Raw genomic sequence first — 72,089 nt, forward strand, 5'->3', positions numbered from 1 at the left:
CTTTCCAAAAAGTTCCAATGTTTTTTCATTTATGTTTCTTTAGAGATTTCAATTTAAGGAAAGTGGCTACTTAAAGCACACATTTTTTCGAAGGAATGAAGAGGAAAAAATATCAGTCTGATTTATTTATTCTTTTTATAACCTGGCAATAACAGTGTACGCATGAATAGAAAAGAGAAAACGTCTCCGGATTTTTTTTTTTTAAAAATCGAGGTTGATTATTTTTTATGTGCATGTATAAATAAGTACGTGTAGGATTGACTATTGATAAACAATTTCATTTATCATTTAAGACTAGACCACAAATAAACAAGCATGTACGTTTCCGGTGGATACCCCCTAAAATTCTCCAATCAAAACCCTCCTTAGTTGATACCAGTGGCATGCATATTAAGCGATTAAGAAAAAACTACAACAATTAACAATTTACTATGACATAATGATCATTCATAATTACGTCCAGTTGTTTGATCTGCTCGTTCTTGAAGAATTCGTCGATTTATCTTGAATGTCATATAATTACTCGCCTAATTATACAATGATTGTTGTTGCACAGTCGGTATAAAATATCTATTATTGCTCTTGTACGACCCCTTCCATCCATTTACATATAAGAAAATAGTTCCATACAGAGTTAAAAACAACGAACAACTGACATACAAGCATGATAATAACGGTTTAGGAAAAAAACTAAATTCATCAATAGCTTTTCATTACAGCGCTGATAAGAACCGCGGTCGCTTTCTATTGCCGTTATAACCAATCTCCATCTCCCCCCAAGATTATGTCAAAACCAACCCTGGAACTAAGTTCATTAGTGTTTATTCACTGCGGCCTTAATTAATGAAAGTCCAAGGATATGTCGCACCCAGCCGAACTTTGATTCATATTAAAATCATCAATCGTTAAAAGTGATATCTTTTCTCTCCCCCTCTTGCTTCGCTCTCGGATATAAACGACCATTAATGATTACTCCCGTGCTCTCTAGAATATGAATAGACACTAATGACTACTCCCTTACAGACGGTTTCGATCCCGTCAGGCCACGATGTGTCCTTTGTTAACGATTTTCCACTTTGCTTGTTGAAGTCTGTTCGTAGTTCGTATAAGGAACATTACTTTTCATTAATAGTATTTAAAGATAAACAGAATAGTCGATAAATCGTTTGACGTGCCTCACAGTTTGATTTCACCCGAAAGACAGTCTACGCCATCATGTCTGTCTAGGAGTTTTGCCGTATACGTCATACAAGGCCTTGTAAATGACGCTGATTTATCTGTTGTTTCATTGGTAAAGTCTCGACCTAGCCCTAGCTGTTCTTGATTTTTTTTTTCAATCTGTCATTGGATGACCAGGTGTGATAATGTTTTAATCTCCCTATTTGTGTGTCGATATAACTTTTGAGTTATGAACCATAGAGACTTCATGGTTTGTATACGCAAAGACTAAGGTCAAGTCGAAGGCCAAAAGCCAAGGTCAAAGTTAGAATTTTTATCAATTTGTCAATGTGTTTGATCTCTCAAGTTTGTAATTTTTTGTTTCATTTCATTGGGTTTTCTTTTAGACGGAACTAAATACATATAAAAGATGGCGACGCCGTTCACGCCATCTGGTGCACACGACACAATAAGCAGGATTGCAAGAAGAAAATTGAAGGCATATATATCCCTTTCATCAATAATACACAAAATAGCATTTCCATGTCTAACCATCGTCAAGGAACTCGCCTTGGGCAAAAACAATTACGAAAACAATCTCATGGTATTTAGTTGGATGGTTTTCTGAAGACCGAGTGTCTCCCCATTCGTGAATGTAAGGTGAGATAATGAGAAGTCTCGAAAATCTATAATCTGGGAAGTCCGGCCCACGAAAACCCAGGGGAAATCTCAGATTATTCATTCTTTGAAGTACTTGTAGGTAGGATAATGAGGAATTTTTTAAAATATTTGTCACCTTGTAGAGCTGATTATTAGGATTAATTAATACGAGCAAAATATGATAGACACCATCCAAGCATGATATCGCGAGATAGTTATTTTTCGTCTCTCATTATTACGTGACACATGTTACATGTACATTTTAGTTGTCGCCATTACAATGTTATATATATATTCACGCAGCGTAAAAGAAAAGAGTCCACTAATATTAATGTTTTAAAATAATCAAGAAATAAGTTTCATTTTTGAAAATACATGTATAATGTACATGAGGGCATAACCTGCGATGCTTTACGCCAGCATAATAGCAGGGTTGCAAGACTTTTTCAATCTACTTATATTCAAATTTTACATCCATTTCTGTTTGGATTCCCAGCTGACCATATTCATCGATATTCATACGCACATTGTTCGTATTCATTGTGAAATAGCTATCATTTCATTAGGCAAAGATATCGAAGGCAAAAACACAGGAAATGGAGATATTCATTGATATCTTTGAAATCACTATGATCCACTGACCGTAGTAAGATGATATGCATTTCCTGAAGGGTCTATAGTCTATAGTCATGACAGCAAGTGACCAAAACAAAAATCAGTTATGTAATTAATATTGATTAATCATAAGTCAATGATACTAACTTAGTTTCGACAGTGCAAAAGTAAGTATTCATGAAAATTCCATATGATTATTAAGGTTAAAATATTTCTCGCAATAAGGTTCAAACTTAGAACTGTGATAAAAGTATAAAGAAGTACGATGATTATATAAATCTACCCTCAGAAACTCTAATGATCTTTAGTGTAGGATTAGGATGATCGTAAAGACTAATTAATTAAATGTTATGAAACACGTCGAAAATGATCATAGAAACGACTTCTTTTACAGACACCTTTCACTGCGTCTTTGAAGGTTTTCGTAAAATGTCACCAGTCTTTTGAAATGAAAATTCCAAGAAGGGATCTGTCTTTTGATATATACACATTACAACCCTATCATATAGGTAACAATGGTAGTATTACGAATGTTGTTTGTTTCATGTATATTTCCACGGAAATCGACTGGGTGTAGAACCCAACACTGAGTGATATATGGCCGATCTGATATCTATCTAAAGAAATCCAATTTACACAAGGCGATTTCTTCGATCGCTTAGAAATAATGAACTTAGCATCTCATAAAATGTGACGGGCCTACGACAGAACTACTGCGGAGGAAACGGGCTGTGATATTGGAGTTTGGTATCAATCTTAGCCAACTCGTGTTCCGTCAAGTGCTTTATTGCTCGTTGTCCAGCAAAACACTGGAAATCCGCTTCTTTGTGGCAGGTAAGACAGTTAATGAGTGACATATATATCGCTACTTTCGGTGTTGTAGATCAGATTAAACATATGTGTAAAATTTACCAAGAGCCGTACACAAGGCTTATATATTGAGGAGATTTTCGATGATAGAGCGATAATGAAAATCTCATATTTAAAAGTGAAAACAATTAATTATTTGTTTAAAAAAACTTGAATTCAAATTTGAATGGTTTGGTATATATACATGTATAAACTACTTATTATTTGAATGGTTTGGTATATATACATGTATAAACTACTTATTTTGTAATGGTTTGGTATATATACATGTATAAACTACTTATTATTTGAATGGTTTGGTATATATACATGTATAAACTACTTATTATTTGAATGGTTTGGTATATATACATGTATAAACTACTTATTTTGTTTTTGAATGGTTTGGTATATATACATGTATAAACTACTTATTTTGTTTTTGAATGGTTTGGTATATATACATAAACTACTTATTTTGTTTTTTGGTCCTATGTAGAAGACAATATTTTGGGACCGATTCAAAATGTTGGTTTTTAGTCGTATAGAAGTTTATCACAATAAGGGATACAGAAATAAAGTGATCAGTAAAACCAAATTTCAAAAAGCTTTATCGTTATTATTTCTTTGACATGTATAACAGCAATTAAACTAGGTACCGGGACCTTTAAAAATCCCAGAGGGGCTCAACTCTGACATTTTTGTCTTATAATGGCTATAAAGCTAATCAAGGGGTCAATTCTGTGTTAGAGTATATAGTTTTGATACAATTTGAAATACATGTACATGTATCTAGTTTTGTTCTTTTTGAGATTGGGTCATGACCCCGATCTCTCACTATAAACCCCATACATGAGATATCATCTAATCAGATTTAACTGAATTATATAATGTAAAATTGCTATATATAGCAATTGATTTTATTGCATTGGGTGGGCCAGATTCCCTTTTTATGGCAATACATTATTTAAATGCAATTCTGTGAGATGCATTTATCAAAAAGTATTTTTTTTTTGTAATATAAAAAATGATTACCTTGCTTATTAACTAATTTTAAAATTGATTATAATTCTCTATCGATTATCAAATATTGTCCGTAACTATGGAAAAGAATCACGTTGTCTATAGCGAAATTAGGTACACTCGCAGAAGAAATCCTCATTATTGAAAACCTACTTTCCTAACACCATAGCTTTGGATTTCGTTAGATTTGGAGGGTCTGTGCCTTGCCGTAGAATTTCAGTAATTACTTTTTAAAGCATCGTAGGAGTTTTCAGTGTTACATCTGTGTTGATAATTTGATTACAGCGGCATAAAGTGACACGTTTCCCGTCTAAAACGTAGACTACCCATGATTCAATTAGTGTTTTTTACGGCTTTTGAAATAAAAACACAAGAATTAAAACCAATTTACCGCCTTTGTTCTCTCGGAGGGACTTTTTTCCCTATTTGTTATCTTTATGATCAATTACCACGTTTCTTATCAAATACCAGATTGTTTTTTAACTATTCTGTAATACATGTGTAGTAACATCTTCTAGATCTACATTCTTCACAAAATGTCACATATGGTAATTGCAAAAGTCACGGGTTTTTTCGACCAAGACTTTTAAGAAGGTATACTACAACAGAGAATTTGATGTGGATGAAAAGTACAGGATATGTACAACGATATTTTGAAATTGAAAACTATCAAATTTGCTTTATGTAGTCAAAAATGCAGTTTTAGTAGAAAGCAAAAAAAAAAAAAAAAAAAAAAAAAAAAATTAAACCCCTGCTGGACTCGAAACCGCGACCTACAGTTCAGAAGTCGACGTGCTTTTTTCTCTTTTATTGCTAACTCACTGAGCTACTCAGCTAAGCAATAACTTTTGAAATGAATAGGCAAATATTGCTGATATTTATACTTTCATCCCTGTTTTAAAAGGAAGTCGCCATTATAACGATGTAGAGTACCTCCTTAAAACGGAATCGCGTGTCCACAGTAGGTGTGCCCTCAATGACCTGACTCGAACCGGACGTAAAATAACGTACAAGTAACGAAGAGAAAAAAAAATCAGACGAGATTTAAAAGCATGTTCCCTAATTTCTGTCACTTTCCCCCTCTACAAAATTTTTTTACCGTTTTCAAAAAAATTTTTTTTTTTTTCTTCTAATTTTCAATTCAAAAGTCTGAAATTATTACAAGACAGCTAGTTTGTCATGCAATCATTTCCTGCTTCAGATTAGAAAAAAGTCAAATACACCATATATCAAAGACTATTTGAATATTTAAGATTAACAGGAAATTCTTTTCAACTCAATTGTTGTGGAAAATATTTTCGACTTTAGTCTTTAACTAAGTCCTTGAATGTGTAAAAACTTTAGTTTGAGTAATAATATTGTATATATGTAACGCGGGAATTTTTTTGTGTACAGTTGTATTTATTCACTTTGTATGACGATTTAACTTTGACAGTTTATTTCCCATTGATTTTGATACACATAAAAGTACAATGAGCAGTATGCAATTTCCTTAAAGATATTATAGACAGTCTAATGTCGTATGGGACCACAAGTCGTGAATTTGTTTTTTATGGACTCTATGAGCCTTTTGCTGATATGTGCGGTCCAGTTTTGTTTTTTGGGGACCCTATGGGTCTTTTGCTGATATGTGCGGTCCAGTTTTGTTTTTTGGGGACCCTATGGGTCTTTTGCTGATATGTGCGGTCCAGTTTTGGGTGCTTTCTGAGATTATTTTCTTTTCTTTCAGTGACTTTCATTTAAAACATATTACTGTTGGATATCTGATATAAAAATAGAGTACATACATAGAGGATATCCAATGCTTTGTAGTTGGATATGGAATTTATTTTATAAGACGGGATTTTTATTCTTTTTTTTTCACGAATGCAAAGGAAAGTCTCGAGAGTCTGGGAAAGCGAGACTACGAAAACATGTAAGGCTAGTCCGTTTCGGAAACTGTCGTGACGTCACGATGACCTGTTTCGCAGCTGTATAGCCAAACGATCGGTTGTATATTTGAGGGGGTGGACAGGATGAGAGGAAGGGGGAGGTAGGAGGCGGGAGGGGGAGAAAGAGGTTTAGTGGGGAGGTTATTATACTTCTTTTTATAACTCCTATCGTTTTTAGCTCACCTGAGCTGAAAGTTCAAGTGAGCTTTTCTGATCGCCTTTTGTCCGTCGTCTGTCCGTCTGTAAACTTTTTACATTTTTAACTTCTTCTCCAAAATCACTGCGCCAATTTCAACCAAACTTGGTAAAAAGCATTCTTGGGTGAAGCTCTTTCAAGTTTGTTGAAATGAAGGGCCATGTCCCCTTCGAAGGAGAGATAATCACAACAATGCAAAAATAGGGTTGAGTCATTAAAAAATCTTCTCCCCAAGAATCACTTGGCCAGAAGAGCTGAAACTTAAATGAAAGCTTCCTGACATAGTGCAAATTCAAGTTTGTTAAAATCATGACCACCGGGGGTAGGTTGGGGCAATAATAGGGGATAAAAGTTTTACATGCGAATGTATAGGTAAAATCTTTGAAAATCTTCTTCTCAAGAACCACTGGGCCAGGAAAGTACAAATTTACATGAAAGCTTTTTGACATAATGCAGATTCATGTTTGTTAAAATCACGGATCCGGGGGTAGGTTGGGGTCACAATATGGATCAAATTTTTACATGTGAATATATGTAGGAAAAATCTTTAAATATGGACCAAGGTGACTCAGGTGAGCGATATGGCCCATGGGCCTCTGGTCCTTCAACACCACTAATCTGCACCAAATTAATCGCACTGGATATACATGTATGTATTCGATGTGGTTTCCATTGTGTTTTAACTGACAAAAGAAATAATTTACAAATACAGGAAATGAAGAATACATTTGTATTATCGCGTAAGCCTGTTATATCTATACGTATTATAACCGTTGCAGCTAGTGCATATGAATAGTAAACTGACATGCAATACGCTTCAGTACCCAAATGAAATGCAATTTATCATTATTCGGGGAGAGGAAGGGGGTTGGAGGGAGAGAAGGCTGACCCCCTGTCCGCCCCCTCATATTTCTGAACCGTTGTAGAATAGAAATAAAGTTCTTGTTTTCGTGGATGATGCAGGATTACCTCCTCGGTTTGAAATACCCGTATAAAAGTCTCAGCTTTTAGATTTCAAAATATTTCTCAACCTCGGGGGTTATCTTGCAACATGCACGAAAATGCTATCTTTATTTCTTAATTAAGAGTTTTAAAATATAGCAAAAAATTACCATATTTGTTCAAAATATTCAATCAGAGGAGGTGGGGTGGAGTTGGGGGTTGGTTGCAGCCCCCGTATCCCGCCCTCTAGATCCGCCTCTGTATATGACATACATGAACTAAATATTTTGCCTATGCTGAATGGTACTTATACCTATAGTATTTCTATGAGGTATATCTTATGATTATGAAATGTTCAAGTCTTCGTTTATAGAATACCCAGCATTAAATATTACAGTGTACACCTCATTATGTATAATATATCTATAAAAGTGCAATTCATGTATTATGAGTGTATTTTAGTACTCAGTACGTTTTTTGAAACTGCAACATGTTGTACAATATGTGCTCCACACAGCGGGCAATATACGTAATTCAATAGGAAAACGAATGCTTTGATTCTAATTTAATATTCCCAGGCTGTTCATTTTACGACAGAGAGAACATGATTTAATCTTATGCTTTTTAATGGCTCAACTTTTAACTGACGTTCCAGACGATCTCTCTCTCTCTCTCTCTCTCTCTCTCTCTCTCTCTCTCTCTCTCTCTCTCTCTGTGTGTGTGTGTGTGTGTGTGTGTGTGTGTGTGTGTGTGTGTGTGTGTGTGTGTGTGTTAAGAACCACGCTTCAACTTCTGGGAGGGTAGTTGTATGTTGTGATGCTATTCTTAAAACAATCGCTAAATAGGACGAAGGCCCCCGCTGTAGGGATACAAAATCTAATTCTTACTTCTCTCGCTTTTTATTAAAAAACAAAATCGAGCAGAAAATGTGCCTCAGGGTGACCTCATGAACCCCCGACAATTTCCATTGTAATTAATCAGACAATTTCCAACCTAATTAATCAGACTTAGATCTTCGCCATATTCCCACACACACTGTTTACATGGTGCGGATCTAAGAAGTGTGATTTTAATTAGACTGAACAATTTCAGACATGAATATATCATAATTATCAACATATTTGTATATGGTATCATGTACATGTAGTTATAATGTTTAATTGTTAAAATTGTTTATGCTCCCTGAGGGTCCTTGTTTGGTGAATAAATAAATGAATATAAATAGAATATATTATATTAAGACATATATCGGCGTAATATCATCCTACAAAACTTTTAAACCAGAAGAAAATTCTGAAAGCAAACTTTATATCGTCCCTTAAAAAGCTTCTCTTAATCCTATACAAAAATCAATTAGTAAAAAAATTGCAGGTACGTTGCTCTCTGTTTACGTGAACCCGTTTAATTGATTTCGACACAAAGGGATTTTTTTAGGGTCTGTAGGGGGCCGAAAAAGGCCCCATTCCCAATGCTAAAAAGTATGTTATTTTCCCGAATTTTTGCTTTGAAATTCCCAAACAATGAAAACAAATCAAAGTGGGTTAGCCTTATTGTTCATATATCATCTTCACAGACCCACAGATTACAGTTTTTGCTTCAAAATTGTTAAATAAACCTAATTTTTGGCCTCTGCATATTTGAATGAGGTAAGCTTTGACCAAATTGAATATCAGAAGGAGTCCAATTATACCTTAGTGCACTCTGGTGATTTGGCTTTCTCCCTACTTCTTTATATGGAACAATTTTCCCAATTTTAAGCAAAAGTCGCTATTTTTCCCAATTGAAAAGGCCCAGGCCCTTGAAAAAAACCCTGACATATTTTATTGTAACTGAATTTACAAAGTTCTTAAAACTTAGAACACCCCCCCCCCCTCCCCCATATACATGTACGTGTATAAATAACGATATGTTTTAGTATGCATAGTACATGTATAACCCGTTTAATTACTAAATCGGTCTTCATTCATCCGAGTCTGACAGTACAATTTTACAATCTAATTAAAATCAGACTTCTTAGATCCGCGCCGCATACTCTGCGTATTGTAGCGATTGTGAGCGTATCTTAGAATCTGATTTTAATTAGATTGTACAATTCATCACCTGGAAATGGGAAAGGATCCCACTTGATTAATTTTCTCCTTGTTCTTACCGATGTTATATCATCACTATTTATATTAAATATTTTGTGTATCAGATTTCGAATAGTGATATGCTTGAAATGAAAGCTAAAAAAGAAAATAATCTCAGATATAAATCCAAAAGAAGCAACCGAAAAATTGACTTCGCACATGTCAACAAAAGATCCAGATGTTCACAAATAGCAAACCACGTCTTGCCCCACATCGCACTGGGCTGTCAAAGATATCTTGACCGTAGTTCGATATTGACTGATCCCCGCGACAGGCTGGAAGTGGGATGGTGTCGATACGCCTTGAACGTTCGTATATATCTCGTGGGGGCGATGGTTGCAGTATTTTCAGACCTTCTGAATTTTCCAAATGACATATTCCAAAAACTGAATCGATAAATATTGAATTTCATAAATTGTAAAATGCTGGATCCGCCTCTGAGACTCTCAGCTTCAGTGATTCAGTTTTATAGCCCTATGTATTGTTCTAAGTATAGTACGTGTATTATGGTTCCATAACAAGAAGTTAAATACATGTACGATATTAATAATATCATCGTTATCATGTGAAGAACATATTCTAGGTTTGGTTTGCGTCCACGGGTGGTCAGCTTTGTAAACCTTGAATTCGAAAAACAAAACATTTTTCCATTATGCTCTACGTCTTTCGAGGCCATTGATTGCCATCTCATGAAGAAATGTGGCAGATTTGATGGGTTCCGACTTCGATATGAATAATCTACCATCTTGACATGAACTCCTATTTTGAAAATCCAGGATATACTGAAATTATTTGAACAGATCAGACTGTGCGAATTTTGACCCTTTGTCTCACACCAAGCGTCTGTGATATCAGGAGAGTCGGAGCGAACGTAGTTTGTGTTTCTAATTATAGAAATTTATATCATTATTGATTAACTTAAAAAAATTAAAAGGAAATTTGCTTTCAATGAGATCTTGATCAGTGTAATGCATCATTCATAACTCTTTTTAATGCAATTGTCAATAGATGTAGATGCCTTTTGGATATTCTGATAAACGCCTAAATCTGTCATAATTTGTGCATCAATCCGTAACTTAGAAATCGGAATTTGATGCTAATAAACCGATCTTTTTATCTTCCTGTTCAACCTTTCATCTACCTAATGCATTATTCCCTTTAAGCTCATCAAAATGAATTTGAAAATATCACTGAGTTAACTAGCATATTCTTCAGGCAACTATAGCAGAGATTGATGATTGTATATGTATGTCTAAAAAATGCACGATGACTTTACAAAGAGTAGTTTACAGTTTGCTAAATCGATTCATTAGTTCAAATAATATAAATCTTTACTAAACACTTTTTTTTTAGTAATGTGAAGATTATCATAGCTGGGGCGCAATGTAAAAAAAACAACAACAACCTTTTAGTTGATTTTTTCAAAAGTATTTTTTGGCAATTTTGGGGGTCTTGAACCAAATACCAATAACTAATCGATAAACGTTATCCTTATTGATAAATAAAAAAAATATTTCCCATATAGCTTTAAAAAAGTCCATAAGAGCAAAAATAATGTATGGACGTAGGGGTTGTGAGGTTTTGGTTTACATCAATGTTGGACTTATCCGCTTGGGCCCAACAAAACCATGATGTGTTTATCAAGTTTCTTGGAATGATGACGTTTTAAACATGTGTTGATATAAACCAATGAGATATTCGAGTAATTCTAACATTTTTACGCACCACATATATTGTAACATGTTTAGAATTAAAAATATTCTATGCAATATGGGAAAATCATCGTATGATCTACACTTGTCTATTGTATTGAATTATACAGATGTTAAAATACACTAGGATTTAGTCAGCATATAATTTGTTAGACCCTTGAGCAGACAAACTCATTTCACAATGTACATGTACAATATGTCTTCATATCAAAACATCGTATGGTGACCTGAACTCCTTTTGTTTTGGCTCGTGGAGATGGTTCCCTTTAATTCGATCCCGATTGTTTGGAACATGCTGAAGTCGACTTGTGCATATTGGGTTCTGGTACGAGATGACCAGGGTAAAATTTTGTCAGGGTTCGAATTGTCTGGAACCCAGATTTGTACTCCATCAGCGTCTGGATTCTGTTCAAGATTTTTTTTTTTAACTCAAAGCGAGGCTTATTGAAATTCTGATAATATTAGTTACAGTTAGTTAGTGACATGATGCGGAAAAATACATGGTGTGAAAAGAAAACCTATACAGGGCGAGGTTTCGCTAACTAACTGTGTAACGAATTTATCACGGCGAACACCTCTAACTGTATATGTGGGGGTCTATATCATACAACTTATCGCTTCGCCAATTTGGTCACGGCTGCAAGTCGAACCCGACAATTTTACTCGCTCAATACGGATTTTTCTCGCATGATACGGGTTTTTTTTCACGGCGTCATGTGACCAAGATCTGACCAATTAGATTTCAACAATTTTGTCTGAGGCGCTGATTGGCTATAGTTGAAAAAGGTAATACCTGCGCCACAGAAGCTACTTTGAATCGAACTATCAAGACTTGAAAGGTTGTTTTTTTTACTAAAGGAGAGAGAAAAAATATCAGTGTTTAGAACATTGTATTTATAGGTAAGTTGAATGTGACACTGCGTGTAATACAATACTTTTAATGATCCCTTATAAATTATTTTTTTTAAAGGAGCCCATGATTTTTATCAGGCACTATCGCAAACACAAGTTCCTTCAATAGCAGCCTTAAATTTTCTTTTTATAGTTCTAAAGGGGAACATTTTTTCTATAGAAAGCATCCAGACATTTGTGGGGAGATATATATTCTCTTTAGAAAAGTCGAGAGTCATAGCCTTCATCGACTTCTCTTCGCAAGCATTCATGTTTTGATTCTGGAAAACGTGTAAATACCGGAGTCGGTGACGGTTTATGCTTCGACCGACCTTTCGACTCAGATGTGCCTGGATTTACGCAATAGACAAGTTGTTTTCTAACATTTAACAGTAATGCACAAAACTGTCGCAAGGAAATCAACACTTATTTGCTTTTAATCCATTTTCAACATGCCCCTGTCCCGGGTTTAAATCACAACTCTGATTACGTCAGCCAACTCTTAACTGGTCTCCTATTGTGACATCGCTTCTCCCAAGATCAGTTAATGTAAACCCGGGACAGGGGACATATTGAAAATGGAATAAAAGCATGTAAGTGTTGATTTCCTTGTGAAAGTTTTCCAGAATCAAAACATGAATGCTTGCGAAGAGAAGTCGATGAAGGCTATGCCTCTCAACTTCTCTGAAGAGAATAGGGAGATACATGTACAGACAAACATCGGGGTGACCCAGACAAAGATGAGTAAAATCTGCGTTATTCCGAGCTATCGGTGATCATAAAGATAATATGTGCAACAGATTTACTCAAAGTTTCAAGTCCGTTCAAATCATTCTAATTAAGATTATACTTGTAAATTCCGCTCATTTACGATTATGCAATCCATACACAGATTTTTGTTTGGAGTGCATCATATTCATGTATGGAGTGTATCACAGAGGAACGGGGTTTACAATTCTAATTTTAATTGTCATTAAAGTTTACATTGTTTTGTACTTTATGCACCATCTGTTGATGAAATATGAATACAACGTTTTTTCAGATATTTAAATCGATTTCGCTGAAACAAAATCTTGTATGTCAGCGAATTATCGAATGTTCCCCCTCAAAAGTGTATTAGCTTTATTTTCAGAAATGATCGAAACATCATAATCTCTAACAGGCGGTCACTCACTTCTCAGATATTTCAGCAGATGTGTTTTGAAAAGCGTGCTGCACGGTCATCTGTACAGACATTATCAACCCCAGCGCCAGCATTTCCCAGTTAACTGGCTCCAACATCTTCAAAACATTTCCAAACTCACAATCTACATTCTTTTTCAAAACTCAATGCACTATCGGAAAAAAAAACCACGGTCGCGGAAGCTCAATGTACTCTGAGCGTTCGTTTCGTAACCGGGAGGTCGTGAGTTCGAGCCCCGCTCGTGCAATGGCGGCCATTGCCATTGACCATTGTCAAACATATTAAGCTGTTAAGTGATTGCTCCTTCATCAAACGCTCGACATTTAAAAGTGAGAATAACGTGTCTTTCTGACATTACCTTAAAACGAAGGTACGGTGTCGCGGCAGGCGTTGACACGTTAGAGAACCCTCAATGCTAAGGCCGTAAGCGCTAAGAATAGGTAATTCACCTATAACTGGTGACGTCTCAGTCTGAGTGAAAAATTCTTGACGGGACGTAAAACAAACAACCAACCAACTGTAGGAAAAAAAAAGGTGAAACCAGACATTCCTAAAAACATGAGATCAACTAAGGCCATGTTCAGATGCGGAGTCTCTAGATGTACCAATGAGGATTGAACTGATCCATATAAATGTGAAGCAAATGAGGACCGAATTTAAGTGAGCTATGTGACCGAAACGAAATAGAAAAACGCCTTTTCTACACTGTTCTTAATATGAGGATATCTGCAGTAAAATACAATACATCATAATTTTAGATAATTTCTTTTTTGTAAATGCAATTATTCTCGACAGACAATAAACTTCATATTTTTGTACAAAATTAGGCAGCAAAAAGAAAGAGAAACCAATCATTTGATATCTACGTTCCATATACATGTTTTGACATATTGCTACAATACATACATATATATTGACACAAAGTGACATACAGGTCCGGTTGGGCCGGATGTTAATTTATAAATGTAATTAGTAAAACGTTCTGAATTTCAAAATAACACAGATCACCATAATCTCTCTCTCTCTCTCTCTCTCTCTCTCTCTCTCTCTCTCTCTCTCTCTCTCTCTCTCTCTCTCTCTCTCCTTCTCTCATACACTAGTTGAGGAAATATTCTATTTCATTACTAAAACTTCTCACACAAAGCTGAGGCTGACATCGTGTTGTTATATGTGTCACCGTTAGACAGTTCATAGGCGCTGACAATGGTGTTTTTGCCAATATCCTTAATTAATCTGAACAATCCAGTTCAGGGAAATGAGCAAGTATTGGTCATTTCTACTGATCTATAGCTTAGCAACTTGACGAATTACTATTGAGCGAGTTGATAAATTTCGGTGGTACATGACAATCTTGAAAATTGCCCAATTTCTTAAATCACTCACGAAGATGGCAGCGAATTTACAGAAATTGTGCGGAGCAATTTTTTCTTCCAAGATTTACGGAAACTATGTTACAATCAACTGAAACTCATATTGCAATTGATAAATTATCAATTCATTTTCTGCAAATACAGAGACAGTCATAAAAGAAACTGAGTGCCCAGGACCATCGCAATGTCATACCACATATGTATGTTGACTGCCTTCGAGGTCATCATGTGTTTTATTGGACCTCATGTTTTTGATATTACATGTTGGACAAAGGGTCAGGGGATTTCCAATGTACATGTACATTTTTGTATATTATTAATTGCACCGAATATTCAGTCAAATGACGTAAAGAGTAGTTACTTTCCCGCGATTTGGATTTTTCTGAAATGTACATAACGGGTTTCTGCTAATTTAGATTCTGCTGAATATACACGGATGTCATTATAGATGTGACGTCATCGATATGACTGCGTGTTCTTGGCATTATAATTATAACTTCGTAGTAAAAATAAAATAAATCGATTTATGAATCGTACACACGATTTACAAAGTCGTTTCTACGATTTGATAAACCATAGAAACCATTTAAAAAGTAGTTTAGAACTACAGTTGTGTAAACCGTATAAATGATTTTAAAAGCTGTTTCTTCCTTTTCACAATTGTTGCTACGATTTATTAAATGGTATATTTATATAAGATTTAAAAGATAGTTTCTACGATTTTCTAAATCGTAGCAACGATATAAAAATCGTTTCTACGATCCGTAAAGCATATAAAGGATTTTGACATTAGGCCTACTGGCCTTATCTGTCACCTGAGTATTAGTTTAAACTATCACCCGCCCGAAGGTGTATAAAATCTAAATTAATTTTTCTGTTTTGCCAGTCTAATTAAAATTAGATCTTTAGATTCCCTCTAGCAATCGTAGGTAAACGGATCAAACGATCTAATTTTAATTAGATTGTTGTTTTGTGTTTCAAAGTTAAATTCTAATATTCAGCAGCAGTATAAAACAAAACGTGTTCTGTTCCCGAAAGTGCCCACACTGATGAAAGATTATACATATATGTTATATCAATACTATATGACTATTTTGGACACACCCTAGAGACAGACCCCGGGGGATGCCAAATTCACAATTTTTGTTCATCTCTTTCTGCTTTTCCTTAATATACATGTACATTTAGTTTTCTATACAGTATCTGCAAAATTAAAGGAGAAGTCTTTCATAATCACTATGATAATTTTGGCCCTTCCCTGGATCCAAAACCCTTCCCCTAGGATCATGAAATTTACAATTGGTAAAGGCTCCTAAATACTAGAATTCATGTAACTGTGTCACTAGCAATAAGAAGATGTTATTTAAATGTTTTACACATAAACGACACATGCCAAGTTTGGCCCCACCATGAAGTCATAACACATAACACCTAGCCAGGGATCATGAAATCCACAATTTTGGTAGAGACCTTCCTGCCTTACTCGACTAGTTTATATAGAAAATGTTTGAAAAATCGTCAATGTTTGGCAGATTTTTACTGCCTTTTAAGGTTCCGAATTGTAGTATGAAACTTGCAATATATCTGGTCCTTGTCCCAAAGATGGTTCATTTCAAGTTTTAAAAGAATTGGAAGAGTAGCTATCAAGAAGCATTGAGGGGTTGATTTAACTCTCCATGTCCCCGCCCCTTTCCTATATTTCCCTCCCTTCTCCTCTCCCTCCCACCCTTTCCTTTCTTTTACCTTCTCACTCTCCCTTTAATCTCTCCTTCCATCCCGTCCCCTCGCTCTCCTTTCTTTTGTCTTCTCCTTCCCCATACAAGTGCTGAATATTTTTTTATGTGGTCACGTTTAATTCATGTGTCCATTCACCAAATTTATATTGAATTTTCCCAAAAAATGTTTGTTTGGAAACCTCTTTGTGTCTAAATGAAAGTCTACCCGTGGGACGTTGAATGTTTGTATGTTCGTGTTCGTGAGTTTTCTTTTAACATTTTCAACTTCTTAGATACTAGTGGACCAATTTATTTCAAATTTGGTATGTAGCATGTATGAGGACCGAAAATGTACCCCCCCCCCCCCCCACTGCGGAGGAGCGGGACCAAAGACTATCGAAATATGGATGGTGCAATATATCAGCAGGAAGCTTAGTGATGAGAGGGGAGGCCGTGTCAGGGACTCACATCCTAGTAAGACTCATGTTCTGTAAATGTAATACACATCTTAAAGCCTCTTTATACTTAGCAGGCAAACTGCGTATATAGTTATAGAGATCACCCTGTTTCTCTGGAGAAATACTGGTGGTCATTATGTGATAAAAATCAACAGTTTTCAAAAGTTAAAACTGTAATCGTTGACCATCGAATTGGAACACTTACTTATGTTCATGTGAGCTCTTCGTTGGTCTCTTGTTCTATAAAAATATGTCTTTCAACATGGGTGGATCCATGATTTCAGTGTAAGGGGCGGGAAAAAAGTCCGAGAGGGAAAGGTGTCTGGGGGCCACCATTACTGCATTTTGTTAACAAAATCTGGCGCAGAACTAATAGTATTTTAGCACACATAAGTGTAGATTATATGTTTTAAACTTACCTAGTTGAAATAGTTACTTGTAGGAATATGGAAAGGTGAAGATAACGAATAGTGATCAATATCATAACTCCTATAAAGGAATAGAAAATTAAGAGTCGAACAAACAAGGACCCATGGACACATCAGAATTGGAATCAGGTGCCTAAGAGGAGTAAGCATCCCCTGTCGATCGGTAACATCTGCCGGGGTAATATCTATGTGTATAGAATGGCCTAACAATGGGTATGAAACACGTCAGACAGCATTTGACCTAATGATAGGTTGTGCTGGCAAACTATCTAGATCGTAATAAAGACCTTCGAATTTGCGAAATGCTGACTTTAAACGAGACTGTTGGAACCCCTGTAACATCAACGTGAAGCTGACCCTATCTCATAAACAAGAAAATATAATAAGTACCTTTATTAAATAATTTCTCTCAGCCATTCATGGTCTGTCGGAACAGACATTCTCGACCTGACGGAAAAAACCGAGTGGTATTCCGATTATCCGGTTTTGTTTAGTCCACAAAGAAATCGGAATGATCCAGACTAGGTGATGTTGCATTTTTACCGGGGCACGTCCAAGTAAAATAAGATAGGCAGGGTGAAGATTTGTTAACGATACTCAAGAACAAATTGAACAATTAAAATAGCTTCAAAGGTTTATGTTCCATTCATGGGTCAATATCTTTATTTCATAATAACTGTCTTTGAAAATGGTTTTTATCTTGTAGCAACCTAGAATCTTAATCAGTCTAAGCAGATCAAAAATAGAAATATATACATTTTCTTATGAAGCAGACTGTCTGATGAGATTAATTGGAACAATACAACAATTTAAAAGGAATGGAATATTTGAGATCAGGAAATCCTTCAAAGCGAAAACAAATGTACAACAGATTTCATTAGAAAACTTTCATGACCAAACTCTCGCTGAAACAACAATGTAACAACTGTTCTGTTCCGTCTCATCACATGACAGAGACAATCAATTTAAAGTCTCTACTGTTGGTGACAGTCGAGTCGATTGCCGAGAAACCTCACAACGGAATTAATTTCCAAGACATGCAACTTGTCAGCCTCCACGCGGTGTTCGTTTCAATTCTAATCTTCATCAAGAGGCTCTACCAATCACGCCATCTAGTGTTAATAAAAACAATACGTCAAAATCGTGATGACGAGCGACGGAAATCGATTTGATATGGCGAGGTTTTCTCTTTCATTTTCAGTATGGCAATATTGTTAGTTACCGTCTTCCTTGGAATATGGTAAACAGACTACCTGGCACATATGTACAGAGTCATGCTTGTGTTTCCATCTGTGATTGGTGGAAAACACACGTTGATAAAATTTTCTATTTATTTCATTGGTTAAGATGTCGCTTACGTCATTTGATAGCTACAGCCATCAATTATCGTGAATTTTCAACCATAGGTAAAGATATGTATTTTTCATAACTATTTTGAACTATCCTAATCTCTCTCTCTCTCTCTCTCTCTCTCTCTCTCTCTCTCTCTCTCTCTCGTTAATTGCTTTACGTATATGCCATTCGGAATATTTTTCCTTATAAGGATACGTTATAATCTATACGCATGACATTCAAGACCAGTGCCTGGGAGTTCTTCATCGACTTAAGTCTATTTTTAATCTATGAAGCCTGACCTCCCACCTTCATCCCTAGTCGATTGATTTTACCCGGATTAAATCCCTAACATGATCTGCATATCAATAGCAAGCGCAGAAAATTAGGACAGAGAGAATTCGAGTCTACATATACGTCCAATTAATTTTGGAGTAAAGGAAAAAAAAACTCGGACCATTTTCTATTTTCGCAACGTCACATCTCGTTGACCTGAGGTTATGAACTTACATAGATTATCTCATTTTTATCCTAGTCTTGTGGTTCCCTACATAAAGAAAGGTGAAGATAACGAACAGGGATCAATCTTATAACTCCTATACCAATACAAAATAGATAGTTGGGCAAACACGGACCACTGGACACACCAGAGGTGGGATCAGGTGCCTAGGAGGAGTAAGCATCCCCTGTCGACCGGTCACACCCGCCGTGAGCCCTATATCCTGATCAGGTAAACGGAGTTATCCGTAGTCAAAATCAGTGTGCCAAGAACAGTCTAACAATCAGTTCGAAACACGTCAGACAGCATTTGACCCAATGATAGGTTGTATTTGCAAACTAGATCGTTATAACGACCATAGAATTCGCGAAATGCTGACTGCAATCGAAAATGTTGGAACCCCTGTACTATCAACTTGTTTATCAATAGCTTGCCTCGATTTAAAAATTGACCATGCGCAGAACAAGCTCTTGCGTATCGAATCAGTTGAGAGGTATAAACACCGTATGCGCTACATTTGGCCTAATACATAGCGAACTGTAATTTCGATCTTAGTTAGGATAAGACACATGACTTTACGGTCTATGTTTTCACTTTATAAAACAAATGATGCAGTAGCGGATTTGAATAAGGAGATTGCCTTGTGCAACAGAAAATACAAACCCATTGGTTTTTCTGCATTAAACAATAGCAACCACTCACGTCGAGTTTCCAGTTTCAACTCCTTAACGGGTATACCCGGTGATGTGAAAGCAGGTGTCCTATTATTGCCTTAGGGTTAGTCTGGCATGACCTGTGCCACAAGGTGAAAATCAACATGTCACTGTACTTACTATTACAGAGAAATTGTTCTTATTACGAGAAGATATCACTGTAAGCTTGACGTCAAATGATCATGATCTGTTCGATTAAACTTGGGCTTTTAAATGGATTTCAATTTATAATTACCGACAAAAAAAGGGTGGGGGGTTCTAACATGTATCAAATTTTAGTCTACAATTCTTTGCAAAATGAGATTGCTGAAATACAGAGGAATTTCGGTATCTCGATCATCAATATATCGACGAACATGGATAGTGAGTTGGAATCCCCAACATTTTCTTTATGTGTGAAAAATCTCGGGTGGGACATTAAACAATATATATCCAAATTTCTTTATGCATTTTAAAATCAATATCTGGAACTCTCGGATATCTCGAAGTTTGATCTCGGCTATATCGAGTTCGGAAGTTCGAGGTTTTTTTTTTTTGGTGTTTTTTTAACAATATATTGTACTAATTTGCTCTATGAAAAATACGGCAATGCTACATGGGTATTACTACATTAAATCTAAGAATATCTATGGAGATTTGTAAAAAAAAAAAAATAAATATCCTATTGTACAATCTTCAATTGTACTACAGAGCTTTTTATTTTTCAATTCGAATTAATTCCATTGGCACAGGTTATGTTACAGGTACGCTTATACAGGGGGTGGAGGACTGAGGGTCTAACCCTTCTACCCCGAGCGTGGTAGAGATGGATATTTGCCTATTTCATGTTCTTCTAGTTGTAGAATAATAAGTGTTAATCCCGAGTATAGATTGGACCTCCATTAAACTGCCCGCGTGTAAATTTAGTTCTGTAACAAATTAAGCCTAATCTAGAACGGTTCTCGTCTAAGGGGAGGTAATTTGCTACAAGTGCAAGTGCATCGTGCTTCGACACGGTTATCGAGGTAATTGATACTAATTGAGGTGGTCTTGGCACTGGTTAAGATTGTTTAGACTGGATATGTGTCTAGAGTTATCCATTACTTATGATAAACAAGGACTTTGTTTCTCATCCTCTGTAGCATGCTTCTGTAAACAGAATTTTGCTATGGATAACAAAGGTTTTGCGGGGGACCAGTTTTCGTTCCACGTTCCTCTACAGAATGTTCGTTGCAAATACTTGAAGTGCAAAAACTATTGCCGGAATGATCGTCCGTCACTTTCGCAGTTTCCGTAATTTGCTTTTAGCGAAAATTGGGATATTAGTAGGGTCTGTCCGTCTGTCTGTAACATCTTGGATTCCAGGTAATATCTAAAATAGAGATTGAGCTTAGCCTTAACTTTAGCAATAACACTAGAATCTCAATCACTAAAGGATTACCTCTAGTGTTATTCTAAGATCAAAAGGGTCAAGGTCACAAACAAGATAATATAAGAAAAGGCTTCCAGAAATATATAAGATATCCCAAATAAGTATTGTGTGTAATTTACTATTTAGCAATGAACTTTCACACAAGGAATATTCATAACTTAGGGATGAATTTCATTGTTTGCATTAGATCTCAAAGCCAAAGGTCAAGGTCTCTTGTAGTAAGCGGTGTTTCCAGATAGTATCACAAATAGTATTTAAGTTGCAGAAATGGAACTTCACCCCATAACTTATGGATGACCTATGTTGTTTTTTGTGGTTGCAATGCCAAACGTCAAAGAAATAAATAGTTCCGAAATTGTCAGACATAGTTTCATATGATATCTGAAATACTGCTTGAGCTTTAGCAATTAAACATCAGGATTTTACATAACTTACGAATGTCCAGACCCCGACTTCTTGAAAACAATTTAAGTCCTAATTTGGACTTAAGTTTGATATTTTAATTAAATTTTGACTGCTCAAATAAAAGAATTCTCAAACTTAAATTTAAGTGTGAGATTTTTTCGAGAAATCTAAGCCTTGTCCCAATTGTGTTAGTCATAGTCGTAGAATTAAATCAAGGTCACCGCGTCAGATATGGTACCGAATGATTTTCGGAAGAGATTTCAAACATAAATTGAATTTTATCAAATGAAGATGATTCCTATTTAAGGGTGTTCCCTATTCTTTTCAGATAAGAAGGTCAAGACCCAAGGTCATTGTTCACATGATCAGACATGATATCCTGTTAGTTTCAGCTTTAATTTCCAGGATATCGTGTTTTGTTTCTGTGGTCCAAAGATGATGTTCATTGGGTACAACATGTATCTATCATACGATGTGATTTCTAGATAGTATCTGAGATTTAGCAATGAAATATCATATAATTTGCTTCCCTACCTCAACAGAAGATGGATTGTTTTAACTGCAAATATCAAGGTCAACAACTCTAATGACGTTTAACACGACAGTGTGTACTGTGGATAATATCTTAATATTGTAACTGAGCACTGAAAGCAACACCCCACAGCCAGATAGTAACAATTTAACATTTTTTTCATTAAAAAATTTGAAAAAAAGAGACCAACGAAAAATTCACAACATCAAAGTACAAGATAAAGTTTTTCTATTTCTAATTCTGTGTCTAATACTTTACTTTAGATACGAAAAAAGGAGAAAGAAAAGCACGGAAGAAATACGGGATAGCATGATTTATTAGCCAAAGGAAGACTTCTGGTCCCTCGATTTCCAATTACTCAAACAGGGCAATGTGGGAATTTTTATCCCGAGAAACAAACAGTACAATTTGACATGCAAAATAAATCTTTTCAGTGAATTATTCTTTTCGGATTTTTACCACACTCAAGGGAAGCATATTTCGGGCAGCGAAATCAATGTTTTGCCGAATAGTGGTTATAAAGCAAAGAAATTTCCGACAACTCTGACGAATTGTGGGTGAAAATAGTGGCCAAAGCAATTAAAATTAATGCCCGCAGACTCTTAAACTACACACCCCATAATAATAACGTTTCTTATACATATTCCTTAATTTTCTGGTAATTCGTTTTCATACGTAATATAAAATGTAATGGCATATTATTCATTTTTGTCTACAGCTGGGGGTCTGTTCAAACTGGGTTGGGTTAACACAGATTAAATTAACTGCTTAATTCGGATTGAACTAACCCACAATTTAACTGCATCACTCTCACAATTGTGGATTGCCTTGTCAACCCATTGCGAACGTATTATAAAACAATCCATTATTACCCTGGTCAATCCAGATTAGCTTCACCATAATATGTAATATATGGTCTGAGTTATGCTGGAAACAAATGAATAGTAGAGATAATTTTAATATTGTCTATTAGCATAAAAGTTATAAAGAATGCGACATACTTTGATATTAGTACAGTGAAAGTGTAACTGACTTTGATTGTGTGATATTAAAAAAAAGGTTGGGAAGTCCCACCCCTCTCTATACCCACTTCTGGGGAAAATTTCTGATAATCATCAATCAAAAGGTTCTAATATATAAACGTAAAAATAGTTATATACACGTGAATATAATCCAAAAATAAGTATAGAAAAATCTACACAAGTATTATATCTACATTTGTTGCCAGGCCTTCAAACATTTTCGATGCGTTATTATATCCATGATCTCTCGAGTAGATTTTTTCTTCTACCTTTTCATGTTCCTAAGATTATCGATATGTAATGATATAGTTGAAACTTAAAACGTGTAAATATGCATCGATCTTTTGCCTTTGTTATCGTCCGATTCTGTGAATTTTGCCACAGAAACGAACGAAGATCTTTGAAGTTTATCAGGGTGAATGCTTTGCTCTTCTGAAGGAAAACTCATTAAAAATACGACTACGGCTTTTTTCATGTCGTAATGTATTTTTGATGTTTAATTGTCTTTGATAATTATCCCGTAAGACAACTAATTATTACACTTTAGAGGATGCATTTCTTGTGTATCGAGTCTTCGGAGAGAGAGACTGCTTAAATCCTATAAATAATGTAAAAATAATTATGAAATCAATGTTCGTTCAACATGTGTATTTGTGTTGTTGGAATACAACGACAGTCAATCAATCAATCAAGCAAGCAAGCAAGCAATCAAATATTACACGTGAGATGCTGCGTTGTTCTTTGTAATCATATTCGATGTTTGTTGAAATGAGAAACTTAATTTTAGAGATATATTTTTGTATAGTTAATTGGTTTTTCATCCCTTCAAAAAAAATTCACTCACATTGAGACATCACCGGCTGTTGGTGAATGCCACAAAATTAAACCTATGCATGGCGCCGCTTAGGGCCGAAGTGCTCAGCGAATGTTCTTTATCGTAACAACGCCTGCCGCGACACAGGACCTTCATTGTTAAGGTTTCGTTTAAAAGACCCGAAACTCTCACTTTTAAACGTAGCGAAGGAGAAGTCATTACCTATAGTTGTAAATAGTATAACTGTATCGGTTGCAATAATTTTCGATATCACAGACATTTGCAAATTTTATTTATGATATAATGTACTTTTAAAAAAAGATATACATATGATATATATTCAAGCCTTTTAAAATAAACGCGGTAATTTCTATTCAGAGTATCTATACGTTGTCTTACAATAAAATAAAGAATTTTATTAAAGTCGATGATCGAAATGTCTAATACGCTATGAAGAAATTCCTCTCAGAATTCGTCAATATCCGGCACATTCTTCATTACACTATGCTCTCATGAAGATCCCGCTGACAAAACCAATCGTCTACTTTAAATGTAGAACCGATCCCGGCAGGTGTGTTCAGGCCGCACTCGATACCAAATATGACAGGCACTTGTATTCTACATCAAAATGTAATTTCCGGAGAATTTTGCTCGTCCGAATTTAGATTTTAGATTGAAAACCAAAAGTAAGCAATCATTAATGAGTTGGAAAAATATATAGCAGCTTCTAAAGGAAAAGAAGCCGACTCAAGACGGGTTTATTACAGATAGTATGGGAAATATAGGCAGAAATCAAACAAATTCGCCGACACCGTAAACCCCCCGCTCCCGTAAATCTTGTTACAAGAATTCATTTCGACGCCGTATCAAAGGCTTTCCAGGCAATAAACGGACAAAGTTTATCGTTTATTTGATGCATCGAATTCAATTCCACAGAAATCGATCGAGAATAGGATTGAATATTGTATTGTTCGTCTATGATATTTTATTAATCTTTTCGGTAAGCATTGTTCTGTAATCTCATTTTCATGTTCATCGTTATTAGTTATAATTAAAGCATATCATAGAGAATCGATTAAATTTCACAACAATTCTTTGTTCTATAAAATTTTAAAGAGAATTTGACTTATTATTCCGGATCTGCAGAATCCGCGTACCCAGGGTCCGAAATTTGGGTCGGGTTCGAACTTCATATTGTCAAAGCTGCATATTGAGGGAAATTTTGTACAGTATGAGTCTCTGATTCTCAGATTTTTTTGATTCTCTGTTGAACTGTTCACGTAAGTCAGAAAAGTATATACTATGTAATGAAGACTGACTCGTGTTATTATTCACGTGGATCTGCTGGCTGTACATAACCTTTTTCTTATGTCCGAGAATATGAGATTATGCCCCGTCTAAACTGTTGGAATCCACCGGAAATGTCTACATATAGTAATCCAGGGTTTTAGCAAGCTTTTTGAAAATTACTGCCCATTTCATATCCAATGCGTATTTTTGAGGATGCAGGTATGAGTTCCCAGGAGGAATGTCGGGAGCAATCCTGTATAAATAGGTTGTCTAGATACTGAGAATTATTAGATTCTGATGATAAAAATTGATAGTAAAATATGTAAAGGGAGACTTTTGTTGAAAAATCCTGCAATTTAGGAGCTTTCTGCAAATGAAGTGAAATGTCTTAAATGTGAAAGGGGAAATAATTATTCTTTGTCAAAAGGGGAAAGGTACCCTTTACCAGTAGTAAAAAGAACCTTGATAAATCCTTGCTTAAAGCCTACGTTATCTAGAAAATTGAAAAGTTGTGTCGTATTGATTTGATTAAGGATCGTGTAGAATCATAAAAACATATGAACATGAATTTGAAATCGAAACAGTGTTAAACAACGATGAATTAATCTTTAACTTAAGACATTTTTACTTGCAAGTCTTAACGTGGAAACAGCTGGTTGTATAGTTTAGACGACAAATCGATTTTGTATCGGGGAAACGTTGGACGACAAGGGGCGGTACGAAATACGTTGATAGCTTTAACCATAATACCCTGTCCTTTTATTACATGTTAATATATGATTAAATCGGAGGGTCTCTAGGCATAATTCATTTCCGTGCTAATAGGTTTTAGAAATTATTGCAAAGTATAGCCAATCGGAAGATCCCGGTAGCGTATATAATTATGTTTTCTGTTTCTCACGTGGAGTGTTGTTGCTCTGTAAACTAAAGTGATTGTTTTTCATTTTTAGTGTGTAAGTCCGCGGGATTAGTCAGTGTTCAAGGAATTAGTAGCAGGGGTCAAGTGTACTAGACTAAGTACTAAGAAAATATTTATACATCATCAAGCACCCCTCCAGAAGGAAGGGATAATACAGTTTCTTGTTTGTATTTTTTCCAAGTTCACCCCTTAATTCAGGTAAGTAAAAGTTTATTATTTCAATTTGTTTCAACTATGATTACGTAGGTAAGTTGTCGGCAAGATGAGGAAATACATTGACACGGAAGTATTATCACACAACCAGGAAGCAGATGTTTATCGACCTTTTCACGTTTTGAGCATGCCACACCTTTGAAAGTGCTACAGGTATATGGGCACTAAAGTGATACCCACTACTCATTTGTCCAATTTAAGTGATCGTATCATAGTTTGAAATATTTATTGACAATAGTGGTAAAAGTAAACTAAAATGTTTTAGTATATTTAGTAGGGTACTGTTTGTATATGGGCTGTAAATCATATTTATAAATTTTACTGTTATTTAACTATCAATACAGGTATGTCTTAAAAACATTTGCTGAAAGCCATTCCCACTATTAGCTGTACGTGAATTTGTACAAAAACTTGAGTTGATACATTTTAAAGTTAAGAGTTAATTTTAGAACAATAAAAATAAATCTTATATCATCAACACATGCACGTGCATATCAGTAAGACTTGTGTCATTATTCAGGACTAAGTGGTGATTATACCAGTTCTAACAGTAAGATATGATTTGTGTCTCAAGCACCTGTAGAAAAAATATGTACGCTAGAAATCCATTCAAGTGATAATAAAGGTTACAGAAAATAAATGAATAGTCCCCCCATCCCCTAGAAATTCATCCTTATTCGTTATATCCATAGCTTTTTATTGTTTTCATGACAGAGGAAGACCATGCATGCCTTAATTTTGTATTAAAATGAAAGGAACAATGGGTAGCAGATGCATGTACTAACATTATTGTAATTTTGGCAAAAACACGTAATCTACACACAGTAGAAATTTATCGTATGACTTTCGGTGATAAACCGAGCTCTGTGGAAAGTACTAGCACTCAGGTTGCCAGGGGAGTACCCCCTAACAAAATCTATACCCATTCATTAATTTTTCAGCATTTGATTTTCCCCAACAAACTCGCTAATTGTACAAGGTAGGTTCAAGTGTAAAAACTCTGTTAATTATTCATGTTTCGGCAAAGATCTTCCACAGACGTTGGAGCCCCACGTCATCGATGAAGAGGAGGAAACCAAGAAACGAGAAATTGAGAGTAATTTAATTGTAATGTTTTGACCAAATATTGACATAGAATCTGTAGCAAATCAAAGATATTCTATTTCATCGCTTCATTAAATTCATTTATTCCGCTAACATTAATGCAAGAAGGAAGTCCCTTGCGTGTTTTGATGTAGAAAAAACAAACGTTATGATTGCAAGTAAAATAGTTAATTAACAAAGAAGTAGAAGAGAAAATATAAAAGAAGTAAATTGCGTTTCTTTCCAAAAATTTATCTTGATTAGATAAAGATAGGGAAATGGTGATTTTGGAATTTCTTGTAGTCATGCAAACTGAGATAACGTCTGTTGCAATTTCGCAAGTTGAAAGGAGAAAAGAAATGTTATTGCAAACAATAAAAAATTCTATATAATTAGCATCTATTTTGTTTTCCCTCTCTCCCTCCGACAGTGGAAATCAATTTGTTGTTAGACGTGCTTATCTCGCCTGCACGCGCGTCTGACTAATTTGTCTAAGGAATCGTGGATAAGTTTTTGATTATTACAAAACGGGAACACATGAAAATTAAGGATTCTGACATCGGTATAAGTTAGATTGGGCATGTACACGGGTTTTTGAATTGATTCAAACGGTATTTCAACAATTTCATACGCTCTCTCTCTCTCGCTTGCTCTCACACACACACACCCAGCCTTAATCATGTTAATAGTATACAAGCAATTTTTTGAGTGAAATCACTTATCTTTAACGTTTTTTGTAACCATGGTACCAATATTAAGCAAAAAGCATCTTAAATATTTTTTCTGCATAACTTTTGTATTTTGAAAAAAAAAAAACATTTTCAGAAAGAGTGTGAAGATTTAACCAACATATTTATGTCCAGCACAGATGCTTGGTGTTTAAAAAATCTTCAGAGAATAAATATATGTTTGTTATTTTTTATCAAAAGAACAGGAAGTTAGTCTGAAAGTAATTTTGTGTTGTTTTCCATGTATGTGCATTAAAACCCATAATTGAGCTTAGTACAATGTATGCCCAACCGCAAAATAACTTAAAAAAGATCACAATCTAGGACCAAAACGAAGTGGGGACTAATTACCTATAGATCACATCATTTCCTTGCGTTTTTGAACTGTCGATGATAATTGTAGTCTTGCAACAAATCGCTCCGGGATTTGATACAGTCTCTGGTTTCGAACTTTAGCGTATCCAATCGATTTAAACAATGAACTGTGCTGATTGTTTGATTAGATTTCAGCTTTTAGTTTAGTCACATGTCTTGCAGGATATACATTTGTTTCACAAATCAATGCTTTGGTAGGAAATTCCGTAACTTCAAAGAGGTTCAGAAGCTAATTTCATTTCCGTGATTTCCTGCCGCTAGAACTGTGAGACAGTGGGAAATCTCTGGACTCTAAATTGTATGATGATTTATATCCGGTAAACATGATATGAAATGAGAATCGACTAGACAAAAACGCAGCCTTGATGAGGTGCTTTACTTTCCTTTATCTGATGGTTAAAAATTATTTTTGAAAACAAGTTATCTCTCTTTTTCAAAATTCCACATCCTTCAAAAATTCAATGAATGAAATCATGATTCGAACAGAAAACACGTTTGATTTCAAAGTACCAAAACTAAAGTATGAATACTTTATAAAATGCCACGTTAAGTGTTATTGGATAGGCCCCTGTTTGATTCCAGGTCACGTGAGCTGAACGACTAGCAGTTATACTGTAACAGAATTAAATATTCGGAATCAGTATATGTGAAATTCTGTAAGTCAGATCCACCTAACAACAATAGCTATAAAACAAAACAAACTGACAAGCCGAGGTTAACAAAAATCAGTTTAACGTATGAAATTTTCACTAGTAGTCTAAAATCATAGAGAATTTCAAGTGATCACCAGCGTCCACAGTAATATTTTTTCCAAGAATTATGCTTACTTATGCCTGCTACCCCTCCTGGGGCGTAGGCCGCCGACAAGAGATCTCCAGATGTCTCTATCCTGGATCTTCTGCTCAATCTGTCTCCAGGTGTATCCTATTTTCTTGGTGTCGGCATCGAGGTCTCGGCGCCTCTATTTCTCTTGCCCTGGGGATTCCAGGGTAGGTCAGCGCCTGTCTTGTGATGTTTGACGCTGACTTACGGAGTGTGACTGGTCAGCGCCTGTCTCGTGATGTTTGACGCTGGCTTACGGAGTGTGCGACTAATCCACCTCCAGCGTCGTTCCAGATTCTCGTCTTCTGCAGGGAGGTGGTTGGTTAACTAACCAAGGTCCTGGTTGCTGATGGTTTTCGGCCAGCTGATCTGGAGCATCTTTCGCAGACAAGGATTTATAAAAGTCTGGACTTTCTTGACTTTTGCCACTGTTGCCCTCCAGGTTCCAGCCCGGTAGAGAAGCACTGACTTAACGTTTGAGTTGAGCAGCCTGATCTTGGTCGGCAGAGTCAGCTCCATGGAATTCCATATGTTCTTCAGTTAAAGGAATGCTACTCTGGCTTTTCCTATTCTGGCTCTCACATCAGCATCAGTTCCGCCCAGCTTATCGATGACACTTCCCAGGTATGTGAAGAACTCCACCTCATCTAGTGCATCATCTTCCGGCTTGATTGGTTCGCTGCTGATGGTGTTGGACCTTCAGGATTTTGGTCTTCCCCCTGTTGATGTTTAGGACTACTTGCGCCGAGGTGGATGCTAACGTTGTTGGTCTTCCTCTGCAGTGATTTTCGGGTATGGGGCAGTATTACCAGGTCGTTTGTGAAATCGAGATCGTCAAGTTGCGTTAAAGGCGTCCACTGGATTTCTGTTGTTTTGTTAGCCGTCGACATCTTCATTATCCAGTCGATAGCAAGCAGGAAGAGAAAACGGGAGAGCAAGCACCCCTGACGAACTCTATTTTTCACCTCGAAGGCCTCTGCAAGAATTATACCATAGATTAAACTCATGATAAAGGGAAAAGAAAGAAAAACCTAAGAGTCCAGATAATCTTCTAAAGTACTGCAATGTCTGTCTGTGAGCGGTAGGGTATTTGCCTCGGTCAGTATAAGGGGAGATACGTGATTCACTGTAAACATGGACTAACAACTCGGTGCAATTTTTCAGAAATCTTCATGTACATTTCATATCTGGATTTTTGTGGGCGTGTTCCAGTAAATGCATTTGGTCTAATATTTGGGTACGTTTGCTGTAAAATGAGGACACGACCTTTCTTACTATTGGTGATCTCTAGGTGCGTGTAATTTATATGTCGGCGACTTCGTAATAGTGGTAATCTCTAGATGAATGTCATTTATTTGTGTCGGCGACTTCCGATCAGTGTTAAGAATTGATATTTATCCACGAAGATAAATAAGTAAATGAAAGAATTAAAAGCAATGATAAGAAACGGGTTCCTCGGGAAATGCGGGATTGTAGTGCCACCCTTAGCACACAGAAAACATGTACAGACTGCGCGCTTTTGTGACGGTTGGACCATTAAAAAAATGCTGTCCGCCTTGAGGAGTGAGCAAGCATCCTTAAACGGGACGCACAGATGCTCAGATTTAAAAAACAGATATTGTCTTATCTTTTTTCATATGTTGTTTCTTAATTCCAATATCCTACAAACCTCCATATATACCGCGAAACAACGAAACTCTTCAAAGTTAGAATTACAAAGTTTTCTCTTTAAGCTATATATGATCCGATGTTTCGACAGGTTTTGTCCAATTGATAAAATACACTGTTAATTTGTAATATGTATGCGTTTATAAGGATATTCAACACATGTCACTTGGTCATGAGTAATGCATGTTCAAGTACAGTAATCAGACCTATTTAGACAAACTTTGCATGACACATGAGCAAATTTATCGATGTGGTTGAGACTACATAAAAGTGTGTGTTTGAGACTGTGGAAACTTGTGTAAAACGGTTTATTTTGGTGAATGAAATATTTACATCGCAATGGTGCGCATACGTTGGAGTTCCTAGGAGGTGTTACTTCATCATATTTAGTTGATCTAATTCATAGATAATCTTTTCACAAATTTTCCTTTCAATGCATACGTTTTCAGCATTTGATTTAGGAATTTTAAGTGATAACCTTTAAAATAATTCATTTACTTGTTATGCATTGGAAGAACTTGTCCGGTCATACAGCTTTATAAAGTATTTAATCCGTGGTGTCAGTTTTTGTATATATCAAACTACAAAATTATGATTTTGTTTGATACGAATAATCATGATAAAGCTAATAAGAAATGCTGATATCATTTAATTGATTTTTGAATGAAATTGCCGCAGTAAAATGACACCAGTATATATTCTATGGAAAAAAAAATAAATCTTGAAATATTTTCATATTCGACCAGAAATGGACAGAGACATGTTACATGCACAACAACGGCTCAGCTCGTGTCAATTCCTACAGCTTTTCGTTTTCCATTCATGATTTCCATCTACAGTTTAAAAATGACCTTATAGTGTAAATAAAATATTTGCAATATGTCAAAAACAGTCATCAAATGCACATTTGCACGATTCATTCTGTAGCCTCGTTACAAATCAATGGTAATTGAACGACGAGGCAGTCTTAATATTCCAATTAAACTCGCGTTTAATCTGTATTGCCGAAAGGAAAGTAAAAGGTGTAATACAAGCACGTGGAAAAAAATAATCGATGCTTTTCGTTTTAAACATAGCGTACGATATCAGGACCTCTTGCAAGTTTATGCTATTGATTCAGTTATATGGTAAAACACTTTAGGCCCCGGATAAATAATTTAAGCGCATGTTTGTTTAGCGGAAAATAATTTTTTTTTTTGGCGAAGTGAAGTCATCCAACGGTGATTTTGTTAGTATACGGAAATCCAAGCAAAGAGGAGTAATTTCAAAGGATATTAGGGCGGGGATTAAATTATCAGAAAACTTATTACGTCATGATATGGAAATTATTGATGTGTAATATACAGCATGGAGGCCACTGAGATACAGTTACAGTTTGTAAGTACATCGTTATATTATGTGTGTGTGTGTGTGTGTGTGTGTGTGTGTGTGAGAGAGAGAGAGAGAGAGAGAGAGAGAGAGAGAGAGAGAGAGAGATGTCCGCTTCATTTTCACGTAGCTCAGGGTGTGTTTACACGCGTCCTGTATATTTTGGAGTACGTCCCAAATGTTCTATTTGAATTAAAATGTCAAGTTTTTTTTATTTGGTTTGGGGAGGGGGCGCAGTTTACTGAACAATGCTTCTTGGATATTGTACATGTAACCTTGGATGCTTAAATGTTTAAATGAATTTTGTATTATGTTTTTAATATCAAATATTGGCAGATTTTTGTTTAGAAATACGTATTTGCCTTAAATAGCATACATGTTCACATCTGTAACCAGAATTTTCCTAGGGGGGGGGGGTGCCTATGACATCTCGGGAAGGGAATGTGTGCAAATTTATAGATTGCCGAGGGTTTTGATCCCGAGATATATTGAACAGAAATTAAAGAATACAGAAAGGATAAGGAAGAAATATACTACTAAAAAGTGAAGTCAAATTTAGTGCTTCACGCATTTCAAAGGTTTTGTGAAGGCACTATTAGTACTAGTACCCTCTCGGACCCCCCCCACCCCCCCCCCCCCCCACCCCCCCGGCCAGTAGGTTACAGAGCTGGTGTTAGATATGATTACTCACAGCAATTAATCACGAACCCCATTCGTTATTGTGTATGTTTATATTATATTGAGAATATTTTGAAATTCGTTTTCATGTTGTTCCATGACCTTAGGATCCTATTAGGGTCCTATAATGGATAAATAAAATCCTTTTATTCAGTGTAATGTTAATTTGGGTAGGTTTTTAGTAATGCAAAAAATCCATTCATCAATAGCACCTGTATCGTTCAGAGTAACCTTATCCATATCAAACGATTGTGAGGGACTCGCACTCTTTTTTTCTCAGTCTAGAGGCCCGTGGACTGTATCACTCGCCTGAGTAACTTTCTTATCAGGTACATGCAGATATTGGAAGCAGTTTCGAAGGAGGGTCGAGCACATTGATGGGGAGGGGTGATAGATACACTGATGCTTTTTTAAAGGTTTACTACATGATTTTGTTTTTCCTTTTTTTTCAAATAAGGGAGTTTGGATTGAGTTGCGTCCCCGTAATTGGAGCTGGACTATCTATTCCTACAGGTCTGTCACAGAGAAATAAAGATTGTAAACTTAATTTGTACGTTAAGCAGATAGCAGCGCCCCCAGTCGAGATCAGGGTGTCATAGTTTAATGGCGTGACTCGCAATTTTAAGGGTTTTTGACTTTCACATTCGCCTTTTAAAATCACATTTTTCATAAGGATGATATCTTTCATTTTAGCTTGAACATTAGTTCAGTGTTTCATAAGAAGTTGAAAATGTGAACGCTAAGCGGCTAACTGACATACAGAGAAATGTTTTCTATCTGGAAAACCCACGCAATCGAGCTTTAATTGGTCTCAGATGAGCTAAAATCTCCAAAGAACCAATATCTTAGCGAAAGGAAAAGAATATAATTATTATATTGATTAACCATTTTCCTGAAGAAACGTTTTATTTTGCATCGTATTTCGGACTAGCAGACTGCAGTCCATTTTATCTCATTGCTCTGCTACAAACGATACCCAATCCACTATTTGGCTATAATTTCCAGGATGTATTGACTTTTACTTGCAATTTGGCTTAAGCAATATAAGGATCTTGTGGGAGTTTGCTGTTTCGCTTTGGGTTCTTTTATGTGTTTTGTTTTCAGAATGTGTTTACAACTGATGTTTTTTTACTCCCCCCCCCTTAAAAAATCCAGCCCAACATGTGAATTGTGAAGAAGTTCAACACATTTCTGTTCAGTTTTGAATTAGAGAATTTTTTGTATCGAAAAGGGATATCCATGTCAAACATTACAGATCGAACGCTTTATTTCAAATACATTTACAAAAAAATGTCAAATAAATTGCTCATAAATAATAAAAAATTGAAATGTTTAACCAACTGTAGTTATACTGACAGTCGTATTTGCTGTATAACAATAAGTTTTTAAGTACACAATACTTGAAATAATATTATTGGGCTTCTAATGATCCATTTCTGCTGTCGCTTCGATTGATTTTCGATATTCTCTGACGGAGGATTTTTGTAACAACAAAAGGTTCATTTATTATCTGTAAGCTAATTGCTAATTTGAAAATGTAATTTTAACATCGTGGCCTCTAGGGTATGAACACATACACTGAATGCAGCATGTATACATGAAGTGGTACGTGCCAATATATCGGCGCTAAATCACCATAATTCGATTCCTACTGCTGATATTTCGATTGGCTTTTGTTACAGGTGAAATACTAAATGTGATTACCCATTGTGTAGCGGAGTATTTACGGATCGAATAAACTGTCATATTAGATCACTTGTGTGGATTTTCCTAATATTTGCATTTCGGAAATCAATTCGTCTTTCGGAGCTGTCGAACACGGTTTTGTATTTACTTTTGACGCTTTTGAGTTGATCTTTTAGCATCACCGGAAGCGATCCCAAGAGTCTGATTGAGGTTGGTGTATTTGTTCACATGCTGTGGCCAACTGCACTACAAGCTCTTTATTGGAGTTCCATGTTTGCCATCTATTGATGCAAATGAAGTAACTATGCCTATTAATAAATCTGTATAATGTAGTATTCAGAGGCCGACAAAACTTGGGTGGTCTAGTGACATTTTACATTTACATGCGCAGTCCTTCTATAAAGATATCAATACTACGGTATTCTATGAGTAAAACGAAACAAGTCCATTAAATATGCACACAAAAACTACAGTCGGTTTCTTTCCGAAACGAGGCGATTGCTGACCACGTGACTGTTAAGAGCATACAACTAGCTATTTTCTTAGCAGTTCGTGGATAAGTGCATACCTAACTACTACCCTTTAGTGTTTACACATTTACACACGATCTAGCATAATGAATTTAGTCTGAAGCATCTTTACTCCTAAATCTGTACAGTCGATGAACTCGATGTCAAAAATTTCCGACGCCATTGTTTTCTTTCCGACCACGTGTGAAGAAGGAGCGCGCAATGTACACATTGTGTGTACAGAAACTTTTACCAGATCTCGTTTGCACACAAACCAAACTATCCAATTGAGGATTTTCCAGAAACTACAATAGGCCTAAGGTTAGACATGCGATGAGGGGAGCGTGATACAGTCCGAGAGTTATACAACTTACATGTACATGTATATTAGTCAAGAGTGAACTTTAAAAATTCGACCTATTCCTTTTATCTGGGATAAAATCAAGTACTTCACATTACGCAAGTTATCATATATCGCCATTATAGATGCATTAGCCATGTTGGTTCGATTGATTGATTGATTGAATATTGTTTAACGTCGCTCTCGAGAATATTTCATTCATATGGAGACGTCTTGGTTTGAAGAAAAAATGTTAGTAAATTGTACGTGTGTACCTTTACAATTGCACTGTCCGTTAAGGATGCTGTGAGTGCCTATGGACAGTCTTAACATGAAATTCTTTCAGTTTTGTGGTGAAAATAATCTTCCTTAACTAGTTGTGTTGCACTTGGTCCATTTTCCAGGGGCGAATCAAGAAAAAAACCCTGAGGGGGTGGGTGTGCGCTGCGATCCAAGTTGTATCTTTTTTGCCCCAAAACGGGGGTGGGGTGGGGGAGAAAACAGAAAACTTGTACCTTTCGAATATTGGCAAAAACTTGAAGACAACTTACCACATCGATAATCGGATATAGATCTATAATGAAATGTTGTAGACCCCTCGTCCGATATATTTAGAGTCTGTACCTTAGAGCACAGTCTATATGGGGTGGGGGTGGGGGGTCCTCTCCTCAAGCACCTGTGCCTTAGAGTAGACGGAAAACATGTTGTAATTAAGATTGCATTTGCTCTCTCTCTCTCTCTCTCTCTCTCTCTCTCTGGGCTTGGGGTAAAAAGCTGAGTGGAGTGGAGTGGAGAAGAGTGATATTAATGTGGAATAAGTTATACAATCAAAAGCTAGATGCATGAACTAAAGTACTTATATATGTAACGAAGATTCAGAATGAAAACAAACGTATTAACTTATTTGGTATAGTATGTACCATTTAGACTGAGAAAAGAAACACCCTGTCATAAGCTGGCAGTGTAGACTGGTCAGAAGCTAAATGTATGACGTCACAAGCATGCAGTGTAGACTGGTCAGAAGCTAAATGTATGATGTCACAAGCATGCAGTGTAGACTGGTCAGAAGCTAAATGTATGACGTCACAAGCATGCAGTGTAGACTGGTCAGAAGCTAAATGTATGACGTCACAAACATGCAGTGTAGACTGGTCAGAAGCTAAATGTATGACTTTGTATGTATGATTCATTGAGGTGAACTATCAAATTAGGGTATGAGAACTTGAAGAGAATGTTCCTCCCAATATAAATTAGTTGCTATAACTCATCATGCTCATCGTTTTAGAGGGTTGTTAGAGCACCTCCTGATACTGCTGTCAACCTGATATCAAGTTTACTGCTAATCTTTATGTACATTAAAATGTGAATATTGGTAAATGTCTTTGAAGCTCCGCTTTAATCTAAGGCAAATTTTTTTCTGTCACATATTAGATTAGACAAGTGCAAAAAGGCAACACTGTCTGTGAACAAAGCATTGTTTTATATATTTAGTTTTCATAGGCCTTATAGAGGCAAGTTGATATTAATTCTGCATTTGCACACAGGAAATGAAGGAGGGAGAATGACCTTTATATGTCAACATGGTGATGAGCTAACAAATTGACTACATCACAGACTAGCTTACTCCACTACCACCAATCTGATTGATTTTATTGAATATCTATTGATCAGTTTATTGAATCATTTTCGTTAAATCTGTCCACCGGCCCTCTTCTTATTTTATATCAAAGCCTGCATTAGTTAACCAAAAAAAAAAAAAAAAAAAATCGTTTGTACCTCTATCTAACCACTGCAGCAGTACATCTAAGCAAATATCAGATACATGTAATGCTCGTAATATTGTTTTATAATTGAGAAAAAAAAAAGGTTTATGCATCTACAAATTCACAAAGTGCAGCTTTAATTTTTGTGCATTACTTCTTAATGTTTTTTTATGACTGTCATCAAAATCATCTTTCATTGTGATAATTAATGAAAATAAACGTTCTGTGCAGAGCTGTGTGACATTTCAAACCGTATATCATAGATTAACCTCAACCTTGACTTCCTGTCAAGACCCGTACCGTAGAACTCTTGTGTTAAATTACTATGTAAATAATCTGATATCCCATTACAGTACTAGTGTTACATGTTTATTTCAAATAGTTTAAACAGATATGAACATCCTTAATGTATCAAAGTTGTAATTTCAAATCTGTATGATTTATGGTAGTATTTTTATACCTAGATATCAAACTCATTGTTCTTATCAATGAGATTGATGGCGGTACACTACATTGCAGTGTGTGAAGTGTGATGATTCATCATTACGTACGCTAGTGTGAATTTGTTTTTTATATTCATTATCAATAATAAGTGAAATGGATCATTAGTAAAATGAGAGTTTTCAATGTGCATATTTAAAAAAAACCAAACATATCATTTATGTTCAACAATTTTTGAAAAATCAAAACCAATAATAAACAATGAAATCAATCATAATTCAGAAAAAAACCAATAAGCCAATCTTTTCATTAGTTCCGTATACTTTTTTTGGTGTGTACTAGTACATATGTTAGGAAGGGAAAAATATTTAATCAATAAACTGATCAATAGATATTCAATAAAATCAATCAGATTGGTGGTAGTTCATGATTATTTTAATGTGCACATTCACCAAAAAAAAAAACAACCAAAAAAAAAAAACCCAGAAAGATATAATTCATGTTCAACAATTTTGAAAAAACAAAACCAATAATAAATCAATGAAATCAGTCATAATTTTGAAAAAAAAATCACTATGCCAATCGTTTCATTAGTGGTGTATACATTTTTGGTGTATACAAGTACATACAGATATGAATGGAAAAGAAAATGATTTGATCAATAAACTAATCAATAGATATTCGATAAAATCAATCAGATTGGTGGTAGTTTATGATTATTTTAAAATGCACATATACAAAGAACAGAAACATATCATTTATCTGCTATAACTTTGAAAAACTAAAACTAATAATAAATTGATGAATTCAATCGAAATTTTGGATAAAAAAATTTGTTTTTGGTTGAGGCCAAAAATTTTTTTAGAGGCCAAATTTGAGGCCAGGCCAAAATTTGGGATGGAGCAGAATTAGAGGCCAAATTGGGGCCAGCCAGACCAATGGGGCCAGGCCAGGTTTTATAGTATGCCAACTCATTATGCTCATTGTTGTTAGAAGGCTGTTGGAGCAGGATGCGACTGTCAACTTGATACATTACATATTTGTTGCTTGTTGCAGTGACAAATCTTTTAACGCTAATGTTCGTTTTGGTTTTGCTTTTGAAGCTGTTGAATAAGTTAACAAAAGTCTCATCATCCTAGTTTTATTCCAAATAGTCCATTTACGACGCTTTCTTGTCCTGACCCTATTTGAGAAATTTGAAATCTTTCATATTGTTTTGATGTTTTCCGCCACACTCAACAATTTTTCAGTTATCTGGTGGCGCCCAGTTTTTGTTGGTGGAAGAGAGAACCCAGATACCATGCACCTGGGAAGAGACCACCGACCTTCCGAAAGTAAACTGGAAAACTTTCTCATATACCGGCACGAGCGGGATTCGAATCCGCGCCGACCGGAGGTGAGAGGCCGTGTGATCTTAGGCGCGATGCTCTAACCACTCGGCCACGGAGACCCTTTTCATATTAATTTGACAGTTTTGCATCAAGCTGTGTTGAAGCATTATCCTATGTGTAATACATTGGTAAATTTTAATACCAGTCTTGGACACTATCCATCCTGCGCTTGTTTGCCATCATTTTAAGTCTTCATTAGATATGACTATGTAGTCCATGCATCTAGCGTTTGACTGTTATTGACTATAGCTTATTCCAGATTGATATTTTTTCCTTTAAATTGATTTTTGAAACTGACTATTAAACGCAGATTTCACTCGGCGTTTTACCCCCAAGCCCTCTCTCTGCGTTTGGTTGCGTGTGTGTGTGTGTGTGTGAAATAAAGAAATGTACGGTATTTTCAAAAATATATTTCTCCATCACAAAGGTTATTAATGACATATATTACGCATTTTAAAATAAGTGTAAGGGGGAGGGATGGGGTGAAAGGTTCTGGGAACATTTTCATTGGTTGCCGTTACAGAAAGGCAGTGACTGGTGTATTGAGCCCTGTTGATAGGTTCTTATTGACTTTGTGGTCGCCGTCTGTATGTAATGGGGTAACTGAATCGGAAGGTATAAGCCGATTTAGGTTGACTGATCACACAGTAAAAGTCTAATTATTAATTACTCTAAGTCGATGTACTAAGCAGGTGTTCACGTAATTAAAGGAGTGATGGGTCCTCTGGTGGTGGGAAGGGATTGAATTGATGACGCATACTTTTCATACCATGAAAGGGGGTCAAACAAATGTTCCATGTACCCAGACGGGAAACGATACTTAGTACTTTGTGAAAACTGGAAATTCAAATTTTATGACATGCTTAAAACGGAACTTCAAACTTATCTCTTTAACAGAACTGAACTGCTCTGCGCCATTTAAATTGATATAAGTTACAACCACATTAAGGATTTAAATTAAATAGTCACAAAATAACATATCAATGTTAATTAGAGCGAACCAGACATCCCGCATACAAATATCGAATTTCGCCAAATTTTATTTATTTTGATAACCACGCTGTAACCATTAAACCTCCGCAGACAATAGGTCCTGTATCATTTAGAATTGGAAAGAGCCGGCCAGAGGTAGGTGTGCTGTTGTATCTGTAGTCCCGATCAGTGCTGTTAGACAGTGTGTCTTTTATATCAGTTATACATTGTGTTATATTTGTTAAAATTCAGTTTAATCAGAGAGAGAGAGAGAGAGAGAGAGAGAGAGAGAGAGAGAGAGAGAGAGAGAGAGAGAGGGGGGGGGACGTGTTGTGGAATCTCCAGAGTGGTAATGATGTTTGCTTTCACGATCTCCCATAGTTCAAGTAAACATGCTTCTAAAGTACAGAGATGAACACGATATATTTTTCTGTATGCATGTAATACAAGTTTTTAGAGAGGAGTGGGGTGGGTGGTGTAAAAGAGGGGTAAGTCTCGCTGTATACATGTACATGGACATTGTACTCTCAATTTAAGGTAATTTTTATTAGAGAATTATGAGGTATATTCGAGAAAAAGGTTTCTTCTATAGACTATATTTCTTGGAATGCAGCTTCATTCTCACACCATGCGAATTGTCCCTGCTCAGTTCGAAAAAAGAAGGTGCAGTGTTTTCAAGTTATTAGGTCACTAACAAAATTGTAAATTTCATGATCGCCAGGGTAGGGGTTCTGACCCCAACGTGGGGTCAAACTTGGTAAATAGTGTTTATGTATAAACACTTAAATAACATCTTCTTGAGTGCTATTGATACTATGTTGAAACTAAATAGATATTTAGAAAGAACAGGTTGTTGTTCACAAAAATCGTAAGTTTGATGATCCCAGGGGTAGGGGTTTTGGTATCACGATGGGACTAAAATGACCAGTTATTAAACGTGTGAACAACAGACATGTTTAACTTGTTCTTGATAACTGTCGTTTCAATTCTTTTCAAATTTGGTATCAAGCATCCATGGAACAAGGGAAACATAAATTGTAAATTTCAGGATTCTTACACTCCTAGGGCCTTAGGGGCAGGGCAAAATATGCCCAAAATTGACCAATTTTCAAAAATCGTCTCTAGAACTGCACATGTTTATGAAAAACTAAATGCATAGTGATGTAGAGCAGGAAAGCCTCTACCAAAATTATAAATTTCATGATTCCCGGGGTAAGGGTTCTGACCCCCAGGGCGGGACCAAACTTGGTATATAGTGTTTATGTGTAAAACACTAATAACTAAATAGATATTTAGAAAGAGCAGGTAGACTTTTACCAAAATTGTTTTGATGATCTCCAGAGTAGGGGTTCTGACCCCAGGATGGGACCAAACTTAGTAAATATGTGTAAGTTTGCTGATATTGTATAAATCTAAATGCATACTTAGGAATAGCAGAGAAGGATGTACAAATAATGATGAATTTCACATCCCAGGGATTTGACTCTATACGATGGGTCCAAATTAGTCGTATGTTTTGATGCTTTAATGGTAATACACCTATTATTCTTATGTATAAAGCTGTGTATGCACTTTTGAGGGCAGTGATGTTTTAAAAACACATCTTGTTTTATACCGTTGCTGAACATTAGAATTTAGCTTAAATATTCAGAACAGGATTTCCCCCCCCCCCTATATTTCATAGCCCTTGGGAGTAGTGATACTTTTTCACTAGTATTCAGGTGATCGATAAGGCCTGTGGGCCTCTTGTTACTAAAGTGCAGTGATAAGTTACATACCCAACATTTTTCAAAGAATACTTGGTGCTTGTGATGTTGTATCCTTGCTTAGGGGCGTGTGTTTATAAAATTGAAGCATTTTCTAACAGATAAGAGGAAAATGATATATTGTTGAAAACGTGGAATCACAAAAAATAAGAGATAACAAAAAATTTTCAAAGGTAGTGAATAATTCGAGAATTTATACAGTACACATTGAAATTGAATTAAAGCGATTATTTGGTCATGGTAGAGCGAACTAAAACGTATTGGAAATACATCATCAGGCCGATAGAACCCGCTGATACAGTGGCGGTAATTCACACTGGTAGTTTATCATGTAATGAAATCAACATACGAAACGTACATGATGCTTATTGCCAATTATATCATAACATTAACACGTACGAGGCGATAATCCAATACTGAAATCTGCATCATAAATTCCCCGGGGAGGCGGATCCAGCGACTATACATGATGCTTGACGAACACTGAATAAAATATGCAAACTTGAACCATGTGGGAATATTCCGGCTTCGTGTTAATGACGAGGTGTAAATTAGATTACACCGTTTCTTAGCTCGGATTATTTTTTTGTAGTAAAAATGGATGTCATTTGACACTGTGTCGATTCGATTGGCTGTTGAAATCTCAATCCTTCAATGATGTACATTATATTGAAAATGCCCACACGGCTTTACATTAATTGTTTTAACGATTTGACACAGAATGAAAAATATTATTGCAGCTGGAACTAAGAGAGTATTAAATTATACAATATGTGGGCACAATAGAAATAACATATTAACTGAAGTATCATTTTTAAATTATATTGAAAAATTGTACATGTACATGCCGAGACTACGAACATATTCACAATAACATCTTAAATTATGCATAACATAATGTCATTGTGTTATTCAATATAGAAATATTTCATGAGTAGGACCCACCAAAATTGGTATCTGGGTCCCATCCCATTTTCACATGAAGAAATTGCGAATTTTGGTAGGAGTTATTTCATCATTGCTGTGGCTTGAAGTGGCTCAATCGCTATTGACATTACAGATTAATTAACTGTCCCTGAAAGATCTTACAATACCGAGTCTTTGACGAACCCAGGGTCGCCATCGACGCTCTCAAATTTCTAATTTACTCTGATCTCCTCGGAGGCTGACAGGCGATGGTAGAAAATCGATATGGAACCCGTAGAAAAGCAAGTGTTGTTACGATACATCAGAGTCGGTCCTGTGTTTGGTAGATACTGAAGATGAACTGGAGGAGATTTTGACGTTTCCCCTGTCTTGCCAATAATCTAAATAGAAGTGGTGTCGAAATGTTGGAAGTACAGCGCGTGTGTGTACAGAAAAAATGGTGATAAGTAAATGAAGATACCTATCTCTGGACAACTGTCGGCGATAACGCTTAATGCACGAGATTTAGAACCCGTTGTTGGTTGAAAGACAAAACACATTAATAGAAAACAATTGCTGAATCAGTTCGCAGTTTCGCATGGCGCCTGGCCTGATGTTAAACGTGTTTCCAGTTTCAAATTCTCTCCTGTAATAACATGTAGGATTATCTGTGTAGTTTTCAGGATGATTTGAGTCGAAAGGTTAGTATGCTGTTAGTATGATTTGTTTATATACGCGAAAAACTTGTTACTTCATACTTCATTAAAACATATTGCTTTTGGCTACTGAAAATCTTTTCACTTTTCTTTGGCATAATTTTCATAATCTTGGAGTGTGGCCTTTCGTCTTTCATATTGGAAATAATCTTCGACGAGTGGAGAAAATAAAGAAAATGTTACTAACAATTTAAACTCAGCAGGGCAGGAAATTAACAGAGCTGTCAATTAGACGAGCGACTTGTTATCCCCGCTTTAAGTATACTAAATATACATTCTGTGCCAATTTCAAGGACGTGTTGAATTTGAAAAATCTTGTGAGAAAAAGATGAATTTGTTCATCCATGCTGAGACTTGACAATTTAGAACACTGATGAGCTTTCTGAAATTCCTCTCCTGGTGTGATTTCTACTTAGGGGTGTGTATTAAGACATGTGTCTTTTAGGTGTATGGAGAAGTTCATTGTCAACAGGTGTTTAAATGTTAAAAAAATGAATCGAGGGCGGACCATGTAATTGTACATGTAGTCAAACTAGTATTGATAAAAATAATTGTTTTCCCTTTTTCGACCGACCCGAATGACCGACCAAAATGTCTATCTTTGTCTATGTACAGTAAAAATCAAGCTAATGCCTTTTGAGTTGTTATTCTGTGTTCAGCAAACCTCGGTAACTTTGAGCCCTTCACTATGACCCACTTAATAATTGAATTACAAGACCTTTCCAATGCCAAATGTAATAAAAATGGGATTATAGAGGTTGTGCTGTCGCCCAGGAAATAATTTTTCCTATCTACATATGGGTCGCATTTGTAGATAACTTGAAATCCTCGACCCCCTTTAACTTCCTCTGTTTGATCCGTCTGTTTTCTGCGTTGTGAAGAAAAAGGTCACTTAAGTTTTTTCTCGATCTTGGGTCGTACGTATAAGTATAAAGTACATATGTCCCTAGTACTGCAATCTTTGAAATACTCAAGGTCATCTGTTCAGGGTCATTAGACACACACATTGCTTCTAAATTGCTGACATGTGTATATGCATAATTTGTTGATGCACATGTTGCATATGTGTTTTTGTAGGTCGTAACTGCCATTATATATAATATTTACGGTAATGCCCTAATAACACCCACATTATCAGAATTAATTAGTCCCCTCTTATCAATTGGCAAACGACAAGATTAATTATATAGTTGGCTTGTTGTGTGTGCGCAAAAACTTTCTTTGAGCTCGAACGTTGCCGGTATTGTTCTTTTCGGAATTCGAAGAGGGGGGAAAAACCGAGCGTTGAAGTAGACTAAGTGCAGTAGACTTTTGCTCCTTGCCTGTGTGGAGAATTTGTAATGATTACATAGGAATCTTATCTGTGCTGACGATGAGCTGTTTCTTTATTATCCCTTTCCAGCTGTTTCTCCTATGTAAATATACACCGTATGTTTCACGATGTATCGGGATGTGTAGCGCCTCTCCACGGGAAAAAAGTAGATTAAAGTAAAAAGATATATATGAAATTCAAATTTTAGATGCCGAATCAAAGTGAGTTTTTTTTAATTGCTTATAAACTGATAGCAGTATCCAGTAGCTGGGTATTTTGGGTGATAAGATTGGATAATCGAAAGAGAAGGCTTGTAGATATGTTTTTAGGGGGGGGGGGGGTATGGTGGTAGTACATGTATTATATCTCAAGGGTGGCTCGATTTATGTTTATTACTTTCGTAACTATTACGATAATCTCCTCCGTTAGTACATGTGGGGGTCGGTTTCGGTATTTGCATGATCTGCGTGTTGCTGACCAGGTTGTTGCATGCCTCCATTATAGAGTGCATCTATTACATCATGCACAAGTGCTCTGGTGTTTGTCTCCGACGAAATCTCCTCTCGAGTCCATTATCCTAAGCGCCCTTTGTCTGGTAGAATATGCTTGTATTTTCGAGGGGAAAAATGAAAAACTTTGCACACACTTGCGGGGCTCTCGCGAGAACGAGGGGCATCTATAATTCAGTGTCTGTCGAAATATATTAATATCGATATCAATTATGGTTTGTCTCGAGAGGGACGCATTACAAACCTGCTTTGGTGATAAAACAACAAAACTGAATAAGATGATATATCGACCGCATTAACTAACCTAATGAAGAGTTTTCCGCTGAAGTCTCGCGAGATCCCCAAAGCATGCGGCGCGATGATAATTGAAAAATGGAAAACGTTTATGCTGTAAAAAGAGAGATTTTCTGCAGCGAATATAAATTGAATTTTTGTGTTCAGTGTTTGGTTGACAGAAATCGAGAATTATCTTGGAGGGAGAATACTAAAGACTGTTGAATGTAAGCGGTTGGACTGATATCAATTCACAAATGGGTTCTACAGTCGAATTAGAATTGGAAACGGATCGAATAAGATTTTAATGAAGTAAATTAAATTCATCGTAGTGGCGTACCTAGTGTTGTATTTTGAATGTTTATTCAGATAATGACACGTTATGAATACATTAAAAACACCCTGTAAATGATCACATGATTTAAAACTACAATATTAAGCTAATGCATAAAACTAGACATTTGTAAGTTAAGATAAATATAGACTACCAACATTACATAAAGCCATATTTTACCCGAGGGTAACCCGTGAAAGCCTTCATTGGCTTATTTCCAATGGAGTCCCCATGCATTTTATTTACCAAAACTTAAATTTTAGAATATAATTTTAGTAAAACTTTCAAAATTGAAGAAAGTAGGACAGAGTATATATAATAAACACGATAAACAACTAATGGTTTGAAACATCAGCTATAGATTTCGACAGCCAGTGCTTTGATTTTTTTTTTTACTTCCTTTTTAAATTGAAACTTGCTATGGATGGGTTTTATTTCACCAGGATTGAGGAAGTGTCTTACTGAGAGTTTTAATCCTTAATACATGCACCATTGTAATAATAGAAGGCGTCTGACTCAGAATTTTGCAACTCTTGGACACCCCCCCCCCCTTCCTCCGAAAAAACCCCCCAACAACTTAGTTTACTAGATCTGGTTGTTTTTGTGGAATTTTGTGAACGATTGACTAAAAGATGAAAAGGACAATTAAAATATTAGAACATGATTGAGACGAGGTTGAGAAACTCTTACAAACATGCAAAAATCCACCTTTTCAAACTCTAGAAAAGGAACTTTTTCCCTTGGATGGCTATTGAGAACATAATTACTTGTAGCATGTTTTTCGTCAAGCCTTCAAATCAATAAGAGCAAGCATAGTCAAAATGGCTCTGAATTGGGGTTTTCTCGGTAAAAAAAAAGATTGTATTTTAATAGAAATTTGAGTGGTTGATTTGTCTTCTTAGAGTAGATTGTCTAAAACCACGCCCGGGAATAAAATTCTATGGATTTCACACCTACAGCACTGATTTCTTTGCATAGAATACGGTGGCCAACACTATCAAAAGCTGTTTTGTAGATCAGTTAAAATCATTCCCGTATAAAGCCTTGTCTTTTACATGTATGTATATGACAACTATCTGTAGAAAGCTTCTGATTGTATCTAGATATAACAGTCCTTTCAAAATTATTCGAATTGAAACAAAATCGAGAGATGCTGTTAATTTGCTGATTTAAAAAATGCAATTGAACTACAGATTATGATTCTGACAGACTCGGTCAACTAATTCCATGAAATTATGGATGTTCCCTTAAAATATCGTTTATTATTATCTCTTTGTTATGCATAATTTTACATGTTTTACTATATTTGTACTATGCCTGCCGGGGCCCTTGAATGGCAATCAATCATCCGTATCTGTATAATATTCAGTTCGAACTTGTGGTAAAAATAAAATAACACCACCACTACGGCTTGTTGACTTAGTACTAACTAAAAGTAGTCATGTATTCTGGTGTCATATTTTTCCAGAACCTTAAAAGAAAGCACAAGTGTTCTACATATCAAGTACATGTAATCACGGGCATCCATTTAAGAACACTAAATATCAACAGTAGGAGTCTTGACTTACTTTTACATTCAAAATAATGCTGATGGGTATATATCTTATATTTATACGGTATGGTAATAGGAGGGCCAAATGTTGTTATTAAGTTTTAAGAGGAAATATTGATTTATGTTAAAATATTAATTTATATTCTTTTCCCGGTTTGCAGCAGTAGTTACGAGAATCATATGTGCACGATATATGGTAAAATGTTCAGGTGATGCGTATGAATTTTGTAAACACTCAAATGTTTGAATTTTAGAGACTGATTTATTTCTCTGGAATAGAGCGGTATATTTATTCATCTCAATTCTTAAACAGAGCGTTAAAATGTCCAAAATGTATATGCTCAAGCAAACATGTAATTTTAATTATTCGTGAAACAAAATTATTCAAACAATTACATGGTCACATGGACGTGAAGAAAGTGGAAATGATCAACAACACGAAATGTGTTAAGATCATTGCTAAGGTTTGAATTTCCCGCGATAAGGGCTGACGCAGTCGAACCCGATCGTTTATTTCTAGAAAACATGAAATGTGATCTGCTTTACATGATCATGGGATGATGCATAGTTTTATATTTTGAGAATTACATGAATAGTGGCGTCATTGATTTACGGACGCGCACTATAAATAGGATTTTATAGATGTTAATCTTGTCAATAATGTTTTAGTTAAGTTGATCAATGTATATGTCTACAGGAATTATGGGATCAACAATATCCATACAATATAACAGCTTCTCCATAGCATGGTGGTATAGTAATCTAGAAATCTACCAACTTAAGTTCCGTAAATCACTAATGCAGTTTTCATGTTCAATTTTATTCGGGAGAAGTTTATGATCGCAAGCAGGATACTGATGTGTACAGCGCGTGCAATTTCCAGGTATTCCAAATTTTTAAACAGGCGAACAAACCCACTTGGAAATTGCTTTTAAATGTTGAGTCATTCAAATGTGAAGTTTTGAGAAAGAAAAAAAAAGCTGTTTTACCCAAAACACAAAAGAAAACTGAAACGTATATGTGTAACAATAATGTTTTTTCTGTATGGATGGGTGGATTTTTAAGTACGCAATTAAAATAAGTGCAGGTATTTAACTTCAATGTGGTAAGGAAGCATTTACCTGTGATGTAGACATTGCGAGAAAACTGGATTTTGTATCTGAAATCTGGTGTACGGTATAACACGGCGGGTATAAACCTCACGACATTCACGTATATCTAAGGACTCAAAAAACTGAAGTGTTTCTAAGTTGATTTCAAATTTTGATGACTGTACGTAATTTGAGTGCATTTTCTTGGGTTTTTAGATTGATGGCGAACTATCATGAGGAAATCGAAAGAGAAAATCTTAAAGTGAGGTGTTACCTTCTGTCAGTCAATTGATATGGTGGTGTGGCCAGTAATTTTGCGTAAGTTTGTTACTTTTTATGAAATTGAATTGACGAAATAGACTATATCCTGAATATTTTAGATTTCTAGGGTATCTTATATGCATCACATGAATTCGTATGATATGAATTCGTATGATATGAATTCGTATGACATGAATTCGTATGAGCTTGTTCTGATATGATTTGTCTTGTATGTCTAATTGTCTATCAAAATTTCCGACGACGAACCGAATAATTTCTGTTGTTGGGTCAGATAGACACAGAGTCTCATTTTATTATCTTAGTCAGTGCATTAGGTATCACACCGGTAATTGTCCAATCAAAATGAACTTAGATATTTAAAGAAATATTTTTTCCTTGCGCGATTTTTCTCATTTCCTCTTCTTCTTTTCTCTTAATTTTTGCACTCCTGATTAGGAAATTTTGTGCAATTTGTAGAAATAACCAAGTGTATACAAAGGAACTATTTGCTGTTAGTAGCTGAGGCCACTTTCTGAGGTGTACTCCGGCTGTTTACACACATGTGAAAAACACGTGGATTTGAGGGTAGTCTTGTTTGCGGGTAATTTATTTTCGAAAATGCCGCGTAGGGTGGTGTTTTTCTGGTGTCGGCAGACGAGATAGATAACATAGAACGTTTCTGGCTGCGTTATTCGGCATCAATTCTGTAAACTGATTTTTAATGAATTTTTTTCCTCTATAGTAATATATAGTGAAAATAATTACCGGTGTGATACCATTAGACAGGTGCTTGTTAACATGACTTCCGGTAACTCCTTCCTGTTTATTTTTTGAATATTCAATGCCTTGGGAATTTTGGCGTATATTGTATGGTTTTTTTTTAAAAACAAAATTTTAACAGTGTTTATATTACATTGCATTAAAGAAATCCCACATAAAAACTTTTTCTTTTGGAAATGTCGAATCACCGTCTTTTATGATCAGTGTATGATAGGTATCCTGTCACATGGTACCCGGGATCCTGTCACATGTACATTGCCAAATTGTACCCGGTATTCTTTGACATGGTACTTGAGAGTCGATCTTCTGTCACGAGATACTCGGGAGATCCTGCGAAATTGTATCTGGGATCATGTCACGTGGTATCCGGGATTCTATCGCTTGGTACCCGGGATCCTGTCACATGTTACTCGGGATCCTGTCACATGTTACTCGGGATCCTGTCACATGGCACTCGGGGTCCTGTCACATGGTACTCGGAAATTTGTCACTTGATACCCGGGATCCATAATCTTGATTATATACAAATTTTATAGATTTTTGAAGAAAGTTTTGTTGAATATTATTAGTGGGTACTGGTAAGATTATACTACAAAGGCACTTCTTCCATATTACCAGATAATCGATAGACAATTGTTACCATTCCAGGAGAAACAATGCTGTCTGGTATTGAAAAAAAAGTTTGATGGAAAGTGTACTGCGAGGCTCTGTAATCAAACACGCGAATTGATCTTCAATCTTCCACACTCACAACCGCAATTTGCAAATTTCTAGTTTCATGATAATTATGCGCATTATGAAAATTATTTTTAACAATTTATTGAACTTATGAATTTAAAGAATCCATTTCGATTGACGCTACACGTTTGTTGCTCAGGGAAACTGGATTTAGTTCAGACATTTACTACTTTTGATAATCTCTTATTCCTTATAAGAAAACGAGAAACCAAAGTCAAAAATACTGATTGTAACATTGATGGTAGATAAATTTCTGACATCAACTACGTTCATGAATACATGATATACGACAGTGTAGATATCTGTGTAAATTAATGTTGTATAATATAGATAAAGGGACGAAATTTGTTATGCATTTTTATGTATCCCAAAAATATAATCTTAAATGATTTACTGCTAGCTCTGGAATGGGGTGTCGGTAACGAGGAAAGCCTATTTTGATAACGAAGAGTGAGAAGAATTCTGAGTGTACAGGATTTCTAGGCTCCCACTGATTGCTTGACATTCTATAGCGGGTTATCTAACAACTGTTATGCAATTTGTGTATCAAGGTCCAAAGAAGATCCACGTTATCAAATTCAAATCTTTTAAAATCAGGCACGTGTGTTCATGACAGTTTATCCGCACCTGTTCAGCTGGGAAAAGAAATCTCTCTCTCTCTCTCTCTCTCTCTCTCTCTCTCTCTCTCTCTCTCATACACACATCTGCCTCATACAGTACTTTTCATATTTTCGACACAATTTCTAAACAACAAATGTAATTTCAACGGAATACATCACCTCTCGCTTCTCACAGTTCTCAACTAGACGAGGACGAGTCATATAAGGAAATATGGGGGGGGGGGCATTTTGTGGGGGTATCTTTTGAAATGTTTGATCTCTAGATCTGGGCATCAGATAACTGAGTGTAAAGGAAATTGGTCTTTAACATAAGGGACTTGTAAATTGGCTATATATGATGTTCAAAAGTTGAAATATATTAGCTCTCCCTATATAACTCTATACAAATTTTCACCACTCATTTGGACTTTAAATTTGAGAAATCATGGAAATAAATTACACTCCATACGTTAAATTGAATTCATTTACAAAAATCGTTTTCATCATTTTTGGAAGGAAAAAAGTTTGTAGCAAGTGTCGTTGCGGAAGCTTTGTGGTTGATTTCCTAAAGGTTTCAAATACACGTACATTCCTGTATTCTTATTTTGGCCCGGTCCTGACCCCCCCCCCCCTCCCCCCCCCCCCCCCCCCGCCCTAGTCACAAGCACCCACCGTTGGGGTGTGATGGGTTGAATAAACTCCACACACTGCATAATGAGGCTTGCATTGCATATTGTAGCTGCAAAATTGTAGCTCTCTGAGAAAATAACGGGACGGACCAGAGAGCTACAGATCCACCCCTTATAAAAACCTTCGATTTACGGCGCACAAAAACTGCTCACGGTTGAGGCCTTATATTGCTCTATGCTTCCATCGCAGTCTCATAAATTTATATTAGAAAATTCCTAACATATTTTCATACTACACTTATGTGGTAACATACCTTCGAATATTCATTAAAGTCCCATGCAACCCGAAAACTCACAGCTTTTAATTATTTCGTTTGTTGACGTAACCATTTAACACACCTTTAAATATTCATTAAAGCCCCACCGACTCGAAAACTCGCAGCTTCAAATTATTTCATTTGTTGACGTAGCCATGTTAGGTAGCCAGTCAATTCGAACCCTGTTGCTATTGGTATCCATTCATAATCTTCGTTACAAGTTATATATTCGGTCTTTTTTTTATTATAAACATGAATAATTAATAGAAATAATAAAAAATATATAGCTTATCTAATGGTATAATAAGCTCTTGATTATTGAAAAACTACAAAAGCCTAGTTCCCTTACGCTCGTGTGGCAGGGATGGGGACCTGTCAGACCAGACTAATGGAAATGAGTTTACCTATTTCAATAATTATTAGTTAACCGAACTGGAATGATTTATTATGTAGAATATTTAACTAATAATATCTGTTGGGATACTAGTACACATCTAGACATTATTGTGGAAATATGGAAATGAACCGGAATTCAAATTGACTGGAGCCAGCTACCTAACATGAAAGCAATCTCTACCCAGAGTTGTCGTTCCTTGCTCTCAAGTGTAAGGAACGATAACTCTGGGTAGAGATTGCATTGAAAGCTGCAAGTTTTCGGGTTGCATAGGACTTTAATGAATGTTTGAAGGTATGTTTGGACACAAGTATTGTAGGCTAGGAAATGTTGGATTGGAGCATGTAATGTAGGTGCACAATTATAAAATATAGATACGTGTGCATTACCCTGTGTTGAGTTTCGGGATTCGGTGAAGGCGTCAGTCCAAATATTCAGCCGAGCCGAATCTCAACCGAGATTACATATACACACCTAGAGATTGAAAAAAGAAATAGAGTGCTAATGCACGTTATTTAATTTTTTACGTCCACCATGTTGTGCTTTTAGCAATTTTGATTTTTCAAATACAAGCGCAACCATTCAATGCTCATAGGTACATTAGGTGGCAGGGGACAGTTTCTTTGGTTTTGAAATATGTGGATAGGGGGTATACACCAAAGTCAGATAATGACAGACTAATGAAAAATCATGTTTCCCTTTTATGTCAATACTTGTATTTCATATTAGTGTAGTTAATAAATTATGACCCTAAATTACATGTCATCTATAAATACTGGTGCTGGTGCACAAAACATGCTCTGAGCAGGTTCCCCTATTTTGCTTTGATTTTCACTCATTTGGGCTAATCCGCACCACCCCCACACCATCACAGTACCAAACATTGGGATTTAGACACCGTGCACAATCAAGAACCCTATCTGCCCTTCTCAAAAATCTACCTCTCATATGGGGCCATCCACCTTCCCTCACAGTTACAGACCTTTTGCTGGACCCTGCATGTTTTCACCGGAATTTCTTCAGCAACTGACCACGTGTCATAGTTTCGTATTTGCACCCATCTATATGCTAGGAATCATGGTGACACCTACATGTTGTATATCAACATTTTTATTAAGCACTCAGCTACATTTGACATGCATCTTAAAATTATTGTATACATTTTTACACATGTAATATCACTTCAAATATGGGGCATTTCCATTTTTTGAAAAAGGCATTTCCATTTTTTGAAAAAGGTGACCGGGCCTATAGTGCGAAACTGTCCCTGCTACCTTATTTCGATTGAATATTAACAACTTGTACATTGATTTGGTTTTCAACATTACCGCGGATTCCGTAATGTAAACACACTTGATGGATAAGGATGCTCGCAAACCAGCAGACGGGTTGAGATTATTTGGATATCTTTATTTTAAGTCATTAAACATTGATGGTTTTCAAGTTAGTTAATAGATTTCATGAAATAGTCCCTGCACTATGATTCATACGCCATGATGAAGTGATTAGGCCACGTGTTGTGTCTGTGGTGTCATGTTTCGCACTATCTCATTTTGTTTGACAGACACAACAGTGATGATGTTGTTTTGGTTGATGAGTGTCACGTGCTCAGGGACATGCCCCGAGAATAATGCGCTCAAGGAGGCGCTCACGTGCCTCCACAACCTGACGGATGGGGAGAATACGAAGATGACGATCAGCCCTTCGGATATCTACCGGACCAAGCAATTCTGCGAGTATGTGTAGCAATGATTGCAGAACTATTAATTATTATTTTTAAAGAAAACTGGTCCATTCCATTTTTTTTTTCAGGGAGCGATGAAATAAAATAAAGAGTTACATTTTAGGCAGTATGTATACTGTTTTTAATAATCAATGTTTTAATAATTGGTAAAATTTATGAAATACAGGTTCTCTTTTCAAAGTGTTTAGTTTACGAAAGGGGAGATATTAAACATCAAAAACCTACAATTACTTCAATTTCTCATTAATTAGATACGTGTTTCATTTTCATTTCAGAAATGGAAACTTTAGAGACTCGGTGAATTGTTTACGAAATCTTCACCAGTCGTGTAAGGACCCAGTCAAGTTGGAAATGCTAAAGAAATACGCCGACCCGAACGCCTGGCAAGCTGGGTTCGATAGACTGTGTCATAGTATGTCCCGTAAGTACCCGTAAAACGAACACACACACTGCCCGCGCCCGCTAATCCACCCATCTGCCACTTGTGTATCAGACACTTTAGATTTTGGGGGAAAATCAATTTCAATTGAAACACGACGACAAGATCATGTCGGCGTGTGGTCATCGGAGGTCTCGTTCCTGTCAGCAGTAATACAGTGGATCTCTCTTCACGGAATGGGCGTGGAATAAAGATGTGAATGTTTACGTCAATATTAATAGAATCCTTCATTAATACGAGTGTGCGGTCAGGGAATTCCACTGAGGGGACGAGATTCGCAGTCTAGGACGAGGCTTTGCCGAGTCATAAACAGCGAATCTTGTTCCAGATATATAACAGTACCAGTGTAGTTTCATGTACCGAGTACTAGTTTTCAACATGCAGTCATGTGACATTTGTCTTTTATATTCACCAACCGTTGTCTGATATCTCTTCTATTTCACATATTCACCGGAGGGTGATATCAGATTTACGTATTAAACTGTGACGTAATGATACACCTATATCGTGTACACAGCAGTGTTCTGACGTCAATATGATTAAACATGTATCTGTTAACATATTCACAGGATTGCAATATCGGCATAATCATGTTATTTGATTCGCACATCTTTAATATACTGTTTATTCCGTAATTTAAGAGATCCCCACCACCACCCTACAAGGTTGTTTTAATTTCAAACATTTGCATAATCCTATAGTAATTCAACGGAATAAACCAAATTTAAAGAGCAAATAACTCTTACACTTTCTCGCGAATCAAATAACATGATAATGCCCAATATCTATTCTCAGTAAACCTCGCTGTGCTGATATCTGTTTTGAGTATTAATCAGTAGTGCTTGCTATTAATTTCAGTATCAATTAAGTTTGATATACATGTATATTTGAATATTGATCTGAAGCTTGGTAATTTATTTCAGTTTATATCAGCAGTGCAGACTGCATCACAAAGCAGAATTCAGAGATTCAAAGCTGCATTGATAGAAAGCAAGATATAGAGATTTCAAATGGGGCTGATGTTTCCTACAACTTCAATGAGGATGAGGAAAAATATGTTAAAAGTATCTGTAGGTAAGTATGGAAATCAGATCTTTGATCCGCCTCCGAATCTGAAAATGATTCGGGAAGGCCGGGGATTCAAAATGATATTTTTTTTTTGCAAAGATAGAACAATGATCAACATCACTACCTTAAGCATAACACGCACTTGTCCATACCCATATTACACGGGCATGCGCAGTACTCACACAGCACTCCGTGTGTTGGACATGTGATATACTCAAGGCGCGACCGAGGTGAGGATCAATTTGTCAAACATACATTTTCAGCATTGATAGTTGCGTGGGTTACAGTAAATTTACCTTAAATAATGCTGCAGGAAACTATGAATATTTCGTTGAAGTTTTCATGGAGATGCGTGTCTAATTCCATCAAATGTATCGGAATAAAAAGCAAGAACAGAATCCAGTTGGAACCAAATGCAGATATTTGATCTTGTGTATTTATGAGCATTATTTTTATACCGGAAAATAGGGAGAAATTTATCACATTTCCCAGTTATGCGTCTGTGGATTAATGGCAACTGATATAAACCCCAGCTATCGCTAAAATACGTGGCAGGCTCCATTAAACTTCTAGAGTGGTGTTCGATAGGGGGATCCTATATCCGTCCTCTGTATAAATTATGTCATTAATGCTGCAATACGGGTGTTATTTGTTTCCAATTTATCGATCAACCAAGCAAATAAATGTTAATAACCTCCTGGTTTTTTTCAGAAAATCTTGGACGATGCAACGTGTTGTTGAGTGCAAGAGACGCGTCATTAGAATTTTTAATCTTTTTCTGACAATAATAAGATCATGATAAAACTAGTTAGAATAAATGTGTTTATTACATCCTTCGCAAAAGAGTTGCAAAGGGATTTCAGTAATGTATCGTTTCGTTCTTTCCGTGGTACGTTTGTAGAGATTAATATTCGCTGGTTCTTATATGATCTAGAGAAAAGGATATCATATATAAAGCCACTTCTCTTCTGATACATGTACAGTGTATGTATTTGAAAACTTGCAGGAATGGTACCGTTTTCCGTTTTATCTTACCTGACTCACAAGCTCAATTTCTGTGGGTTTGGTTTTATCATCGATCTCTTTGTCGTCGTCGTTCACTGTTCACACTCTCCAACACCACTTTGCCAAATTTGGTGCAATTTTAAAAATTGATGGAGATGTTTCAACTTCGTTCTAATCAACTCATGCCTACATGTACATCTAATGGGAATTTGTAAATGTTTACAAAAGAAGACTTCTTTATCAAATAAAGTCAAAACTTGCAAGAAAGTTCTGTTCAGATAAATTTTTTTCAAACCTTGACCTCCAGAGCCACAATCAGGATCTGGAATATTCCGGAATTCAAAAATCTTTTTTTTTTTTTCAAAATCGCACTATGTTGATGCAATTGTAATAATCCCGCGTGTAACGTCATGAGACCAACATCGCAGCAGCTAGCCTAGCAATTAGGCTAGATATCTAAAGAACGCCCTGTGTTGATTAACGCTTGCTAGGCCAGCCAAATGTTCGTTCTACTTCAGGGGGGCATGGACTGTGACGATGTACGCCTACACACTTCTTGAAGCCCGTTAGAGCTTCGTTAAAAGCATGCTGGGGTGAAGCGTTGCTGTCCATACCCTCATGTACTTTTTTCAAAAATGAAAATTTATTGTTTACATGTATATTTACATTTTACTTTCATTTATGTTGGAATTCTCTGCCGTTAAGATAGTACCGTATTTATCAAAATTCATACACACATTGTTTACATTCACGAGGAAACGGCAATATTTCAAAAAACACTGGGAATGTAACATGTAGACCAAGCTTATTTTTCGATTGACCAAGTTGTACTTGCATTACATTTTAAGAGTTTTTGATTTCAGCTGTGTAGTTGTAAGGGAAAACAAAATGCACGTTATGATGTACATAACAGCTCAACAAAGACTGTATATCGTTGCTATGAGATGAGAACGGGCCCGTCTATGTAGAATGTTATAAAATCTCTAAATATTTTCTTCTGTTTTCTTCTTAGGTTATTCCAAGTTTCCAACCACTGCTTCAGCACACAGATTGGAAATAAATGTGGCGTGGACATCAAAGCCGTGTTAACGGACTTCAATAGTGGTCTCACGCCACCTATATGTAGGGACTACAGCTTCGCCTCCCCAAGTGCTGCAAGGACCAATTTCTCCATTAATATGTCCGCATTATGTGTGTGTTTTGTATACATTCTTGCTTGGATGACGTCATTATGATTTGATTGATTGATTTGGCTGTGTGCTTGGATAACATTCCAAATAGGATTTCAACATTGTGGAAAAATAATACAGATTCCGGTGTATACAACTGATTTTATGGACTTCGTTTGTCTCGAAGAGGTAATAGCGAAAGAAAGATAACTCGTGCCACGCTTCTTAAAATTTCCTGTGTGCTATCGAAATCTGTGTGCGCGTTCGGAACATGTAACTGGGTATGAGACTGATGCGATGGATGAAAGGCTTTAAAAAAAACGTGTGAATGTTTCATTTCAACCATTTATACATGTATTTTTGTGTTTGTCCTGACGTAAAACACATTGATTGCGTAATTTTGCGTATTTGTGTAAAATGCCCCATGACACAAACGCCGCACCGGAGGATTTTACCTCCTGCCGTACAAAGTACACGAGTGATTGTAGAAGGTGTTTGTGCGTTGTCAAAGATCAACGTTTAACTGGATTTTTACATTGCCTTTTTTAAAAATATATTTCTTTTTAAATATATTCCTTTTCAGCTTTGTAAGAAGAAAGTTGTATAATTTTGAACCGTGCCAGGGCGTGGTTTTCATCTGTTGGTTTTATATAGTTTTATATTACATTATCAGTTACAAGTGCTCTTTGCTGGACAGTAGTGCTTGCGCCGTTTATTGTTTTGACAGATTTCTTGCTTTAACAAGAATATTTTGTACTGATTTTGAACATTTGCAAGTTTTAACCGTATTAAATTGTGAAGGTAACATGAAATACAATTTTAACGTATTTTAGAATCAGTGTGATTTTCACGTCCCACGAGGAGTCGTGTAGTATATTTTTGGATGGTGACAGCTTGGGGGGGGGGGGGGGGGGGTAACAATGCTTTTACCAAGGTTTAATGTAGAAGTACACGTTTTTTGCAATGCTTAACACCATAATTTATTCAAATGATTTCCTACATCGATTTAAGGTAACTCCATACTCGCAGTTTTATCTGATACAAGTTTGAAAAATGTATTTATTTCCATTCATTAGAGTTAAAACTAACAAATTATCAAATAAAATACATATGTCATCACACTTTTTAAGACAAGAGACGTACATAAATAGAATCATCTGTCACCGTCAGAAAATTGCAATTTTCCTTAAACAGCGTTATCAAAATTTCATACAAATTGGTTATGATGATATAGTAGCATTCATAACAATTTCATGAAAGTGTATCTTCACAAAAATATACAAAATGTCTATAAAAATAAAGGAAATATATCGCATAATAGACTTAATAAAGAAATCAATAGAAACAGAGTTATTGCCCTTGGATTCAATATCTTAAAACGTATCATTGATTATTCATCTATAATTTAGACTTTTAAAATAGTTTATCTTTAACAAGATTTTTTACAATAACTATCAGGAAAGATTCCAATAAAATTTATGTTCCTATCACCCATAAATGTAAATAAATCATTGATTTTGCAAAATCTAATGACATCACAGGAGGGTGGAATTACTTTAAATTGTAATGAGAACAGTGTTGAAAACATATTACATACTTTAAAATTGTGCATTTATAAATTGGTTGTTTTGTAAACGTGAAAACAGATAAAAGTTTGGAACCATGCATATCTTGCTCAGTATAATTAGTTGTTTCCTTATTTGAAATTTCTGTTTCAACCCACCATATGCGGGACTTGCAGCAATTATGTTTTTTTTTTTTTATTGTTTAAGTTCAAGTTTGTATCAGATTGATTATTCAGCATACCTTTTCGCCAATCTGATTAAAATCAGCTCCTCGATCCGCTCGACAAATCAAAAGAAATAAAGGAGCGGATCGAGGAGCTGATTTTAATCAGATTGGCCTTTTCGCATGTTTTGCAGTTAATTTTCATAATAATAACATTTTCTGTTTGTTCACTATACTTTAGTTATATTTTCTGCCTTTTATTTATATATTTATATCTGCGGGAAGATATGAAGAAATAAAATTACAAAACCAATATGATTTCGTTCTTTTATTCACTGGATAATATCTGCTGTTAAAAAATAGGAATCATGATCACATAAGAAAATTGATAGCATTATAGTATCTGGTATTTATTACTCAATATTTACATATACATGGGTCCCATGGACTTTACCGCTCTTCCATCTGCCGTTCAAGGTCCTACTGAGCGTCTAGGCAACACTATAACTGCCGGAAGTCGCTCATCTGCAATCCGGCACAAAACAAGTCGTACTGGACGCCCTCCCCCATACTACATACATGTACTAACCACCCCCCTCTGGTTTTCTTCGAAGGACGGAGGAACGTGTATGTCCTGTCAATGGTCAAGGTGGACGTGACACGTCACCCTCGAAATAATTATCCGGGGACATCGAAGCTGGCTCCGACTTTTACATTCCGTGGAACACTCCACAGAACTAGCTGGCCGGGAGCTCTGAACCCAGGTTTGGGCCAAGGTAACTTGATGTCCTTGAGCTGAAGGACTTGGGTGATGAGTGAACCATGTCCCATAGGATCTCTCTCGAAGTCCAACTTCGCCCCATGGATCTGACTTGGGAACCTGAGATGTTCTCGGGTGACAGTTCAGGAGCGTCGCAAGTACTTGACTTTTGGGAGGCGATTTGAATGGGGGGGGGGGGTCCTAACTAACATGATTTGATTCAAATTAAGATTTTCAACAGAATCTTGTTATTTTTCTCCATTCTGTTAATGTCATCAAGACACCATCTGGTCTGTCCTCTCCCCAGCTGCGTGATATCCGGGCTGATTACAAAGTCCTCCAACTCCCTATCCAAATGACAGATGTACAGGGAGACGGAGACAGTCTTATTCAAGGAAACTTGGGCCTCCTGTTTCTCCCCGGGACTTCCGAACGTCATGGAGACCGTATTCTTTCCCACGGCCATGGTACTATGCTCGATAAAGGTCCAAACGAGCTTTCTGTTGATGCAGATTATTTTATGTGTACACGTTAAACCTATCAACTGTAGTTGGCTTTCAGATTTTGGAACGCAGTTCGCAGTTCACTATTCGCAATTCAATAGTGAACTGCATTCCAGAACGCAGTTCGCAATTCCAGTTTCTATATGCATAAAACAACATCACACTGGAATTATAAGGATGGGGTGCCAGTTACCAACCCCAAACACTGTGAAGAAATGGTGATGGTTATCTCTCTAGTTACGGAGATCCGTCCCTCCAATTTTTATGCATAACGAATTACACTTAGTGAATAAACATCGGGTTCGGAATCATCGAAGACCTCTACCCCGGAACTGAAATTTTGGTGGTAGGGTATAAGTGGTCCTCTCCCACCACTGTGAAGAAATGGTGATGTTACTCTCTCTAGTTAAGGAGATCCGTTCTTCCGACATTTTTAAATAACGCATTACACTTAGTGAATAAACATCGGGTTCGGAATTATCGAAGACCCCTACCCCGGGGACTGAAATGTTGGTGGTAGGGTATTAGTGGTCCTCTCCCACCACTGTGAAGAAATGGTGATGTTACTCTCTCTAGTTACAGAGATCCGCCCCTTTAATTTTTATGCATAATGCAATACATTTAGTAAATTAACATCGGGTTAGGAATCATCGAAGACTCCTACCTCGGGCACTGAAATTTTGGTGGCAGGGTATTAGTGGTCCTCTCCCACCACTGTGAAGAAATGGTGACGTTATTCTCTCTAGTTACGGAGATCCGCCCCTCCAAGTTTTATGCATAAAGCATTACACTTATTGAATAAACATCGGGTTCGGAATCATCGAAGACCCCCTACCCCGGGAACTGAAATTTTGGTGGTAGGGTATTAGTGGTCCTCTCCCACTACTGTGAAGAAATGGTGATGCTACTCTCTCAGGTTACGGAGATCCGCCCCTCCAATTGTTATGCATAACGCATTACACTTAGTGAATAAACATCGGGTTCGTATCGAAGACCCCTACCCCGGGAACTGAAAATTTGGTGATAGGGTATTAGTGGTCCTCTCCCACCACTGTGAAGAAATGGTGATGTTAATCTCTCTAGTTACGGAGATCCACCCCTCCAATTTTTATGCATAACGCATTACATTTAGTGAATAAACATCGGGTTCGGAATCATCGAAGACCCCTACCGAGGGGACTGAAATTTTTGTGGTAGGTTGTTAGTGGTCCTCTTCCACAACTGTGAAGAAATGGTGATGTTACTCTCTCTAATTACGGAGATCAGCTCCTCCGGCATTTTTAAATAACGCATTACACCTAGTAAATAAACATCGGGTTCGGAATCATCGAAGACCCCTACCCCCAATCTCTACCCAAAGTTATCATTCCCGCTACGCTCCACTAATACCTCTGTCAACGTCTAAAAAATAGTCCAGAAAACAGAGACACGTGACCTTTGTCACATGTTGTTCAAAATGGCTTACAAGCAGATCATCTTTATGTTTCTCTATGTGAGTCAAAGCTGCAACTTGTTTTTCTTTAAGAACCAAAACCTGTTGATATCTGTCAGCGATTCTTTTTTATTTTTACGCGTCCTCCATATTTGTTTACATTAGTAATGCAATATTCTGTCGAGATATAATCCCTTGTAAAATACGGTGAAACAAATATAAATTTTTTTAATTTTCACATATAAACTATTTTGTAAGTTTTAAAGCTTAAAAATAAAACTGATAATTGATTTATTCATGATTCATTATGTAAATGTAAGTTTTGCTAAGAATCTTGTCATTTAGACGTTGACAGAGGTGTTGTAGCGCAGCGTAATACGCCCTCTGGTGAGAGATTGCCCTACCCCGGGGACTGAAATTTTGGTGGCAGGGTATTAGTGGTCCTCTCCCACCACTGTGAAGAAATGGTGATGTTACTCTCTCTGGTTACGGAGATCCACCCTTCCAATTTTTATGGATAACGCATTAGACTTAGTGAATGAACATCGGGTTCGGAATCATCGAAGACCTCTACCCCGGGTACTGAAATTTTTTATGGTAGGGTGTTAGTGGTCCTCTCCCACCACTGTGAAGAAATGGTGATGTTACTCTCTTTAGTTATGGAGATCCGCTCCTCCGACATTTTTAAATAACGCATTACACTTAGTGAATAAACATCGGGTTCGGAATTATCGAAGACCCCTACCCGGGAACTGAAATTTTGGTGATAGGGTATTAGTGATCCTCTCCCACCACTGTGAAGAAATGGTGATATTACTCTATCTAGTTACGGAGATCCGCCCTCCAATTTTTATGCATAACGCATTACATTTAGTGAATAAACATCGGGTTCGGAATCATTGAAGACCCCTACCTCGGGGACTGAAATTTTGGTGGTAGGGTGTTAGTGGTCCTCTTCCACAACTGTGAAGAAATGGTGATGTTACTCTCTCTAATTACGGAGATCAGCTCCTCCGACATTTTTAAGTAACGCATTACACCTAGTAAATAAACATCGGGTTCGGAATCATCGAAGACCCCTACCCCCAATCTCTACCCAAAGTTATCATTCCCGCTACGCTCCACTAATACCTCTGTCAACGTCTAAAAAATAGTCCAGAAAACAGAGACACGTGACCTTTGTCACATGTTGTTCAAAATGGCTTACAAGCAGATCACCTTTATGTTTCTCTATGTGGGTCAAAGCTGCAACTTGTTTTTCTTTAAGAACCAAAACCTGTTGATATCTGTCAGCGATTCTTTTTTATTTTTACGCGTCCTCCATATTTGTTTACATTAGTAATGCAATATTCTGCCGAGATATAATCCCTTGTAAAATACGGTGAAACAAATATATATTTTCTTAATTTTCGCATATAAACTATTTTGTAAGTTTTAAAGCTTAAAAATAAAACTGATAATTGATTTATTCATGATTCATTATGTAAATGTAAGTTTTGCTAAGAATCTTGTCATTTAGACGTTGACAGAGGTGTTGTAGCGCAGCGTAATACGCCCTCTGGTGAGAGATTGCCCTACCCGAGGACTGAAATTTTGGTGGCAGGGTATTAGTGGTCCTCTCCCACCACTGTGAAGAAATGGTGATGTTATTCTCTCTAGTTACAGAGATCTGCCCCTTTAATTTTTATGCATAATGCATTACATTTAGTGAATGAACATCGGGTTCGGAATCATCGAAGACCCCTACCCCGGGGACTGAAATTTTGGTGGTAGGGTATTAATGGTCCTCTCCCACCACTGTGAAGAAATGGTGATGTTACTCTCTCTAGTTATGGAGATCCGCCCCTCCAAGATTTATGCATAATGCATTACACTTAGTGAATAAACATCGGGTTCGGAATTATCGAAGACCCCTACCCAAGGGACTGAAATTTTTATGGTATGGTGTTAGTGGTCCTTTCCCACAGCTGTGAAGAAATGATGATGTTACTCTCTCTAGTTATGGAGATCCGCTCCTCCGACATTTTTAAATAATGCATTACACTTAGTGAATAAATATTGGGTTCGGAATTATCGAAGACCCCTGCCTCGGGGACTGAAATTTTGGTGGTAGGGTATTAGTGGTCCTCTCCCACCACTGTGAATATATGCTGATGTTTCTCTCTCTAGTTACGGAGATCCGCCCATCCAATTTTTATGCATAACGCATTAGACTTAGTGAATAAACATCGGGTTCGGAATCATCGAACACCCCTACCCCAGGGACTGAAATTTTGGGCGTAAGACATGAGACGTCCATTGCCACCACTGTGAATAAATAGAGATGTTACTCTCTGTAGTTACGGAGATCCACACCCTTTTTTATACATAACGCATTACACTAAGTGAATAAACATCGGGTTCGATATTATTGAAGACCCCTACCCCGGGGACTGACATTTTTGGGGGTAGGGTATTAGTGGTCCTTTCCCACTACTGCGAAGAAATGGTGATGGTACTATCTCTAGATACTGAGATCCGTCCCTCCATATTTTATGCATAACCCATTACTCTAAGTGAATAAACATCGGGTTCGGAATCATCGAAGACCTCTACTCCAGGTACTGAAATTTTAGTGGAAGGGTATTAGGGGTCCTCTTCCACCACGATGAAGAAATGGTGATGGTACTTTCTCTAGTTATGGAGTTCCGCTTCTTCAACTTTTTAAAGATAGGATTACACCTAGTGAATAAACATCGGGTTCGAAATCATCGAAGACCCCTACCCAGGGACTGATATATTGGGGTAAGATGTTAGTCGTCCATTGCCACCATTATGAAGAAATAGTGAAGGTACTGTCTCTAGTTACTGAGATCCGCTCTTCCAATTTTCTTAATAACGCATTACACTTAGTGAATAAACATAGGGTTCGGAATCAACGAAGACCCCTACCCCAGGGACTGAGATTTTGAGAGTAGGGTATTAGTGGTCCTCTCCCACCAATATGAAGAAATGGTGATGTTACTTTAACTGGTTACGGAGATTCGCTCCTCCAATTTTTAACATATTGAATCACACTTAGTGAATAGACATAGGGTTGGGAATCATCGAAGACCCCTACCCAGGGAATGAGAAGTTGGAGTTAGGGTATTAGTGGTACACCCCTACTACTGTGAAGAAATGGTAATGGTGCTTTCTTTTGTTATGGAGATTGCCCTTAAATTTTTATTGATAACGTATTACACACATAGAATAAACATCGGGCTCGGAATCATTGAAGGCCCCTACTTATGTTTGAAAGGTCCACAAAAGGAGTGTGGATGCAAGGAAGGGGATCCCTTGGGCTCTCTTTTTGGCCTTAGTTTTTGATTGAAGGGGTAGCAAAATTGGGCCTCGTGAAGGTGTTTCCACTTTTTAGACCTCTTTAATAGTTGAATATAGTGTTCGAACAAAATGAAACTGATACACGGATGGAGAACAGCGAAGACAAACTTATGGAACCCTCGAAAGGTTTAGCATATGCCTTTATGGGCAATTGAGCTCACCTGAAAGTTCCTAATCTTAGATAATATAGGGTCATAACGAAGGCAAATATCAACTCGGCATATGAAACGTGGACTGTTTTGGCCATAGAGGATTGGGCCTCCTGTTTCTCCTCAGAAATCACGGGGATTTTCTCCTTTCCCATGAGTATCAAATTTTATATCCAGGCGAGCTTTGTAATGATGAAGGAGCTCCATTCCTATATAATCTGATCCTCTAGGGGAGCCACATGGGCTTGAAAACTGTATTCCACATTTTCTAGGCGTATATCCACGGGACCGGTGATAAATCCTCTCATCCTTGCGTTTTCGCCAGCCTGCACAAGGGTGGCAGTCATGTTGCTTTATGAGCGACTTGGGATCAAGTTCCTCCTAGACAATGGTGAAAATAACACTGACCTTATTACCTGTGTTCACTACTGCTTTCAGTTGCACTGCATGGATTGTCATTTCTACAATGGATCATGTGGTCAGGCGTAACGGGGGCAAAGAAGTATCTGTAGGGCCCAGAAGCATGCTAACAGGACATGTCATCCGTCTCCTCCGCTGCTTAGCCAAAAACCATCTCCAACCCATTTTTCTCCTCTGGCTGAGAAACTTTCTGTGTCGCTGCTTCCGGGCATTTCTCAAGTGTCTCATTATCCACGTCCTCCTTCTGAACAGGTGACATCCCCTGATTTGGTTAATACTCCAGGTCCCTTTCTCCACAGCTCTGGCACTGCAATATCCTATGGGAATTCGAGCCTGTCTGGAACACATGACTCATCCATGGAGAAGGCTTCAAACTTGTCGTCTTCCCACCCGATGATTTAGTATCCAGATTCCTCCTTCTCCTCTGGTGCCTCCAGGAACCGGAGTCGGGTCCTGTTGCTCTTTAAATGACGCACACAATTGAGTGCATGGCTGTCCCTTTTTCTCGATGACTCGTGCAATGAGCTTTTTTGCTTTACCAGTGTCCAATATCAATATCGTGGGCCTTCGCGAAGAGCGCTTCGGTGTCAGCATCCATACATCCCCGTGGATAGACCCCTCTTTAGTCAATGGTGGATGGATCGTCGTTCCCTGCCTCGGAATTTTCCTTAGGCTTCACCGTTGCCTTCTGGGTGCACCCTTCCAATTGAGCTACGGTCAGCCCCTCTTGAAATAGACAGCAGCCCCTACAAAAAACTACAAAAAATTCAGTCCCCGTAACAAGAGAGAGTAACGTCACCATTTCTTCACAGTGGTGGGAGAGGACCACTTATACCCTACTACAGAAAATTCAGTCCCCGGGGTAGGGGTCTTCGATGATTCCGAACCCGATGTTTATTCACTAAGTGTAATGCGTTATGCATAAAACTTGGAGGGCGGATCTCCGTAACTAGAGAGAGTAACATCACCATTTCTTCACAGTCTTGGAAGAGGACCACTAATACCCTACCACCAAAATTACAGTTCCTGGGGTAGGGGTATTCGATAATTCCGAACCCGATGTTTATTCACTAAGTGTAATGCGTTATTTAAAAATATCGGAAGGGCAGGTCTCCGTAACTAGAGAGAATAACATCACCATTTCTTTACAGTGGTGGGAGAGGACCACTAATACCTTACCACAAAAATTTCAATCCCCACAGTAGTGGTCTTCGATGATTCCAAACCCGATGTTTATTCACTAAGTGTAATGCGTTATTCATAAAACGTGGAGGGGCGGATCTCCGTAACTAGAGAGAGTAACATCACCACTTCTTCACAGTCTTGGAAGAGGACCACTAATACCCTACCACAGCAATTTCAGTCCCCAAGGTAGGGATCTATGATGATTCCGAACCCGATGTTTATTCACTAAGTTTAATGCGTTATGCATAAAAATTAGAGGGGCGGATCTCTGTAACTAGAGAGAGTAACATCACCATTTCTTCACAGTGGTGGGAGAGGACCACTAATACCTTACTACAAGAATTTCAGTCCCCGGGGTAGAGGTCTTCGATGATTCCGAACCCGATGTTTATTCACTAAGTGTAATGCGTTATTCATAAAACGTGGAGGGGCGGATCTTCGTAACTAGAGGGAGTAACATCACCATTTCCTCACAGTGGTGGGAGAGGACTACTAATACCTAAAGAGCTACTCCCCCCCTTAAATCCACCACTGCTTCGAGCTACTCCTGTTATTATTTGAAGGCAGTTATACAATCGGAACTCTATGTCGAGTGCGCGATACATTCGAGGAGTTCCGATCGGGCAGTTATAGTTTGCTTCTGCATAAAGGCAAAGTGTCTGACTATGCATTCCTGCCAAAAAAAAAAAAAATGAAAAACCTCAATAAGATAGCTCAATTCAAATCAGATAAAAACCTCAATAAGATAGCTCAATTCAAATCAGATAAATATACCTCAATAAGATAGCTCAATTCAAATCAGATAAATATACCTCAATAAGATAGCTCAATTCAAATCAGATAAATATGTTCCTCAATAAGATAGCTCAATTCAAATCAGATAAATATGTGTTGTACAATGACTATGTTATTCTCATGACATATAGTATATACAGTGTAGGGATAAATAATAGTAAAAATATAATAAATTCTCAAATTCCGACATACATGTAATTAAAATTTTCTAATTTCAAAGCTATCATCAAAGAATAATTATTTCAATCTTAGTGTGAAGTTGCAGTCAAATAATTCCTTCATTATCATCTATGTTTAATTATACCCCTAGCTACCTGCCTCACCAGGGCTCCCCACTTATCAAATTAATCTCATCATTACCCAATTACAGGTATCGAAATCCAACCAAAAAATTTAACTGCTCTATGAATTAATGTTATGTTGATAGTGTAGTTGGAATGAATTACTATGGATATAATTTGAAGGATGTCGATTGGTATACTGCACAATGAAAACACTTAGGGATTGTAATTACTGGCTCTATGGGGAGAAGTGAGGAGGAGTAGGGGGTTGACATGAGGTAGAGTCTCAGTTAATAGAGAGCTTGTCCACCACGAGGTATATAATTATATTTACTGGACATCTCAGATAGAGAGTCTCAGGTAATACATAGCATGTCCACCACCAGGTATATATATACTGGACATCTCAGATAGAGAGTCTCAGGTAATAGGGAGCATGTCCACCACCAGGTATATATATACTGGACATCTCAGTCCGCATCGTCACAACCTGTGTTTTGCAAAGCTATAATATTTGAAGATTGATCTAGGAATTATTGAGTTACCGTATATTGAATCAAGACATCAAAAAAATTCTTCCTAAATCAAACATTAAATTTCTTCAGCACCTTGTTCGACTGTACCGATCTCAGCTCTAGAATGGAAGACAAGTTTCTTCACCATGGCAACAGACGCACCCACAGAGTTATCGGGATTTCTACAGTACGGATCAGAAGTATAGACACATCCCACAGAGTTACTGGTCTGAGTTCTACATTACATGGACACAGACTACCAATTATTTTGCTATACATTCCTTTATAGCATAAAAATTAATATAAAAAATTCCACCGCCTCAACTTACCTGAAACTTGGTACAGAATTAGAGCAATTCAAGTCCAAAAATATTTGTGAATGTCAGGAAAATCCACCGCACACAAGTCCTGTTCTGACACCGCAAGTAACCCCTACCCTGCATATTTCCCTTTCCCTTTGAGAAGCAGGTAAACAATGACCTATTTACACCCTTCCTACTACACACGTAAGAGCAGAATTTCCCATTATTATAATTTTTTTCAGACCCTCTTCTTTCCATCTATGTCCTATAATAACACAAATCCACCCCACATACATCCCCACGAATTTTTAAGAAAAAACCTCTATTTATAAACAGGCACTACTTGCGTGGTCAATGAAATGGGGGTAAAATTAGTAGTCTGTAACCCAATGAAGACACAAACCTTGTTTGATTTTCATGAAACTCAGCACAGACACTCCTGCAGTCATACTGAACATCCCTATTAAGTTTCATTGGATTGGTACTCTCAACAGCAGAGTTATGGCCCTTTGAAGCGATGAGCTGGATCTCCTAAAACAGAGGATGGAATAAGCATGAGACACACAATACACCATTTTGAAATGCTCATATATGACATATTCTGCAATATATTTCTTACCAATTATTTTTATATATTATATACATATCCCCTTTACTTAATTAGGATAACATCTTTGATCAATAATGTAGATATATATTCTTAAGATATTTTTGAAAAGTTAACCCCAAATATGGTAAAGTTTCTTAAAAAATGTCTAAAATAAAATATTTAACGGTGAAAATTTACATAAGAAAAAATATTTAGAAATTCTGCATTATATTGGCTGTAAAAAACAACAGTAAAGGTCAATGAAAATATATTAATCTCTTAGCTGTAAGCAGATAAGCAAACAGGACCACATTAGCCATTATCAGGATGTGGCACTTACTGGTCATGCTGGGTTGTCCCTGGTCACATTAAAACTGGCATAGATATGTGCAAGATGCCATTCTAAGGTTACCAAACATTAAGCACTATAAATATAGGTGAGCTAAGAGAATTCAAGGTATCAATGTCTGAATCTGCCAAAAGAAGTACTACTACTTTACTCACCAACATGTTGAAGAAAAACATGGCCCCTTGGAACAAAGGGAAGCAACTCTGCAAGAGGAAGCTCCCAAGGCAAGGCGGATTTCATCAAGGTAATTCTCATGGCCGCAAGACTAAGACTGGGGTACAGAGAAATTCAAGTCGACGATCATTTGTCAGGCCGAATTCAACAGATTGGTCACCAAGCCAAGTCTGGACAGCCAGTCCTACCAAACTCCTAACTGTGATGGTGACAGTGGATCGCCCTGCATTCTGCGCCCACAAGGACATTGGCACACAGCTGACCTTGCAATATGTATTAGTCCGGTATGTTACCACAGACGGTGACGCCCAAGGTGCCAAACAAGTGGACGAAGCCATGCGAGCTCTACATCCCTTATGGACAACAGAGCGTCTAGCTGACCCCATCCACCTTGGGCAGTCACAGTTCCGTGCCAGCAACCGAGCAGTCTATAGCGAAGCAATGTTCCATACCAAGACCAAAGAACAGAAGAAAGAGCTACAGAGAGTATTCAGCAAAGTTCTTAAGTCAAGATGTGCTTTCATAGTCAAGAAACTGTTTACCAAGTTTGACAGAGACCTGCAGAAGATGAGTGATTTCTTACCTAAAGTCCTTGAGGCCACTGTTCTGCGTTATATTGGAGACTGTTCAATGTGTGCAACATATTCCCTTGTTTGTGATGGAGAACTTGTTTCCAAATGGTGGAACTACAGTCGTAATCTTACTGTATATAAGAACAAAGAGGAACTTCAGACTACTGCAAAGACCAATTTGACTTTAACTCAGTTGCCACCCGTGATAACCCATACCATAAGAGGGGAGGATTGTGGTATCATCTCAGGCCACGTCATTGAAGAGAGTGACTGATTGAGTTGCTACGAACTCTAATTAGCAATTAATAGGATAATAACTTAATATAACTTTGTGAGGAGTGACACATGCCTCTCCCATCTTCAGCGGTGTAACATAGTAATAGATGTGATAAACTTACCAAGATTGTTGTTATCCATATGTAGCTCCAGGCGACAGATATGATAGGGAGGTGGATGCCCCAGACAGGTGTCCCCGAATTTGCAGGTCTATCACTGGTTATTGATACCGTGCGGCTCCATAGCAATACGTTCTGGCACAACACATAGTGTGTTGTGGCACAAGTGGGATGCAACAATTGCATCTAAATAATGGTTACGATTATGTAACATGACACTGAGTCTATGTTATGTACGTGCATCGTCTTCCAGCTGTCCTTGTAACTTACACAACACCATACTTGTTGTTGCTGCTTAGAACTAGCCCCCACCCAAATACGACAATGGCCATTCAAACCAGGAGCAGAGACCAAGCGCACCTTCTACAAATACTTGACAAGAAAAACTTCCATGTTCAGAAAATGAAAGTAAGCCGCTGACGAAAATACACTAGACCAAGGCCAAATCTTACGTCAACTTTTTAACGACCTATCTCATTTGCATAAATCAGGTCAAACAGTTTGTGTATTGAAAACAGTACCTACCCCTCAGTACCCCCCCTTTTTTTTCTTAACTTTTCTCCTAGGTATTGTTCAAAATTAATTTTTTAGACTTGAAATTCTCATCGTTAATCATTATTAGTCCCCTCTTATACAAAAATGTCCGAAAAGTTGATTAATGCGAGTTTTGACCTTTGACCTGATAGGACACAGACTACCAATTATTTTGCTATACATTCCTTTATAACATAAAAATTAATA

The 72,089-nt window shown here is 36.8% G+C and overlaps 1 protein-coding gene across 7 annotated transcripts; it reads left to right on the forward strand.

Annotated features, from left to right (window-relative positions):
* The first annotated feature begins 3,183 nt into the window (after positions 1 to 3,183).
* Positions 3,184 to 59,877, forward strand: LOC125657129 (uncharacterized). Of its 7 annotated transcripts, none has more exons than XM_056145558.1 (7): positions 3,184 to 3,267; positions 26,229 to 26,395; positions 48,910 to 49,011; positions 53,976 to 54,147; positions 54,431 to 54,576; positions 55,518 to 55,668; positions 57,680 to 59,877. In XM_056145558.1, exons 3-7 carry the CDS (start codon positions 48,987 to 48,989, stop codon positions 57,900 to 57,902), a joined length of 717 nt encoding a protein of 238 aa, XP_056001533.1. In that variant the 5' UTR covers positions 3,184 to 3,267; positions 26,229 to 26,395; positions 48,910 to 48,986; the 3' UTR covers positions 57,903 to 59,877. The 7 variants fall into 7 exon arrangements, with proteins under 7 accessions (XP_056001533.1, XP_048743749.1, XP_048743753.1 ...); XM_048887792.2 differs by lacking the exon at positions 3,184 to 3,267 and adding an exon at positions 26,045 to 26,146; XM_048887796.2 differs by lacking the exons at positions 3,184 to 3,267; positions 26,229 to 26,395 and adding an exon at positions 32,269 to 32,463.
* The last annotated feature ends 12,212 nt before the right edge of the window (positions 59,878 to 72,089 follow it).

This window comes from Ostrea edulis, chromosome 7 (assembly GCF_947568905.1).
Source record: "Ostrea edulis chromosome 7, xbOstEdul1.1, whole genome shotgun sequence".
Lineage (NCBI taxonomy): Eukaryota > Metazoa > Mollusca > Bivalvia > Ostreida > Ostreidae > Ostrea > Ostrea edulis.

Coding starts and splice junctions, on each gene's coding strand:
- LOC125657129 (XM_056145558.1), top strand. CDS start 48,987: ATGGTGGTGTGGCCAGTAATTTTGC. Junction 49,012..53,975: donor GGTGTGGCCAGTAATTTTGC/GTAAGTTTGTTA, acceptor TTTGTTTGACAG/ACACAACAGTGATGATGTTG. Junction 54,577..55,517: donor ACTGTGTCATAGTATGTCCC/GTAAGTACCCGT, acceptor AATTTATTTCAG/TTTATATCAGCAGTGCAGAC.